Source organism: Drosophila pseudoobscura, chromosome X (genome assembly GCF_009870125.1).
Source record: "Drosophila pseudoobscura strain MV-25-SWS-2005 chromosome X, UCI_Dpse_MV25, whole genome shotgun sequence".
NCBI lineage: Eukaryota > Metazoa > Arthropoda > Insecta > Diptera > Drosophilidae > Drosophila > Drosophila pseudoobscura.
The window spans coordinates 25,666,539-25,738,627 of record NC_046683.1 but is presented as its reverse complement, the minus strand read 5'-3'; the positions used below and the strand labels follow the sequence as shown (position 1 = coordinate 25,738,627).

Below are 72,089 nucleotides of genomic sequence, written 5' to 3'. Positions count from 1 at the left end.
ACAGACGGACAGACAGACATGGCTCAATCGACTCGGCTATTGATGCTGATCAAGAATATATATACTTTATGGGGTCGGAAATGATTCCTTCTGGACGTTACACACATCCATTTTCACCACAAATCTAATATACCCCAATACTCATTTTGAGTATCGGGTATAAAAGCACAAATGACATCGGAAACGCAATGCGCGCGAAGCGGTCGATTAGCGAAACGCTGTTTACATAGCTTACGTTGTGACTTTGTTCAGTATTTTTTGCAGCCGCGTCACGCTCACGCTGTTTTCGGAACTTGTCTTCACTCTTGAAGCAGGGGGGTTCCGTTTGCGTGGTTCGTTCCATGGTGGCTCCACGCGAATAGGCCTTGGGAAAGATGTATGTTGGATCCTATTCATTAAAAGAATGCAGCAGCAGAACGGTATTAAATAATTAAGAGAATTTGTTCACATATTTATATATGTATGTATATATGAACTTACGTTAAAGATGGGACAATTGAGGGCATTCCGTTTACGAAAAGCAGTGTCATCTAGTCATCTAGTGCTGTTGGTAATGATTCTGCAGATTCGAATTCAAGAGTGGCATTTTTCGAAAAAACGCAAAGATCATTCTGTGAGTTCATTTGCTCATCGCTACTATTATTTTCTATATCCTCGTCGCTAACTTTTTTGTTGGCTTCAATGCCATGTGCTATGTTAGTTTTCCTGATATTTTCCAAGTGCTCTTCCAGTCATGGTATTTCGCCAATGCCAAGCTTAGTAAAATAAGGTTAGGTAGAGGCGGTTGCCAGGCTCGCTCGTAGCCCGTCACACTTAGGCCGGATTGGGCCCATTGCAATACCGCATGGGATCATTCCCTTCCTGCAAAGTCAGACTTCATGTCAGGAGTTGTTCCAGCCAGATGCTCTCATAAAGTTTGCGATCTTTCCGGGACATAGTGTAGACATCTCCGAGATGTCGGTTAGAAAGGCAGAGCCTAAGTGTTGTAGCCTTCTTCTGCTGAGAGCTGGACAGGAGCAGAACAGGTGTTCCACTGTCTCCCCTGTCTATTATGTGGGGCACCCAGCCTGTTAGCGTGGTTGCCTATTAGCCAGTACCCTGTAAGGGAACGTATGACTGCGCTGCACCTTTTCCTGCCTAGTTTGCAGAGATTTGCGGCAGTTTGCCATGGTGGTCGCGTAAGACGGAATCGCATTAAGTGATTTGATTGAAGTTTGGCTGCCACTATAGATGTTTAGCTGGGCTGGAAGCCTGAAGGAATAAGGAAGCCATAAGGCACTCTATGATTAGCTGTTCAGAGTAGATTTCTTCTCCGACCCTACCGTCCAGCTTCGAGCCATCCGTGAAGATGCTTATGGCACCATCTGGGCCTGGGAGTCTCTCGAGCCATTCGTCTCTGTGGGCGATGATAGTGTTGACGGGAGTCTCTGTGTACTCCCCTGGAACTCGATTGTCCGTTCTTACTGGGACAATGTTGTTGTTATTTAGAATGGATGAGTGACCCATTTGCTGAGGTACCACTTGATCAGAGTCTCTAAGACGTATTGCCGCCATTTCTGCTCGCTCTTTTCCTGCAAGGTCAAGGCTCTGGAGGCATAACATGGCGTTCAGCGGATCATTTGGAGTGGTTCGAAGAGCTCCACTGATGTAAAGGGCGGCAGTTCGCTGAACTTTGCTCAGCTGATTGTTGATTGTCCTTTTTGATAGGGCAGGCCAGGCCATTTGGAGTGGTTCGAAGAGCTCCACTGATGTAAAGGGCGGCAGTTCGCTGAACTTTGCTCAGCTGATTGTTGATTGTCCTTTTTGATAGGGCAGGCCAGGCCGTGCTACAGGGGGATAAACGGATGTCGGGTCGGCTCGTCACAACTGTAGACTCGGAACGGGGCACAGGCGCCTCGGATTCATGGCTTGCCCTGGATCCAAGGCGACTGTGCTTCGCGTCATAGGATACAGTTGGGCACGAGCGAACCGGCACCCGCCGTAACTGTACACACCGTCGGAAGTGCGACTATACTCTCCCCGTGAGGGCGGCTGGAAACAGGTCCTGGTACGGTCATGTCTCTGCCAGGATGCTAGCTAATTGTAGTCGGGCGGAGAGAAGAAAACTCTCAGTGAAATAACCCCAATCCAAGGTGACACTGTCATATGCCGAGGGATGCATGGCCGAGGGGATGCTCGGTAGCTTATATACGGACTCTGGGTACCTGCCGACCTCCAATTTTAATAAGGCTTCCCGGGCACGTGGGCTATGCCCCGGGCGACTAACCCCTTCCCGCCTACTCGTGGGACCAAATATGCCAAATCTAAATATACAAACAAAAAACAACGTAAAAGAGCTCGGCACTCCTCCTAAAGTGCCGGAGGGAAAAGCCCATCCCTCTACAAACGCATCTGGGAAACCTGTGCCCAAAAAGACGGCGAAGGAGACTAAGTCAGTCCACCGTCTCGAGGCAGCAGGTGTTGCGAGGAGTGGACCGAAAACCCAATCGGGCCGCCAACCGCTCGATTGCCGAGGTGACGAGAGGAAAACCCCTGATTGGAGTCCTAGATAGGGGCTCTAAAGACGGGCAGATTCCTCGGGACAAATGGCACCTCGTGGAAAACGAGCTCCAAGACCGCTTCCTCCAGGAGTTGGCGAAAATTGAGGACCACCGCCCAAGTGTGAGGACGCCGGGTGGCACCAACGCAGGGTGAAAGCCATTGCCTGCCAAGATGCTCGCTCGGCGCCACTCTACGCGAAGGCGGTAGCATCGCTCAAGGAGGTCTACCCAGGAGCCCAGCTGGAGGCCGTGAAGTGGGAGGACATCCCCAGCAAGACGAGGGCCAGAGGGGGAAGCCTGCAGAGCCGGATAAGATTCTCCGGATTCTGCAGTTCTGCAACCCTCACCTTCCCACAGCCGATTGGAAGGTGGCCAAGGTAGAGGAGACCAACGGGCAGAGGCGCCAAATTATCCTCGTCCCGACCGAGGAGTCGGTTAGACTTCTCCACGACACGGAGGGAGCTGTGGACTACGGCTATAAGAAGGTAGTCGTAGTACCGTACAGACCTGGAGCCCCCGGAGATCCCTAGCATGGAGAACAAGCCTGTGTCGGTATCGGACGTGACATCAGTGGTGTCGGATGACATCCTAGATGGTTACGTGTCAGACGTGAGTGATCTTACTAGGGATCTTAAGCACATCGGAGTCGGGGAGGAGCTGGACTCTTCGGAGACCGACCACGACAAGACAATGGTGGAGGTGAACCTCAGGAATGTCACTGATACTCCTGCAGATAAACCTCCACCATTGTAAGGCAGCATGCGCTGCTCTCTTGCTCCACCTAGCCAAGGGTGGAGCCGACATAGTCCTCATTCAGGAGCCCTGGTTCCTCGGAAACAGGGTCTCTGGTCTGAGGTCTCCTGACTATAAGCTATACGTAGCTGACACCGCAAGTAAAACTCGCACCTGCATCCTTGCAAAAAGAGATTTGCGCTTATTTTTGCTCCCAAATTTCAGCAATGAAGACCAAACAGCAGTGAGCCTCGAAGGCCAGGGGTGCTCACTGAGAATCTGCTCCACGTACATGGGTGTGGACCTCCCTCCACAGGCGCTCAGGGCCGCTAATCACAGCCTGCGAGGCCAAGGAAACCGGCCTAATCGTAGGGTGCGACGCCAGTGCACACCACTGCCATTGGGGAAGCACCAAAACCAACGAAAGGGGTACTCTTCTCATCTCTTATCTCTTCTCATCTATTTACTGACCACTCAGATGGTCCTATTAAATAGGGGAAGTGATCCCACCTTCATGAGGAGGAGATTTCCAGGGAAGCCACGACTCATCTTGTTAAACTATTTACCGACGCCTGCAATGAGGCGCTCGATAAATCCTGCCGCTCTGGCAAGAGCAGAGGCCGGAAGAAACCTGAATGGTGGAATCCGAAACTGAGGGAACTCCGGAAAGTCTCCCGGAGACTCTTCAATAAAGCTAAGGCTGAAAACGTGGAGCAGAACTGGGCCGATTACAAGGCCAGTATGTCAATTTACAATAAAGAACTGAGGAAAGCCAAACGCGCCTCATGGCGTAAGTTCTGTAGCGACATTGGGAATAACTCAGAAGCCTCGCGCTTCCGCAAAGTTCTCTCGAAGACTACACCCACTCTGGGCTACCTGAAGAATGCCGACCAATCATGGACAACGTCCAGCAATGAGTCGCTAAATCTTCTTCTTAACACCCACTTTCCCGGCTGCGTTGAAAACAGACCACACTGCATCGCGGCTCCTTCCGTTGCCTCAAGTCATATCATGAACCTGCTTAGCCAGGAGAACATTTCCTGGGCAATCAAAAGCTTCAAACCATACAAGTCTGCGGGACCAGATGGCATCATCCCTGCCCAACTGATTCACGCTGGACTTAAAGCCACTAATTGGCTCAAAAGGATATACGAGGAAATCTTCTCCCATGGATATATCCCGGAATCCTGGCTTAATACCAAAGCCGTCTTCATCCCCAAGGCAGGCAAGCCCTCGCACACTGCCTCCAAAGATTTCAGACCCATTAGTCTATCGTCCTTCCTTGTGAAGACGATGGAACGGCTATTGGGGATGCATCTCACGGTAAATATTCCGCCTAGTCTAATCTCTGACTCCCAGCATGACTATCGGAAAGGAAGATCCACCGAAACGGCCCTACACACAATCACATCGATCATAGAATCTTCCCTCAACTGTAAGGAGTGCACCCTCGTAGCCTTCCTCGACATAGAAGGCGCCTTTAATAACACCCTCCCGACCGCCATTACGGGTGCACGGACGGACCTGGGGGTTGACTCCCGGACGGTGAGCCTGATCAATCAGATGCTACAATGCAGGACGGTTGAGGCATCACTGGGGACGTCAACGTTCACCAGATTTGTTAGTAGAGGCACCCCGCAGGGCGGAGTCCTCTCGCCCCTCCTATGGAACGTGGCAGTGAACGAACTGCTGCGCGAGATAGAGGGGGGTGGCTGCCGCGTGGTGGCGTATGCGGAAGATGTTGCTATAGCATGCTATACCATGGCGGGCTACGCACTACTCCAGGGGAAGCCCTGGATACTGTGCTGGACCTCCTCCCCATAGATCTCATGAGAAAGATGGTGGCAACACTTTCCGCACTCAGAATGAGAGAAGCCAGACTGTGGAAAGCGTCCGCAGTTGGGTACTCGGGAATCCTGACGAGACTCCCGCAATTACCAGAGAGGACAGATTATTGTATCCCTAGTGATCACCTCTCGACGCCTTTTCAGGTATCAATCCAACCTAGGGAGGACTGGAAGATGGGCGAACCAGGACCCGTAAATGCAGTTCACTTCTACACTGATGGCTCAAAGCTAGACGGGCGCGTGGGAGGCGGAGTCTACTGCAGCGAGCTGAACATCAGTCATTGCTTCAGGCTCCCAGATCACTGCAGTGTGTTCCAAGCGGAGGTAGTAGCCATCAAGGAGGCCATTTCCATCGTCTCCAAGCTACTTCTAGACACGCACTTAGTGTGCGTTTTCTCGGACAGCCAAGCAGCTATTAAAGCTCTAGGCTCAATATCGTCGAACTCAGCGACTGTAAATGACTGCCGCAGGTCTCTGCACGAGATCGCAGAGCAGTTAGATCTCTTCCTAATATGGGTACCCGGCCACAGGCACATCGAGGGGAACGACGCCGCCGACGAGCTAGCCAGGCAGGGTACTACGATCCCTCTCCTATCGGAGAGGGAGCAGGTAGCGATGCCCTTGGCTACGTGCAGGCTCCTAACGCACGAATTGTTCGACCAAAATGCCAATAGGAGATGGCAGCAAACCGTTTCCTGTAAAATCTCAAGATTGATATGGCCATATCGATCGAAGAAGCGCTCAGCCGAGCTGTATAGACTCAGCAGAGCACAGTGCTCTGCAGTTACTTGAGCCATTACGGGACAATGGCAGATCGGCACTCATGCATCATCCCTCATAATGACTCCTGCAGGAGTTGTCGCGACGAGGAAGAGGAGGAATCGGTCCCCCACTTCTTCTGCCAATGCCCGGACCTTGGAAATCGTCGTCCTCGTATTCTCGGGGCCGCTTTCCTCACGGAGGGCCTGTTTCCATTTAGTATTGGGGGTTGAGGGTCGGGACCTTGTATTTATTTGTGGATAACACAAGTTCCGTTTTCGAGGAATTTAATCCCAGTCCGCGATTCTCTCCATCCGGACTGAAAATTCGGAAAACTTTTCCAAATTAAATTATACGTTTACTCCTGTCCAGCGGGCTCTAGCTGCGATTTTTTTGGCTTCAAATTTTCAGGAAATAGCAGAACAATAAAACAAGTGGTCGACTTCAAAGTATTTATTCGACTGGTCGCAGCCAGAGATAGCAATAGTAACTTGCTATCCTTGACTCCCCGACTCCAACACAGAGCCGATCTTGCATGCTCAGAGAGCAGTACAACAAAAGCTTTGCTCACATCCTCGCACACGCCAAGCTAAGTAGTAGTGTAATTAAGTTCTGCTGCTACATTATTCCGGCCCCGTTGAAGACCTCTGGTGCTTCAACCGTCTATTGGCAGTTTTTCCAGTTTGTTTATGGGGCGTTTAATTATGCCTGTGGGTGTTCGCACATCGGCCACGCGTACTCTGTCATCTTCTCCCACGATTGCGGCCACCACTCATGTGGTCCACTTCTGTGGCGGTGTGTTGTCTTAGTGGACGAACACCAGACAGCCAATGTCCAAGTCTGGCACTTTGGAGGCCCACTGCTGACGCTCCTGCAGGCTAATCAGACTACCTTGGATCCGCCCTGCCAAAACTGATGCTTCCCCTGCTGCATCTGTCGTCTTGATCTGATTCGGGCGGCAGCGAAAGAAGCGGCTGCTCGATCAGCAGGTGCCCTGGCGTTAGTGCTTCTCCCGATGAACCTTTCGAAAAAACAGATACAAAACTATCTGAGGACAAATCTGCAACAAGCTCCAGGTGAACAGCTTTTGATAAAAAAAAGACGAAGACGGCTACATATGTCTTAATAGGGGGCCTGTCTCTTGAGTGACACCTAGAATGGGCCGCAGAAATCTACCCCACAAATCAAAAAGGGGCGAGCTCTTCGCACTCTATGAGCTGGCAAGTTTCCCATGATCTGTCCCTGTAGGACTGGCTTGTATCGGACACAGTTCACACAATTTCTTAGGATCCTTGTGCATGATTCTCGAGCATTAATTAGCCAGACCTGGTGCCTTAGTAACGAAACCATGACTTTGGTGCCTGCATGATAGTGAGTCCGATGCAAATTGCGAAAATAGAGCGTCACGAACTGCGACTTCTGCGACAGCAGCAGAGGAAATTTGGCGTCGTATGGAATTTCTGCGTTGAGCAACCTGCCTCACACACGAATCAGTCGAAGCGTTTCTCCGTCGAGCACGCTCGAATGTATGAAAGAGTTGAGTCGCTGGAGATGCGGTGACAGGTGATGAGACCTTAAGTTCTTTAGCTGACAGAACGACCTCTCGACTACGCTTGCTTCCTTGAAGGAACCCATTTACAAATTCCATATTCCAAGGCAATTTCTCAAAAGAAGAGCAACTTTCAATCAACTCGATGAACTCATTGGCCTGACACTTTGCCACTGAATGTGTCGCCAAACACCTCTTGTTTTCCGACCGTTCCATTTCTGGGGACAACTCAACCTGATGTAGACATGGCCACTCCTTAGAATTCCTGAGCAGGAATTGGTGACCATCAGTCCACAATGAGCACTTTACACCGTCTACGTCTGATCCACGTGACACTAAATAGGCTGGGTTTTGCTCAGTAGGAACGTGCCGCCAAATCACACCACTTGAAGATTTCTGCATTTCAGCAACCCTATTTGCCACAAACGTTGCTGCCGTGGCTGGATCCCTTTCCAGCCAGTACAAGGTGACTTGGGAGTCCGACCAAAAGTTTACACTTTCGATCATGAATTTGTTCAGAAGCGGTTTTACTTGAGCCCGTAAAGGTGATAACTGGAGTGCTGCGCACTCACTTTTTATGACTTGTGATGCAACAGGATGCGACTCAGCATAAACGTCTGCCAATTCGACGAGACAGCGGATGGCCAGAAATGGAGCTGAGGCTGTCCCATAAGTAACCGTGTTCAGGCGATACGTTTGAACAACAAGATTAGCCTTCTTCCTCCACAGAATCAATTGGAAATTTCGGTCTTCTTCGGCGACCTGATCTTGCCTATACATTTTGGAGATGTCAGCTGTGACTGCAAAACGATTTAATCGAAATCGGGCAAGAGTTGCGTAAAGCTCCCTCTGTATAGTTGCACGCATCATCAAAGTCTCATTTAATGAAATTGAAGTCGACGTTTTGCTCGATGCATCGAAAACGACGAGTAGCTTGGTGGTTTTACTATCAGGTCTCAGGATATATTGATGTGGACTAAAGTAATGGTGTTCTGGAAGAGTGACTGGAATTAATGACATAAGGCCAAGGATGAGATACTCCATTATAAAAATCATATACATGTATGCAAACACTGATCCCTTGCAAGTTTGCCAATTGTTCAGCTGTATGTACAGCCTTCGACTTCTCTGGGACATGTTCCAATTCCCAAAAGCGCTCCACTAGAGAGTCGAGATAACAATGATCGCTACCAACAGCGATATTGCATACAATATGCTGCGTTGACGCTTTATATTTTCCTGATACAATCCATCCCAACAATGTTTTCTGGATTGATGGATGTTCGGAACTTGCCTTTAATTGGCCTCCACACATTAACTCAAAAAAGGTTTCTGCCCCTATCAATAAGTGACTAAGTTTGCTAGCTGAAGGTTTGCTGGTATCTTCCATTGGGCGAAATTGACGACCTTGTAACCCAAAATTCGAAATCAAAGTTGAAAGCGTTGATACGAGATTGGACACAAGTATGAATCTTGTGCTTTATGACGGAAGAATTTTTTCCAACAGTTGTCATATTAGGACAGGAATCATCACAGCGTAGTCTTAGGCGCTGTGCTGGATCCTCGGACATAAAATTAATTTGGGAGCCGGAATCTAGAAGTGCCCGTGCATAATGAAATTGTCCGGACCGATCTCGCACCTTTATAGCAGCGGTAGCAAGAATAACCTGGCCAGCACTAGCAACGTGACTAGAATTAGCTATCTGAGGCTCAGACGATGACGAATGTTCTACAGGCGCAGAGCTAGGCCCATTTGGCTGTGGCTCTACTCCGTATCGATGAAGCAAAGTGTTTTGGGGCTTAGAGCACTCTCGACATATTGCTGTCTTGCACCTCGTCACTGTATGACCTGGCTTCAAACAATTTATGCACAGTCGGAGTTGCTTGGTGATATCGAACCGTTGAAGAACAGAAAGAGCACTAAACGATTGACAATTGCTTATGGTATGATTCCCCGCTTGACAATAGCTACATTTCGAATCAGCTGGCCTATCCGTCTTTGCACATGAAACTAAACATTAAGTGGGTCCTTCACTTGACTCTTCGGCAGCTATATGCTGATAGCCCCGATTCAACTGGGCTGTGCACTCGGACCAAGATGGTAGATTATCTTAATCCAGTTGCTCTTCGAACCGATACTTCGTTGTGGGATCTATTTTAGACATGCTATGTGAATTAGCATCGCGCTATTTATGTCTCTTTCACTTCCTAACGACTGCAGAGAGGAATAGATAGCTGACACCGTGTTAATGAGAGACCTTAGGAATGAAGCAGAAGCTTTTGTTGTGCTGGGAATGTCAAACAACTATGAAAAAGTATCAGAAAAGATCAAATATTTTTTATCGTAAACCTCCTTCAAACTATCAAGAGCTTTCTAAAAATTTTCTGCACGCCTTAACTGTTACCAATGCATCGTCAATGACATTTGTTACTATTGGGTCACTATGCACCAAACTCTCGAAAAGGCTTATAAAGTTTTTACACTCAGCTCATATCCTCGACCGATGCTCGTAGATTGTTATTGGGATTTAAAAAATCCACGTCTGCCTGTATATCCATCAACATTTTACAATAATTTTCGGTCTGTTCGAGTCTGCATTTAATTTTAAGAGAGTTGAGCGAAATAGTTTGTTCTTCAAATGCCGTTCTCACACGCCTTAGATCGCCCATAACCGTATCGTGTCTTTGCATTGCTGTCACTAACTTTTGCAGGACTTTTGAACCCCCTCCTTCTTTCGGCACTCATTCTGGCACTTTCTTTTAATTCAAGAGTGTCGAAAAGTAATGCACTGGGATTGGACAATGGTTAACTCAAATACTGCAAGGTATGCAAAAACTATGCCGTCACAAAGTTCAACGTAATTGATTTACAACAGAACGAAAAAACAAGAAATTTCCACAAAAAATTGTATCGGCTTCAATAGATAAATTTTCAACAACAGCAACGGAAAAGTTGACAATTATCATGCCAATGTACACATTAAAATGTTTTCCAAAAACTATGTATGGGCGAGGGTTTAACTCAGCGAAACAAACACAAATTATGCTGCCAATGCACACAACCAAACGCCGCCAAATTATGCACAATTTGGCGCAACGATAGCGTTATCGAAGTAAAGGCAGCACCAATAAGCGGTACTTCGCAAAGTGATTAGCGAGTACAGTAAACCCTCATCAATTTGCACTTTTCTTCATTTGAAAAATATTCCACTTATAACTATTTTATGTTTCTGGCTGTTCACTTTGGTTCATTTTATTGCTTTATGTTTTATTTAATTGGTATTCCAATTCAAAAAGGTACCAAAAATTGAGACCAGTGACCAAATAGAGGCGCAACCAGCCAGCTAGAGCTCTATTCGCAACAGAACAGAAAGCAATGACTTGTGCCGAGCCAACGAAGATGCACTGTAGGTCACTGCGAATTTCCACGAAAATGCTGAATGCCGATGTTCCTGCTCGGGCGCCAATGAAAATTCGGAAGACTTTTTCCAAATTAAATTATACGTTGACTCCGGTCCAGCGGCTTTCGAGGTTGAGTGTGAGGCTTTACCTGTTTTAGGGATGAAAACTATTGTTCGGTCAAACTCCTTTAAGGAACAAGTATTCAAATGACCCTCGTAAAATAGAGAGCCTACGCTCACTTTTTGTATTTACTCTCACCATAATTGTACTAAATTCACCACTGTATTCTCTCTCTTATGCCCAGTACTCAAGCACTAAGATTTGTAATAAATAGTTATTCCCTAATTCTCAACTGGATCGATCGACTTTTCTCTTTCTTGTATAGACTTTGATTCGTTTGCAGAAAAAACTAACACACCCCCATCCGTGAATTAACATTAATGCGGAAAACGCTCCGTGTACAAACAACTATCCTAGCCTTAAGCCAAGCTTGTGGTAATGTACATACCGCCAGTATCTTCCTGAAGATACTTTTTAGCCAGTTGATGGCGTGTCCCCGGCCTTCTGAATTTAGGACTGGATTACCTGGTCCGGGCCTGGTGATTTCAACGGGTTGAAGCTGTTTACTGACCAGTTTATGTTCCGTTTTGTTAGGATCTGGTCCATTGATGTTACCGGTCCCTCTCCTGGGAGGTGTGCCGGCTCGATGGTTGTGCACCCTGGGAAATGCGTGTCTAGTAGAATGTGTAGGGACTACTCACTGGAGTTGGTCCACGTACCATCATTCTTTTTAAGGTAACCTACCGAAGGGGCAGTTTTTGAGAGAACCTGCCGGAGTCATGCGGCCTGCGACGTTTCCTCGATCTCGGAGCAACATTTTTGCCAGGAGGCTCTTTTTGCCATTCTTTTTTTCTTTTTTATATAGTGCTAGACTGGTTTTATAGTCTGCCCAGTGAGTATCCTCGTTAGATTTTGTGGCTCCATTGAAGAGAGTCCTGCAGCTTCTGCGGAGGATGTCTAACTGTTTTCACAACCAAGGGGGCTTCTTCTTCCCCCTTGGTCTGTTAGGAGGGCATGCTGCCTTGAAGACCTTATTGCATGCTTCCGTGAACCTGTTCACAAGACGGCTTCGGTCGTCTTTCGTGTTCGGGCATATAGAGCCATTAGGAGGGTGTAGTTTCTCCAGGGTTGTGCTATATATTTCCCAGTTGGTTTTCCTGGGATTGATATAGTCGGTGTATTCGGTCTCGGTCTCGATGTACCAATGGTCCGAGAAGGAATGGTCCTATAGGACTTTCTAACTCTTGATTCTGTTTTATACTTTGTTTGGCACTATCGTGAGGTCGATAACGTCCTGCCAATTTTTAATTATAAAAGTGGGGTCGTTGCCCCGATTACAAATAAATAAGTTTGAGTCCAGGATGAAGCTGAAAAGTTACATCCTTACATTTGTGTCCGTGCTCCCCCATTGGGTGTGATGAGCATTGGCATCACAACCTATTGGCAGGTCTCTGAACGACTCTTCGCTATTATTGGCTAGTTTGCGAACAAGGTCGTTGGGAGGGTCATTTTCCTATAATAATTATAATTATGGAGCAGAAAGATATTTAGGTGCTTTCTCGCAAGTTAATTGTCTTGCTGTTGCTCTGGAACCACCCCATATCCTTGTAGACTGGTGGTGGTCCTGGGTCTACGTCGAGGAGATCGAAGCAGCGGTCGGCTAGTGCCGCTTCCACCCACTTCCACTGACTCCTTGGTATTCCCTCCTCTGCGATGACTTTGTCGAGGACTACGATTAGCATCCTCTCCTTGCCGATCTGCGCAAAGGAGACGTTGGGCAGCACTCTGGAGCGCTTTTCCACCGGTCCGGTGTCTCCTGCAAGCGCTGCCTTTTAGTTTGGAGACCCACCTTTTTCTGCTCTAAGGTGAACTCCGGGAGCACAGCCGAGGCCAATTCCACTTTCTTTAGCCAGTCGGCTGATGGGCTGGCTTTGCCGATGAACTATGTGCCCAGGACTCCTCTTTTCGGCGTAGGTGTAGCGTTTGGCTTTTGGCGCTTATTGACGGCAAGTCATCCCATTCCGCTGTACCAGAAGGTCGGACAGCCACAATATTGCTTAGCTGCCTATCCAAGGTGTCAGCTTTGGGAGTTGCATTACCACCCACTCCGGATTCGGGATGGGACCCCCTCGGGTTCGCACAGGGACCTTCCATCTTGCAGGTATTACCTGCTGTAGAGCCGGTAGGGTCAGTCCTTTGGGCCGCTGCCTTTCCGTGATTGGGATTACTTCCAGTAGGCATTTGGGGATAAGGAATGCCCGCTTATTCGCAGCTCACCTACCGAGGTAGGCCTTCCGCTATCCGCAAACCGCGACCCGTCCGGTGGCCTCAGCTAAGCCCCCTTTGAGCCACCTCACGAGCTAGGTTATCAGACCTAGTAAAATAATGAACACCTGCAAATTCTAGCAAAGTGGCTATGAAATAGAGAAAACTCATCAGAAGGAAGCAGTCCAGGGCAGTTGCATATTTGACTTTTGGAAAGTCAGTCCGTGAGTCCAAACTAATGGTTGATAGTATTTGAACTGCTGTTACACAGAGACCGACACGGTGGCTAGTGGCCTCAAGATGTATCAAAAAATTATACCCAATACAATACCACGATCAAAATGCAGGGCACATAAACCCTTAAAGTATTTATTGTATTGTATTGGGCGGATTTGCAAACAGCGAAAGGGTTCATGTATTTGAACCGGTGACATCGGATCGGAATACACAAACTGAGATTTACATATGTCTTCCAATTGAGACAGTGTATTTTTTAACATATTGCATTCTGTTACCAAATGCAACAGAATCGACTCATCGCAATCTAGTTTTTTAAGCCAAAGTTCCTGCAATAGGATCTTGCCTATTATGACGATAGGACTTAGCAAACCAAGACGGTCAAACAACTTAGATGTCACCGATAATATGTTCCGTTTTGTCGCTCGGAGACTCACAAATGAATTGCATGTTTTAAACTTAAGGCATCGTCAGTAGGTAATCAAGAGATTCCTAATGCCATTGTCGACTCTAAATCCGAGATTGTTATGGGTTTATCTGTGCTCTCATATGCAGTGATCTCGGGTGAGTTTAAAAACCACTTAGTTAACTTAAACCCGGCGGTCTGAAGAACGTGAGACACTTCGGACTTATTATTATTATTATTGCCCTTAGCTACTTTACGCATGCAGCACCAGTCAATAAGTCATCGATGTAAAAGTCGGACACAATAACGTAAGCGATACATGTGTTTAACATCGGCAGTCAAGGCAAGCCTGTGCAGGTGTGTCATTCAAGGCCACCTGTTGCGTGACCTTCCATCTATTATTAGTTATTGATCTTAATTATGAAGTCTAGTGCAATTTAGGCTAGGGCAAAGCGGGAGCGAAATAAAAGCTCGCTCTCTCGCTCTTGGCGAATTCGCCCCGCTTTGCCACCGTAGGTTAGCTAGAGTAAGAGATTTGAATTGTGAAGAAAATATAGTTGTTCGCCAACCTTGAACTAGATCGAGCGTATCAAATTTTCGCCCCGCCTAATAAATAATTTAAATTACAGCCACCCAAAGTTTTCGGTAATTCATTAGAAAAACTCTTCTAATTTTTCATGGCGGCCCCGGGTGGACTGTAAAGTGAATTATAGGCAACAACAATAAGTGACAGTGACACAAGAAATTGCAGTATACATATGCAAACATATTCGTTGCCCGCGTCGTGTGTGTGTGCAATCGGCAATCACTTTGTAAAATATATCATCGCGTCGGTCGCGCCAACAATAATTTTTGTGCAAATTTCTGCTACCGCCGAGGGATGCCCTGCGATAAAGACAGGAAAGTAGCAGTTGGATTCAAAGATCCAAAAGAGGAATCAGAGGTATTTGTGCAGAAAATTGAAGGCTGAGCAAAAGACATTCAGATCTCTCTTTGAGGTGTCTTGTGCTGAAAACATTGCACATCGCCTTCAATTCTAGGCACAGACGTATGATATACATATAGTAGAGCTTGATTGCATGAATTTTATTAGTAATTGCATACATATTTGAACCGCTATTTGGACGCAACAGTTATATGTACATACATCTTTCGTTTACTGCAACCACTGTCGCCCTCCCCCCCCCCTTTTATTCTACCTTTCTCGTCGTTAGAACCTCACAAAGTTTGTTCGTTCGTTCACCCAAGCCACGGCGTATAGAAAATATCCACAAATACATACAAGCAGCAGCACCGGTGCATTATTTCGTTTTCGCTTCTCCACTGCTGCTTGCGTTGTATTTGTTGTATTTGTATTTAACGGTGCGCCAAGTGACGCGCTACCCTGTATCTAACGGGTATATTGTTTTCGGCTGTTACTTGCCAAGTGACGCGCTACCCTGTATCTAAGGGGTATATTGTTTTCGGCCGTCACTTGCAACTACTCTTTCCCTCGTGCCTCGACATTCAATTAAAATTCGTTATCGATTATCGTTCTCGTTCAAACGTTAAAAAAAAAAAATAATAATAATAATAATAAATAAATAAATAGAAATAATAGTGGTTTGTTGCGTAAAATCTTCATACACAAATAAGACTTAAAGATTAAGCTCAAAAGTCGAGTAAAAAGCATTCGCCGCTTAGAGGATCGATTAGATCAAGGGTCGATTTCTTTGCAATTACCGGAATTACAATGTAGATTAGATTGTTTGAATGCTTCAATTAAAAAGGCTAACCATTTGCAGGAGCAAATCGAGGACATAGCAGGTGATGATGCATATGCAGCCGAGTTGGAAAAGCTGACAATTGTCACCAAAGGAAAGATAATGTCGCTTATCTCCGCCTTTGATGCAGCAAGCGAGACGAAGCCAGTGTCTTCTTCAGCCCCAACTCATGCTAGACTTCCGAAATTGGCATTACCCAAATTTAGTGGTAAACACTCGGAATTCAAAAATTTCATTAGCCTTTTTGAGAGACTAGTCCATAGCGACAACAGCATACCGGTGATCGAAAAATTTAATCATTTAATTTCGTGCCTCTCTGATGAAGCATTAGGAACAATAAAGGCGTTCCAAGTCACCGAGGCAAATTATGAAAAGGCCTTGGCTGGCCTAACACGAGTATATGACAACGATTATTTGATTTTCACGAATAATATTTCAATCTGCATCATCTCTAAGAACTCTAATCGATACTGTTTCGTCGATTTACGGATCGTTACTGTCGATCGGAGATGATACAAAAATTTCGATTGCAATGCTCATTCATCTCGTTTTAAACAGAGTCGACCCAGAGACGACAAAAAAGTGGGATGAACAGCTTACTTATGAGAAGCTGTCGCTTTGGTCCGACTTTGAGAAAGTCTTGAATCGTCGATACCAGCATCTGTCTGCTGAAGAATCGACCAAGGCAAGGCAAGACAAAGTCATGCCAAGCAAGCAACATAATCGCAGTTCATTTGCTTGTTCTTCCACTTCCACCAACAGTAGAGCTCAGCAAACTTGTAGCTACTGCAATTCAGGAGACCATGTTGTGTCAAATTGCCCTTCATTTTCGCGTCTCTCGGTAATGCAAAGGTTTGAGTTTGCTAAGTCGGCATCCCTATGCATTAATTGTCTGCGAAAAGGCCACGCTGTTGTAAAATGCAAAGCCAATAAATGTCGAGTGCGCAGCCGCTCACATCATACATTATTGCATCGATACACAGTGTCGGCTAATAGTCTCACGTTGCCACCACCCCAAGAGAGTCCTTCTCCTCCATCAAATCAGAATCAACCTTCCACGTCACATGTTTTGCATGCGACAGCGTTGGACAGGGTAATTCTGGTTACGTCGATCGTAAGCGTCCGAACTAACAGCGGTGAACACATTCTGGCCAGAGCTCTGCTCGACTCTGAATCACAAACAAATTTCATTACCGAGGACCTCGCTAATCGCTTACAGATCCGTAGAGAGGAGTCCTGTATTAACTTGCTTGGAATTGGTGAATCTAATTCTCAAGTAAAGGATAAAATACACACAGTGGTGAAGTCGCGAATAAATGGTAGTGGGTTCTCCTTTGATTTTTGGATCCTGAAATCAATTTCAGGTTATCACACTGACCAGTCAGTGAATGTGACTGACTGGCGAATCCCAGAGAACCTACCCCTGGCAGACCCTTATTTCTACAAGCCACAAAGAATAGATATGTTAATTGGAGCAGAATCGTTCTTTGAATTATTAGCTGTTTGTCAAATTAAACAAGGTCCTGACTTTCCAACTCTTCAGAAAACCCTTCTTGGTTGGGTTGTGTCGGGAAAATATGTTTCCAGGAGTTCTGCTCCTCAAATTACAAACAGTTTGAGTTGCAGTGAAGAGTTGCTAGTATCCATCGATAGGACCTTGAAAAAGTTTTGGTCACTGGAAGAAATGCCATCTACCAAGAAAATTGCCACACCTGAGCACAAGCTATGTGAAGAACACTATCGTAAGACGACTCAGGTACTATCATCAGGTCGGTTCGAAGTAAGGCTCCCGTTTAAATCAGATCCAAATTGTTTAGGCAACTCCTTTGAGGTTGCGAAACGGCGGTTTTTGTCGCTTGAAAGAGATTGCATCGTAACCCTGAGTTGAAGAAAATGTACTTGGAATTCATGGAAGAGTACCTCTCCTTAGGTCATATGTCTCCTACTGACAATACGATTCTACTACTCCACACTACGTAATCCCTCATCAGTGTGTTCTGAGGCCCCAAAGTACGTCTACCAAGCTCCGAGTCGTGTTCGATGCTTCGTCCAAGACGTCCTCACAGGTGGCCTTAAGTGACATTCTGATGGTGGGACCTACCATTCAAGAGGAATTATACTCGACACTGCTCCGTTTCCGTCTGCACAGGTTTGCCCTGACTGCTGATGTTAAAAAGATGTATCGCCAAGTGATGGTGAACGAAGCGGATCGGCAGTTTCAGCTCATAGTGTGGAGAAGACCCTTCTGAATCCTTGAGATTATACAAGCTCAACACTGTAACCTATGGGACTGGACCAGCCCCATTCTTAGCTATCCGGTGTTTGAAAAGGTTGAGTGAGTCTGCGAAGCTCTCATTCCCTAGAGCTGCTAACGTTATTGGGTCCGACTTTTACGTCGATGACTTGTTGACTGGTGCTGCATGCGTAGAGGAGCTAAGGGCAATTAAGTCCGAAGTGTCTCAGGTTCTGCAGACCACAGGGTTTGAGTTGACTAAGTGGTTTTCAAACTCACCCGAGATCACCGCATCTGAGAGCACAGCCAAACCAATAACAATCTCGGATTCAGAGTCGACAAAGGTTAGTTAGGAGTTAGGAATCTCATGGTTACCTACTGACGATGCCTTTAAGTTCAAAATTGACAATTCAGTTATGGGTCTCCGAGCGACAAAACGGAACATACTATCGGTGACATCAAAGTTGTTTGACCCCCTTGGTTTTTTAAGTCCTATCGTTATAAAAGGCAAGATCCTATTGCAGGAGCTTTGGCTTAACAAACTAGATTGGGATGAGTCGATCCCGCTGCATTTGGAAACAGCGTGGAATAAGTTGAAAAATACACTATCTCAATTTGAAGACATATCCATATCTCGGTTTGTGTATTCCGATCCCATGTCACCGGTTCAAATACATGCCTTTGCTGACGCCTCCATGAGAGCGTATGGAGCGTGCGTCTATATACGTAGCAGAACTGCAGAAGGTTTAAAAATATCATTGTTGACTTCGAAATCCAAAGTAGCGCCGCTCAAGACCAAAACGCTCCCAAGGCATGAGTTATGTGCCGCTCACCTTCTCGCAGATCTCATAGTATCAAGCCCCTATTAAACGTGCCCATTGAACGAGTCGCTTATTGGTCGGATTCAGAGGTAACTCTCCATTGGATCCGGTCTCATCCATCGTCGTTGTCGACTTTCGTTTCAAATAGAGTGGCTGAGATTCAAGAGTGGTCAGATGATGCTACGTGGCGGCATGTACCCACGAAACAGAACCCAGCAGATATTGTCTCAAGAGGTTGTGACGTCGACGAAATCGTTGGTCGTCAATTTGGTTCGAAGGACCATCATTTCTGAAAGAGGAAGAAGAAAACTGGCCCAAGAACGCTCTTTTCGAACACGCCGATGATCTTCAGCTGGAAAAGAGGAAGACTGCGGTCGGGCTGACCGCGGCTGTGCGAAGTTCGGGGCTGTTAGATGTCATCGAGGGATTCTCGTCACACCTCAAACTGCTTAGAGTGTTCGTGTATGTGTTCCGCTTTATAAGAAAATGTAAAGACCCAAGCCTAAATTTCGAAAAAACTATCTCACCGACCAAATACAATGAAGCCTTTTATAAAATTGTCGTCCAGCATCACGAGTATCAAGGAGAAATCGAAAAAGTTAGGAAAGGATCTACAATTGGTCCTAGTCTTCAGCGGTTGAACCCATTCATTCATGAAGACACAGGGACTTGGTGCAACTTTTCGTTGTTGCGAGTGGGGGGGCGACTAGCCAAAGCTCCTATATCATACGATGCCAAGTTTCCTCTGCTTTTGACTAAGCGCTCGCAATTCGTGCGAAGCTATATTCGTCATCTGCACCATTCGAATTTTCATGTCGGCCCACGAGCACTTGTGAGCATCCTTCGACAGAGCATTTGGATAGTGAACGCTCAGGAGGTCTGCCGTCAGACAGTTCGATCGTGTATGCGCTGTTTTAAATGCAAGCCTCGATTGCTGAGGCAACTCATGGGGAATTTACCCGCAGATCGACTCCTTGCTCTCCGCCCATTTTCAATTTGCGGCGTTGAGTTTTGTGGACCAGTGCACACGACATTGAAAATTCGCGGAAGGCCCCTATACAAGTCATACATTGCGCTTTTTGTTTGTTTTGCGTCCAAGGCGGTTCACCTAGAAATAGTTTCCGATCTAACCACTGACTGTTTTTTGTTGGCTTTCCAAGATCCAAGCGACAGCGAGGCCCTAACACCCGGGCGCCTGCTGACAGGCGGTTCGCTCATCGCCCCCCCAGCACTGCGGACTCCGGACCAAGAGAGTCTCAGTTGCTTGCGGCGATGCCGACTTGTCTCGTCAGTCAGGCAAGCGTTTTGGTAGCGATGGTCCCGCGAATATGTCCTGGGGCTGCAAATTCGGGGCAAATGGCACCAGCAGCAACCGAACCTCGAGGAAGACCTCGTCATCGTGGCCGAGGAAAATCTGCCGCCTCAGGAGTGGCTCGTGGGAAGGGTCATCGCCACGCACGCAGGAGAAGACGGCATGGTCAGGGTCGTCGAAATAAGGACTAGCACTGCAGCGGTTTTTCGGCGGGCCATTCACAAATTGGCGTCGCTCCCAATGTGTTGAAGCCGATGCAGGCGTTCAACGGGGCCGGTGTTGCGTGACCTTCCATCCATTTTTAGTTATTGATCTTAATTATGAAGTCTAGTGTAAGTTAGGCTAGGGCAAAGCGGGAGCGCAATAAAAGCTCGCTCTCTCGCTCTTGGCGAATTCGCCCCGCTTTGCCACCGTAGGTTAGCTAGAGTAAGAGATTTGAATTGTGAAGAAAATATAGTTGTTCGCCAACCTTGAACTAGATCGAGCGTATCAAATTTTCGCCCCGCCTAATAAATAATTTAAATTACAGCCACCCAAAGTTTTCGGTAATTCATTAGAAAAACTCTTCTTATTTTTCATGGCGCCCCCGGGTGGACTGTAAAGTGAATTATAGGCAAGAACAATAAGTGACAGTGACACAAGAAATTGCAGTATACATATGCAAACATATTCGTTGCCCGCGTCGTGTGTGTGTGCAATCGGCAATCAATTTGTAAAATATATTATCGCGTCGGTCGCGCCAACAATAATTTTTGTGCAAATTTCTGCTACCGCCGAGGGATGCCCTGCGATAAAGACAGGAAAGTAGCAGTTGGATTCAAAGATCCAAAAGAGGAATCAGAGGTATTTGTGCAGAAAATTGAAGGCTGAGCAAAAGACATTCAGATCTATCTTTGAGGTGTCTTGTGCTGAAAACATTGCACATCGCCTTCAATTCTAGGCACAGACGTATGATATACATATAGTAGAGCTTGATTGCATGAATTTTATTAGTAATTGCATAAATATAACTAAACACACATAAATACATACATATCGACACATACAGACATATGTGAACCGCTATTTGGACGCAACAGTTATATGTACATACATCTTTCGTTTACTGCAACCACTGTCGCCCTCCCCCCCCCCCCTTTTTATTTTGTTCTACCTTTCTCGTCGTTAGAACCTCACAAAGTTTGTTCGTTCGTTCATCCAAGCCACGGCGTATAGAAAATATCCACAAATACATACAAGCAGCAGCACCGGTGCATTATTTCGTTTTCGCTTCTCCACTGCTGCTTGCGTTGTATTTGTTGGGAGAATTTTCGTTGCCGCTCTTGAGCTTAACGGTGCGCCAAGTGACGCGCTACCCTGTATCTAACGGGTATATTGTTTTCGGCTGTTACTTGCCAAGTGACGCGCTACCCTGTATCTAACGGGTATATTGTTTTCGGCTGTTACTTGCCAAGTAACGCGCTACCCTGTATCTAAGGGGTATATTGTTTTCGGCCGTCACTTGCAACTACTCTTTCCCTCGTGCCTCGACATTCAATTAAAATTCGTTTTCGATTATCGTTCTCGTTCAAATGTTTAAAAAAAAAATAATAATAATAATAATAATAAATAAATAAATAGAAATAATAGTGGTTTGTTGCGTAAAATCTTCATACACAAATATTATGGCAGAAAAAAGTAAATCCACTCTTGAAGACTTAAAGATTAAGCTCAAAAGTCGAGTAAAAAGCATTCGCCGCTTAGAGGATCGATTAGATCAAGGGTCGATTTCTTTGCAATTACCGGAATTACAATGTAGATTAGATTGTTTGAATGCTTCAATTGAAAAGGCTAACCATTTGCAGGAGCAAATCGAGGACATAACAGGTGATGATGCATATGCAGCCGAGTTGGAAGAGCTGACAATTGTCACCGATGCAGCAAGCGAGACGAAGCCAGTGTCTTCTTCAGCCCCAACTCATGCTAGACTTCCGAAATTGGCATTACCCAAATTTAGTGGTAAACACTCGGAATTCAAAAATTTCATTAGCCTTTTTGAGAGACTAGTCCATAGCGACAACAGCATACCGGTGATCGAAAAATTTAATCATTTAATTTCGTGCCTCTCTGATGAAGCATTAGGAACAATAAAGGCGTTCCAAGTCACCGAGGCAAATTATGAAAAGGCCTTGGCTGGCCTAACACGAGTATATGACAACGATTATTTGATTTTCACGAATAATATTTCAATCTGCATCATCTCTAAGAACTCAAATCGATACTGTTTCGTCGATTTACGGATCGTTACTGTCGATCGGAGATGATACAAAAATTTCGATTGCAATGCTCATTCATCTCGTTTTAAACAGAGTCGACCCAGAGACGACAAAAAAGTGGGATGAACAGCTTACTTATGAGAAGCTGTCGCTTTGGTCCGACTTTGAGAAAGTCTTGAATCGTCGATACCAGCATCTGTCTGCTGAAGAATCGACCAAGGCAAGGCAAGACAAAGTCATGCCAAGCAAGCAACATAATCGCAGTTCATTTGCTTGTTCTTCCACTTCCACCAACAGTAGAGCTCAGCAAACTTGTAGCTACTGCAATTCAGGAGACCATGTTGTGTCAAATTGCCCTTCATTTTCGCGTCTCTCGGTAATGCAAAAGTTTGAGTTTGCTAAGTCGGCATCCCTATGCATTAATTGTCTGCGAAAAGGCCACGCTGTTGTAAAGTGCAAAGCCAATAAATGTCGAGTGCGCAGCCGCTCACATCATACATTATTGCATCGATACACAGTGTCGGCTAATAGTCTCACGTTGCCACCACCCCAAGAGAGTCCTTCTCCTCCATCAAATCAGAATCAACCTTCCACGTCACATGTTTTGCATGCGACAGCGTTGGACAGGGTGATTCTGGTTACGTCGATCGTAAGCGTCCGAACTAACAGCGGTGAACACATTCTGGCCAGAGCTCTGCTCGACTCTGAATCACAAACAAATTTCATTACCGAGGACCTCGCTAATCGCTTACAGATCCGTAGAGAGGAGTCCTGTATTAACTTGCTTGGAATTGGTGAATCTAATTCTCAAGTAAAGGATAAAATACACACAGTGGTGAAGTCGCGAATAAATGGTAGTGGGTTCTCCTTTGATTTTTGGATCCTGAAATCAATTTCAGGTTATCACCCTGACCAGTCAGTGAATGTGACTGACTGGCGAATCCCAGAGAACCTACACCTGGCAGACCCTTATTTCTACAAGCCACAAAGAATAGATATGTTAATTGGAGCAGAATCGTTCTTTGAATTATTAGCTGTTTGTCAAATTAAACAAGGTCCTGACTTTCCAACTCTTCAGAAAACCCTTCTTGGTTGGGTTGTGTCGGGAAAATATGTTTCCAGGAGTTCTGCTCCTCAAATTACAAACAGTTTGAGTTGCAGTGAAGAGTTGCTAGTATCCATCGATAGGACCTTGAAAAAGTTTTGGTCACTGGAAGAAATGCCATCTACCAAGAAAATTGCCACACCTGAGCACAAGCTATGTGAAGAACACTATCGTAAGACGACTCAGGTACTATCATCAGGTCGGTTCGAAGTAAGGCTCCCGTTTAAATCAGATCCAAATTGTTTAGGCAACTCCTTTGAGGTTGCGAAACGGCGGTTTTTGTCGCTTGAAAGAGATTGCATCGTAACCCTGAGTTGAAGAAAATGTACTTGGAATTCATGGAAGAGTACCTCTCCTTAGGTCATATGTCTCCTACTGACAATACGATTCCTTCTACTCCACACTACGTAATCCCTCATCAGTGTGTTCTGAGGCCCCAAAGTACGTCTACCAAGCTCCGAGTCGTGTTCGATGCTTCGTCCAAGACGTCCTCACAGGTGGCCTTAAGTGACATTCTGATGGTGGGACCTACCATTCAAGAGGAATTATACTCGACACTGCTCCGTTTCCGTCTGCACAGGTTTGCCCTGACTGCTGATGTTAAAAAGATGTATCGCCAAGTGATGGTGAACGAAGCGGATCGGCAGTTTCAGCTCATAGTGTGGAGAAGACCCTTCTGAATCCTTGAGATTATACAAGCTCAACACTGTAACCTATGGGACTGGACCAGCCCCATTCTTAGCTATCCGGTGTTTGAAAAGGTTGAGTGAGTCTGCGAAGCTCTCATTCCCTAGAGCTGCTAACGTTATTGGGTCCGACTTTTACGTCGATGACTTGTTGACTGGTGCTGCATGCGTAGAGGAGCTAAGGGCAATTAAGTCCGAAGTGTCTCAGGTTCTGCAGACCACAGGGTTTGAGTTGACTAAGTGGTTTTCAAACTCACCCGAGATCACCGCATCTGAGAGCACAGCCAAACCAATAACAATCTCGGATTCAGAGTCGACAAAGGTTAGTTAGGAGTTAGGAATCTCATGGTTACCTACTGACGATGCCTTTAAGTTCAAAATTGACAATTCAGTTATGGGTCTCCGAGCGACAAAACGGAACATACTATCGGTGACATCAAAGTTGTTTGACCCCCTTGGTTTTTTAAGTCCTATCGTTATAAAAGGCAAGATCCTATTGCAGGAGCTTTGGCTTAACAAACTAGATTGGGATGAGTCGATCCCGCTGCATTTGGAAACAGCGTGGAATAAGTTGAAAAATACACTATCTCAATTTGAAGACATATCCATATCTCGGTTTGTGTATTCCGATCCCATGTCACCGGTTCAAATACATGCCTTTGCTGACGCCTCCATGAGAGCGTATGGAGCGTGCGTCTATATACGTAGCAGAACTGCAGAAGGTTTAAAAATATCATTGTTGACTTCGAAATCCAAAGTAGCGCCGCTCAAGACCAAAACGCTCCCAAGGCATGAGTTATGTGCCGCTCACCTTCTCGCAGATCTCATAGTATCAAGCCCCTATTAAACGTGCCCATTGAACGAGTCGCTTATTGGTCGGATTCAGAGGTAACTCTCCATTGGATCCGGTCTCATCCATCGTCGTTGTCGACTTTCGTTTCAAATAGAGTGGCTGAGATTCAAGAGTGGTCAGATGATGCTACGTGGCGGCATGTACCCACGAAACAGAACCCAGCAGATATTGTCTCAAGAGGTTGTGACGTCGACGAAATCGTTGGTCGTCAATTTGGTTCGAAGGACCATCATTTCTGAAAGAGGAAGAAGAAAACTGGCCCAAGAACGCTCTTTTCGAACACGCCGATGATCTTCAGCTGGAAAAGAGGAAGACTGCGGTCGGGCTGACCGCGGCTGTGCGAAGTTCGGGGCTGTTAGATGTCATCGAGGGATTCTCGTCACACCTCAAACTGCTTAGAGTGTTCGTGTATGTGTTCCGCTTTATAAGAAAATGTAAAGACCCAAGCCTAAATTTCGAAAAAACTATCTCACCGACCGAATACAATGAAGCCTTTTATAAAATTGTCGAAATCGTCCAGCATCACGAGTATCAAGGAGAAATCGAAAAAGTTAGGAAAGGATCTACAATTGGTCCTAGTCTTCAGCGGTTGAACCCATTCATTCATGAAGACACAGGGACTTGGTGCAACTTTTCGTTGTTGCGAGTGGGGGGGCGACTAGCCAAAGCTCCTATATCATACGATGCCAAGTTTCCTCTGCTTTTGACTAAGCGCTCGCAATTCGTGCGAAGATATATTCGTCATCTGCACCATTCGAATTTTCATGTCGGCCCACGAGCACTTGTGAGCATTCTTCGACAGAGCATTTGGATAGTGAACGCTCAGGAGGTCTGCCGTCAGACAGTTCGATCGTGTATGCGCTGTTTTAAATGCAAGCCTCGATTGCTGAGGCAACTCATGGGGAATTTACCCGCAGATCGACTCCGTGCTCTCCGCCCATTTTCAATTTGCGGCGTTGAGTTTTGTGGACCAGTGCACACGACATTGAAAATTCGCGGAAGGCCCCTATACAAGTCATACATTGCGCTTTTTGTTTGTTTTGCGTCCAAGGCGGTTCACCTAGAAATAGTTTCCGATCTAACCACTGACTGTTTTTTGTTGGCTTTCCAAGATCCAAGCGACAGCGAGGCCCTAACACCCGGGCGCCTGCTGACAGGCGGTTCGCTCATCGCCCCCCCAGCACTGCGGACTCCGGACCAAGAGAGTCTCAGTTGCTTGCGGCGATGCCGACTTGTCTCGTCAGTCAGGCAAGCGTTTTGGTAGCGATGGTCCCGCGAATATGTCCTGGGGCTGCAAATTCGGGGCAAATGGCACCAGCAGCAACCGAACCTCGAGGAAGACCTCGTCATCGTGGCCGAGGAAAATCTGCCGCCTCAGGAGTGGCTCGTGGGAAGGGTCATCGCCACGCACGCAGGAGAAGACGGCATGGTCAGGGTCGTCGAAATAAGGACTAGCACTGCAGCGGTTTTTCGGCGGGCCATTCACAAATTGGCGTCGCTCTCAATGTGTTGAAGCCGATGCAGGCGTTCAACGGGGCCGGTGTTGCGTGACCTTCCATCCATTATTAGTTATTGATCTTAATTATGAAGTCTAGTGTAAGTTAGGCTAGGGCAAAGCGGGAGCGAAATAAAAGCTCGCTCTCTCGCTCTTGGCGAATTCGCCCCGCTTTGCCACCGTAGGTTAGCTAGAGTAAGAGATTTGAATTGTGAAGAAAATATAGTTGTTCGCCAACCTTGAACTAGATCGAGCGTATCAAATTTTCGCCCCGCCTAATAAATAATTTAAATTACAGCCACCCAAAGTTTTCGGTAATTCATTAGAAAAACTCTTCTAATTTTTCATGGCGCCCCCGGGTGGACTGTAAAGTGAATTATAGGCAAGAACAATAAGTGACAGTGACACAAAAAATTGCAGTATACATATGCAAACATATTCGTTGCCCGCGTCGTGTGTGTGTGCAATCGGCAATCAATTTGTAAAATATATCATCGCGTCGGTCGCGCCAACAATAATTTTTGTGCAAATTTCTGCTACCGCCGAGGGATGCCCTGCGATAAAGACAGGAAAGTAGCAGTTGGATTCAAAGATCCAAAAGAGGAATCAGAGGTATTTGTGCAGAAAATTGAAGGCTGAGCAAAAGACATTCAGATCTCTCTTTGAGGTGTCTTGTGCTGAAAACATTGCACATTGCCTTCAATTCTAGGCACAGACGTATGATATACATATAGTAGAGCTTGATTGCATGAATTTTATTAGTAATTGCATAAATATAACTAAACTCACATAAATACATACATATCGACACATACAGACATATGTGAACCGCTATTTGGACGCAACAGTTATATGTACATACATCTTTCGTTTACTGCAACCACTGTCGCCCTCCCCCCCCCTTTTTATTTTGTTCTACCTTTCTCGTCGTTAGAACCTCACAAAGTTTGTTCGTTCGTTCACCCAAGCCACGGCGTATAGAAAATATCCACAAATACATACAAGCAGCAGCACCGGTGCATTATTTCGTTTTCGCTTCTCCACTGCTGCTTGCGTTGTATTTGTTAGGAGAATTTTCGTTGCCGCTCTTGAGCTTAACGGTGCGCCAAGTGACGCGCTACCCTGTATCTAACGGGTATATTGTTTTCGGCTGTTACTTGCCAAGTGACGCGCTACCCTGTATCTAAGGGGTATATTGTTTTCGGCCGTCACTTGCAACTACTCTTTCCCTCGTGCCTCGACATTCAATTAAAATTCGTTTTCGATTATCGTTCTCGTTCAAATGTTTAAAAAAAAAATACTAATAATAATAATAATAATAAATAAATAAATAGAAATAATAGTGGTTTGTTGCGTAAAATCTTCATACACAAATATTATGGCAGAAAAAAGTAAATCCACTCTTGAAGACTTAAAGATTGAGCTCAAAAGTCGAGTAAAAAGCATTCGCCGCTTAGAGGATCGATTAGATCAAGGGTCGATTTCTTTGCAATTACCGGAATTACAATGTAGATTAGATTGTTTGAATGCTTCAATTGAAAAGGCTAACCATTTGCAGGAGCAAATCGAGGACATAACAGGTGATGATGCATATGCAGCCGAGTTGGAAGAGCTGACAATTGTCACCGATGCAGCAAGCGAGACGAAGCCAGTGTCTTCTTCAGCCCCAACTCATGCTAGACTTCCGAAATTGGCATTACCCAAATTTAGTGGTAAACACTCGGAATTCAAAAATTTCATTAGCCTTTTTGAGAGACTAGTCCATAGCGACAACAGCATACCGGTGATCGAAAAATTTAATCATTTAATTTCGTGCCTCTCTGATGAAGCATTAGGAACAATAAAGGCGTTCCAAGTCACCGAGGCAAATTATGAAAAGGCCTTGGCTGGCCTAACACGAGTATATGACAACGATTATTTGATTTTCACGAATAATATTTCAATCTGCATCATCTCTAAGAACTCTAATCGATACTGTTTCGTCGATTTACGGATCGTTACTGTCGATCGGAGATGATACAAAAATTTCGATTGCAATGCTCATTCATCTCGTTTTAAACAGAGTCGACCCAGTGACGACAAAAAAGTGGGATGAACAGCTTACTTATGAGAAGTTGTCGCTTTGGTCCGACTTTGAGAAAGTCTTGAATCGTCGATACCAGCATCTGTCTGCTGAAGAATCGACCAAGGCAAGGCAAGACAAAGTCATGCCAAGCAAGCAACATAATCCCAGTTCATTTGCTTGTTCTTCCACTTCCACCAACAGTAGAGCTCAGCAAACTTGTAGCTACTGCAATTCAGGAGACCATGTTGTGTCAAATTGCCCTTCATTTTCGCGTCTCTCGGTAATGCAAAGGTTTGAGTTTGCTAAGTCGGCATCCCTATGCATTAATTGTCTGCGAAAAGGCCACGCTGTTGTAAAGTGCAAAGCCAATAAATGTCGAGTGCGCAGCCGCTCACATCATACATTATTGCATCGATACACAGTGTCGGCTAATAGTCTCACGTTGCCACCACCCCAAGAGAGTCCTTCTCCTCCATCAAATCAGAATCAACCTTCCACGTCACATGTTTTGCATGCGACAGCGTTGGACAGGGTGATTCTGGTTACGTCGATCGTAAGCGTCCGAACTAACAGCGGTGAACACATTCTGGCCAGAGCTCTGCTCGACTCTGAATCACAAACAAATTTCATTACCGAGGACCTCGCTAATCGCTTACAGATCCGTAGAGAGGAGTCCTGTATTAACTTGCTTGGAATTGGTGAATCTAATTCACAAGTAAAGGATAAAATACACACAGTGGTGAAGTCGCGAATAAATGGTAGTGGGTTCTCCTTTGATTTTTGGATCCTGAAATCAATTTCAGGTTATCACCCTGACCAGTCAGTGAATGTGACTGACTGGCGAATCCCAGAGAACCTACACCTGGCAGACCCTTATTTCTACAAGCCACAAAGAATAGATATGTTAATTGGAGCAGAATCGTTCTTTGAATTATTAGCTGTTTGTCAAATTAAACAAGGTCCTGACTTTCCAACTCTTCAGAAAACCCTTCTTGGTTGGGTTGTGTCGGGAAAATATGTTTCCAGGAGTTCTGCTCCTCAAATTACAAACAGTTTGAGTTGCAGTGAAGAGTTGCTAGTATCCATCGATAGGACCTTGAAAAAGTTTTGGTCACTGGAAGAAATGCCATCTACCAAGAAAATTGCCACACCTGAGCACAAGCTATGTGAAGAACACTATCGTAAGACGACTCAGGTACTATCATCAGGTCGGTTCGAAGTAAGGCTCCCGTTTAAATTAGACCCAAATTGTTTAGGCAACTCCTTTGAGGTTGCGAAACGGCGGTTTTTGTCGCTTGAAAGAGATTGCATCGTAACCCTGAGTTGAAGAAAATGTACTTGGAATTCATGGAAGAGTACCTCTCCTTAGGTCATATGTCTCCTACTGACAATACGATTCCTTCTACTCCACACTACGTAATCCCTCATCAGTGTGTTCTGAGGCCCCAAAGTACGTCTACCAAGCTCCGAGTCGTGTTCGATGCTTCGTCCAAGACGTCCTCACAGGTGGCCTTAAGTGACATTCTGATGGTGGGACCTACCATTCAAGAGGAATTATACTCGACACTGCTCCGTTTCCGTCTGCACAGGTTTGCCCTGACTGCTGATGTTAAAAAGATGTATCGCCAAGTGATGGTGAACGAAGCGGATCGGCAGTTTCAGCTCATAGTGTGGAGAAGAGACCCTTCTGAATCCTTGAGATTATACAAGCTCAACACTGTATCCTATGGGACTGGACCAGCCCCATTCTTAGCTATCCGGTGTTTGAAAAGGTTGAGTGAGTCTGCGAAGCTCTCATTCCCTAGAGCTGCTAACGTTATTGGGTCCGACTTTTACGTCGATGACTTGTTGACTGGTGCTGCATGCGTAGAGGAGCTAAGGGCAATTAAGTCCGAAGTGTCTCAGGTTCTGCAGACCGCAGGGTTTGAGTTGACTAAGTGGTTTTCAAACTCACCCGAGATCACCGCATCTGAGAGCCCAGCCAAACCAATAACAATCTCGGATTCAGAGTCGACAAAGGCGTTAGGAATCTCATGGTTACCTACTGACGATGCCTTTAAGTTCAAAATTGACAATTCAGTTATGGGTCTCCGAGCGACAAAACGGAACATACTATCGGTGACATCAAAGTTGTTTGACCCCCTTGGTTTTTTAAGTCCTATCGTTATAAAAGGCAAGATCCTATTGCAGGAGCTTTGGCTTAACAAACTAGATTGGGATGAGTCGATCCCGCTGCATTTGGAAACAGCGTGGAATAAGTTGAAAAATACACTATCTCAATTTGAAGACATATCCATATCTCGGTTTGTGTATTCCGATCCCATGTCACCGGTTCAAATACATGCCTTTGCTGACGCCTCCATGAGAGCGTATGGAGCGTGCGTCTATATACGTAGCAGAACTGCAGAAGGTTTAAAAATATCATTGTTGACTTCGAAATCCAAAGTAGCGCCGCTCAAGACCAAAACGCTCCCAAGGCTTGAGTTATGTGCCGCTCACCTTCTCGCAGATCTCTGTCATAGTATCAAGCCCCTATTAAACGTGCCCATTGAACGAGTCGTTTATTGGTCGGATTCAGAGGTAACTCTCCATTGGATCCGGTCTCATCCATCGTCGTTGTCGACTTTCGTTTCAAATAGAGTGGCTGAGATTCAAGAGTGGTCAGATGATGCTACGTGGCGGCATGTACCCACGAAACAGAACCCAGCAGATATTGTCTCAAGAGGTTGTGACGTCGACGAAATCGTTGGTCGTCAATTTGGTTCGAAGGACCATCATTTCTGAAAGAGGAAGAAGAAAACTGGCCCAAGAACGCTCTTTTCGAACACGCCGATGATCTTCAGCTGGAAAAGAGGAAGACTGCGGTCGGGCTGACCGCGGCTGTGCGAAGTTCGGGGCTGTTAGATGTCATCGAGGGATTCTCGTCACACCTCAAACTGCTTAGAGTGTTCGTGTATGTGTTCCGCTTTATAAGAAAATGTAAAGACCCAAGCCTAAATTTCGAAAAAACTATCTCACCGACCAAATACAATGAAGCCTTTTATAAAATTGTCGTCCAGCATCACGAGTATCAAGGAGAAATCGAAAAAGTTAGGAAAGGATCTACAATTGGTCCTAGTCTTCAGCGGTTGAACCCATTCATTCATGAAGACACAGGGACTTGGTGCAACTTTTCGTTGTTGCGAGTGGGGGGGCGACTAGCCAAAGCTCCTATATCATACGATGCCAAGTTTCCTCTGCTTTTGACTAAGCGCTCGCAATTCGTGCGAAGATATATTCGTCATCCATTCGAATTTTCATGTCGGCCCACGAGCACTTGTGAGCATCCTTCGACAGAGCATTTGGATAGTGAACGCTCAGGAGGTCTGCCGTCAGACAGTTCGATCGTGTATGCGCTGTTTTAAATGCAAGCCTCGATTGCTGAGGCAACTCATGGGGAATTTACCCGCAGATCGACTCCGTGCTCTCCGCCCATTTTCAATTTGCGGCGTTGAGTTTTGTGGACCAGTGCACACGACATTGAAAATTCGCGGAAGGCCCCTATACAAGTCATACATTGCGCTTTTTGTTTGTTTTGCGTCCAAGGCGGTTCACCTAGAAATAGTTTCCGATCTAACCACTGACTGTTTTTTGTTGGCTTTCCAAGATCCAAGCGACAGCGAGGCCCTAACACCCGGGCGCCTGCTGACAGGCGGTTCGCTCATCGCCCCCCCAGCACTGCGGACTCCGGACCAAGAGAGTCTCAGTTGCTTGCGGCGATGCCGACTTGTCTCGTCAGTCAGGCAAGCGTTTTGGTAGCGATGGTCCCGCGAATATGTCCTGGGGCTGCAAATTCGGGGCAAATGGCACCAGCAGCAACCGAACCTCGAGGAAGACCTCGTCATCGTGGCCGAGGAAAATCTGCCGCCTCAGGAGTGGCTCGTGGGAAGGGTCATCGCCACGCACGCAGGAGAAGACGGCATGGTCAGGGTCGTCGAAATAAGGACTAGCACTGCAGCGGTTTTTCGGCGGGCCATTCACAAATTGGCGTCGCTCTCAATGTGTTGAAGCCGATGCAGGCGTTCAACGGGGCCGGTGTTGCGTGACCTTCCATCCATTATTAGTTATTGATCTTAATTATGAAGTCTAGTGTAAGTTAGGCTAGGGCAAAGCGGGAGCGAAATAAAAGCTCGCTCTCTCGCTCTTGGCGAATTCGCCCCGCTTTGCCACCGTAGGTTAGCTAGAGTAAGAGATTTGAATTGTGAAGAAAATATAGTTGTTCGCCAACCTTGAACTAGATCGATCATATCAAATTTTCGACCCGCCTAATAAATAATTTAAATTACAGCCACCCAAAGTTTTCGGTAATTCATTAGAAAAACTCTTCTAATTTTTCACCACCTGTGAGGACGTCTTGAACGAAGCTTCGAACACGACACGGAGCTTGAGGGCTCACGAAACACTGATGTGGAATAACGTAGGGTGGAGTAGACGGAATAGTATTGTCAGTAGGAGACATATGACCTATGGAGAGGTACACGCCATGAATTCCAAGTACATTTTCTTCAACCCAGGGTAACGATACAATATTCTTTCAAGCGGCAAAAACCGCTGTTTAGCATCCTCAAAAGAGTTACATGACGTGTGGCAATTTTCTTGGTAGAAGGAATTTCTTCCAGTGAACAAAACTTTTGCAAGGTCCTATCGATAGACAATAGCAGCTCTTCACTGCAAACTCAAACTATTTTTAATTTGGGGAGCAGAAACACATCTTTCCGAAACAACTCAGCCAAGAAGGCTTTTTTAAAGAGTTGGAAAGGTTTGTGGCTTGTAGAAATAGGGATCTGCCAGTGGTAGGTTGTCTGGGATTCGCCAGTCAGTCACATTCACTGACTAGTCAGGGTGAAAACCTGAATATGATTTCAGGATTCAAAAATCAAAGGAGAACTCACTACTATTTATTCGCGACTTCTCCACTGTGTGTCTTTTATCTTTTACTTGAGAATTAGATTCATTAATTCAAAGCAAGTTAATACAAGACTCCTTTCTACGGATCTGTAAGCGCTGAGCGGTCCTGAGCGGTAATAATATTATTTCGACATCCGGAGTCGAGCAGAGCTCTAGCCAAAATGTGTTCAAAGCTCTTAGTTCGGAAACTTACGATCGACGTAGAAAAAATTACCCTGTCCAACGATGTTGCATGCAGAACATTTGACGTGGACGGTTGATCCTGATTTGACGGAGGAAAAGTACTCTCTTGGATTGTTGGCATCGCGAGACTATTAGCCGACACTGTGTATCGATGAAATAATGTATGATGTGAGCGGTTGCACACTCGACATTTATTGGCTTTGCGTTTTACAACAGCGTGGCCTTTTCGCAGACAATTAAGGATGCCGATTTGGCAAACTCAAACCTTTGCATAACCGAGAGACGAGAAAATGGAGGGCAATTTGACACTACATGGTCTCCTGAATTGCAATAGCTACAAGTTTGCTGAGTTCTACTGTTGGTGAAAGAGGGAGAAAAAGCAAACAAACTGCGATTATTTTGCATGACTTTTTCCTGCCTTGGCTTCGCCGGTTCTTCAGCAGACAGATGCTGGTATCGACGATTCAAGACGTTCTCAAAGTCGGACCACAGCGGCAACTTCTCACAACTAAGCTGTTCAATCCACTGTTGTTTGGTCACTGGGTCGACTCTGTTCAAAACAAGATGAATGAGCATTGCATTCGAAAGTTTTGTATTGTCTCCGATCGATAGTAACGATCCGTAAATCGACGAATCAATATCGATTAGATTTCTTAGAGACGGCAGATTGAACAATGTGGAAATATTATTCGTGAAATATTACTCGTTGTCATATACCCATTTTAGGCCAGACTTGGAACGCCCTTATTGTTTCTAATGCTTCATCAGAGAGGCACGAAATCAAATGATTACATTTTTCGATCACCGGTATGCTATTGTCGATATGGACTAGTCTCTCAAAAGGGCTAATGAAATTTATTAGCTCCGAATGTTTACCGCTAAATTTTGGTAATGCCAGTTTCGGGATTCCAGCAGGAGTTGGGGCTGAAGAAGACACTGGCCTCGTCACGCTTGTTGCATCATAGGCGGCGATAAGCGACATTACCTTTCCCTTCGTTAAAATCGTTAGCTTCTCCAATTCGGCTGCCTATGCATCATCACCTGTTATCTCCTCGATTTGCTCTTGCAAATGGTTTGACTTTTCAATTGAAGCATTCAAACAAAATAATCTACAATGTAATTCCGGTAATTGCAAAGGAATCGACCCTTGATCTAATCGATCCTCTAAGCGGCGAATGCTTTTTACTCGACTTTTGAGCTTAATCTTTAAGTCTTCAAGAGTGGATTTACTTTTTTCTGCCATAATACTTGTGTACAACTTACGAAACAAACCACTATATTTATATTTATTTATTTTTTTAAAGTAAAATGTTTGAACAAAATGTATGTTCAAAAAATTCAAAAATAATATAACCTACATATACAGGGTAGCGCGTCACTTGGCGCACCGTTAAGCTCAAGAGCGGCAACGAAAATTCTCCCAACAAATACAACGCAAGCAGCGGTGAAAAAGCGAAAACGCGACAGTGATTGCAGTAAATGATAGATGTATGTACCTAGAATTGAAAGCGATGTGCAATGTTTTCAGCACAAGACAATTTACAGAAAGATCGAGACGTCTTTTGCACTGCTTTCAATTTTGTGCACAAATACCTCTGATTCCTCTTTTGGATCTTTGAGTCCAACTGTTACTTTCCTTGTAGTATTGCAGAGCATCCCTCGGCGGTAGCACAAATTATGCACAAAAACTAGGGTTTGGCGCGACCGACGCGATGATATTATGAAAACTGATTGGTGGTTGACACACACAGAAATTTCTTTGTGTCACTGTAACTTTGTTGTTGCCTATAATAAATTTACAGTCCACAGTACAGAAGACATTTTCTAATTTAAAAAAACCGAAAACTTTGGGTGGCTGTAATTTGTATTTATTTGGCGGAGCGAAAATAATCAGCAGTGAAGTTTTTATACCGATACTCAAAATGAGTATTGGGTTATATTAGATTTGTAGTGAAAGTTTCCGATTCCATAAAGTATATATATTCTTGATCAGCATCAATAGCCGAGTTGATTGAGCCATGTCTGTCTGTCCGTCTGTCCGTCCCTATCGGCGCCAAGTGCTCAAAGGCTATAAGAGCTAGAGCAGCGATGTTTTGGATCCAGATTTCTGTAATATGTCACTGCTACAAGAATATTTCACAACTTCGCCCCGCCAACTTCCGCCCCCACAAAGGGCGAAAATCTGTGGCATCCACAATTTCGACGATACGAGAAAACTAAAAACGCAGAATCGCAGAGAATGACTATATCTTCTAAAGTGCAAAATCTGAACCAGATCGTATAATTATTATAGGCAGAATCAAGAAAACAATTTCATTCTTTCTCGCTCTATCTCTCTCTAACACACAGGTTTCTTGGTCGGGTTTGCCAATTGAAAAATATAAGTTCAAGGATCTCAGAACCTATAAGAGCCAGAGCAACCAAAATTTGGTATCCGCACTCCTGTGATATCGGACCGTTTTGTGTCACAATTTCGCCACACCCCCTTCCGCCCCCGCAAAGGACGAAAATCTGAGGCAACCACAAATCTCAGAGACTATTAAGGCTAGAGTAACCAAATTTGGTACACACACTCCTTTAAGATGTCACTATAAAACGTATATCTCAGAATTTCACCCCACCCCCTTCCGCCCCCACAAAGGACGAAAATCTGTTGCATCCACAATATTGCAGATTTGAGAAAACTAAAAACGCAGAATCATAGATAATGATCATATCTATTAGGTTGCGGAATCTGGATCAGATCAGATAGTTTTTATAGCCAAAGGAAACAAAGCAATTTGCACTGGCTACGCAATTAAATTAAGCCCGACGTCACGCTCAGACTGATTTTCTGTCTCTCTCGCACGCACTCTTTGTCGTGTCGTGTGATATTAGCGGCGTCTGCCGGATGAGAGCCATACTGACGAAGTATCGGTTATAAATGTAGAGTTGCGGTGTCCACAGCAACTCACAACGTTCCCCCTCGTTTTTATTAAAACCGTTTGTATCCTTGCTTCCAGTAGAAAACATAAAGAATGTTAGAAACGTTTCGGAGAAAAAACGAAGGCTCGGAAAGAGTTCGGGATTAATTTTATATCTTTTCATATCACATACATATATAGAAACCTTTTTTTTTGTTGGCGATTCAAAAGCCTGGTTGTTAGAACTCATTAAAATATAATTTAAATAAATAAAATAGTTTTTGTGCCCCTTCGTCAGTTTTTCAATCATAATAAAAAAGGTATACAAATTTATTTAAATTTATTTCATGTTACAACTTTCATAAGGCACCCACCATCTATTTGCAGTAAGATACATTATTTAACCTGACGCCAAATAAATTATAGAAAACAACTACAGTCGAAGAAAGCTATGTCTTTATAGTGGACCATGAAAACTCTTTTTTATACATTCCGTAGGCCAACCAGTATAAAAGATTAAAAATGACATCGGAAACGCAATGCGCGCGAAGCGATCGATTAGCGAAACGCTGTTTACATAGCTTACGTTGTGACCTTGTTCAGTCTTTTCTGCAGCTGCGTCACACTCACGCTGTTTTCGGAACTGGTCGTCACTCTTGAGGCAGAGTCATATCTGTCGCATACGCGAAATGACGGGGGGTTCCGTTTGCGTGGTTCGTTCCATGGTGGCTCCACGCGAAGAGAGGGAAAGATGTATTCATTAACAGAATGCAGCAGCAGAACGGTATTAAATAATTAAGAGAATATATTCATATATAAATATGTATGTATTTATGAACTTACGGTAAAGATAGGACATGTGAGGGCATTCCGTTTACGAAAAGCAGTGTCATCTAGTGCTGTTGGTAATGATTCTGCAGATTCGAATTCAAGAGTGTCATTTTCCGAACAAACGCAAATATCATTCTGTGAGTTCATTTGCTCACTGGCCTCATCGCTACCATTATCTTCTATATCCTCGTCACTAACTTTTTTGTTGGCTTCAATGCCATGCGCTATGTTAGTTTACCTGATATTTTCCAAGTGCTCTTCCAGTCGTGGTATTTCGCCAATGCCAAGCTTACTAAAATAAGGTTAGGTAGAGGCGGTTGCCAGGCTCGCTCGTAGCCCGTCACACTTAGGCCGGTTTGGGCCCATTGCAATACCGCATGGGATCATTCCCTTCCTGCAAAGTCAGACTTCATGTCAGGAGTTGTTCCAGCCAGATGCTCTCATAAAGTTTGCGATCTTTCCGGGACATAGTGTAGACATCTCCGAGATGTCGGTTAGAAAGGCAGAGCCTAAGTGTTGTAGCCTTCTTCTGCTGAGAGCTGGACAGGAGCAGAACAGGTGTTCCACTGCCTCCCCTGTCTATTATGTGGGGCATCCAGCCTGTTGGCGTGGTTGCCTATTAGCCAGTACCCTGTAAGGGAACTTATGACTGCGCTGCACCTTTTCCTGCCTAGTTTGCAGAGATTTGCGGCAGTTTGCCATGGTGGTCGCGTAAGACGGAATCGCATTAAGTGATTTGATTGAAGTTTGGCTGTCACTATAGATGTTTAGCTGGGCTGGAAGCCTGAAGGAATAAGGAAGCCATAAGGCACTCTATGATTAGCTGTTCAGAGTAGATTTCTTCTCCGACCCTACCGTCCAGCTTCGAGCCATCCGTGAAGATGCTTATCGCACCATCTGGGCCTGGGAGTCTCTCGAGCCATTCCTCTCTGTGGGCGATGATAGTGTTGACGGGAGTCTCTGTGTACTCCCCTGGAACTCGATTGTCCGTTCTTACTGGGACAATGTTGTTGTTATTTAGAATGGATGAGTGACCCATTTGCTAAGGTACCACTTGATCAGAGTCTCTAAGACGTATTGCCGCCATTTCTGCTCGCTCTTTTCCTGCAAGGTCAAGGCTCTGGAGGCATAACATGGCGTTCAGCGGATCATTTGGAGTGGTTCGAAGAGCTCCACTGATGTAAAGGGCGGCAGTTCGCTGAACTTTGCTCAGCTGATTGTTGATTGTCCTTTTTGATAGGGCAGGCCAGGCCGTGCTACAGGGGGATAAACGGATGTCGGGTCGGCTCGTCACAACTGTAGACTCGGAACGGGGCATGGCTTGCCCTGGATCCAAGGCGACTGTGCTTCGCGTCATAGGATACAGTTGGGCACGAGCGAACCGGCACCCGCCGTAACTGTACACACCGTCGGAAGTGCGACTATACTCTCCCCGTGAGGGCGGCTGGAAACAGGTCCTGGTACGGTCATGTCTCTGCCAGGATGCTAGCTAATTGTAGTCGGGCGGAGAGAAGAAAACTCTCAGTGAAATAACCCCAATCCAAGGTGACACTGTCATATGCCGAGGGATGCATGGCCGAGGGGATGCTCGGTAGCTTATATACGGACTCTGGGTACCTGCCGACCTCCAATTTTAATAAGGCTTCCCGGGGCACGTGGGCTATGCCCCGGGCGACTAACCCCTTCCCGCCTACTCGTGGGACCAAATATGCCAAATCTAAATATACAAACAAAAAACAACGTAAAAGAGCTCGGCACTCCTCCTAAAGTGCCGGAGGGAAAAGCCCATCCCTCTACAAACGCATCTGGGAAACCTGTGCCCAAAAAGACGGCGAAGGAGACTAAGTCAGTCCACCGTCTCGAGGCAGCGGGTGTTGCGAGGAGTGGACCGAAAACCCAATCGGGCCGCCAACCGCTCGATTGCCGAGGTGACGAGAGGAAAACCCCTGATTGGAGTCCTAGATAGGGGCTCTAAAGACGGGCAGATTCCTCGGGACAAATGGCACCTCGTGGAAAACGAGCTCCAAGACCGCTTCCTCCAGGAGTTGGCGAAAATTGAGGACCACCGCCCAAGTGTGAGGACGCCGGGTGGCACCAACGCAGGGTGAAAGCCATTGCCTGCCAAGATGCTCGCTCGGCGCCACTCTACGCGAAGGCGGTAGCATCGCTCAAGGAGGTCTACCCAGGAGCCCAGCTGGAGGCCGTGAAGTGGGAGGACATCCCCAGCAAGACGAGGGCCAGAGGGGGAAGCCTGCAGAGCCGGATAAGATTCTCCGGATTCTGCAGGTCTGCAACCCTCACCTTCCCACAGCCGATTGGAAGGTGGCCAAGGTAGAGGAGACCAACGGGCAGAGGCGCCAAATTATCCTCGTCCTGACCGAGGAGTCGGTTAGACTTCTCCACGACACGGAGGGAGCTGTGGACTACGGCTATAAGAAGGTAGTCGTAGTACCGTACAGACCTGGAGCCCCCGGAGATCCCTAGCATGGAGAACAAGCCTGTGTCGGTATCGGACGTGACATCAGTGGTGTCGGATGACATCCTAGATGGTTACGTGTCAGACGTGAGTGATCTTACTAGGGATCTTAAGCACATCGGAGTCGGGGAGGAGCTGGACTCTTCGGAGACCGACCACGACAAGACAATGGTGGAGGTGAACCTCAGGAATGTCACTGATACTCCTGCAGATAAACCTCCACCATTGTAAGGCAGCATGCGCTGCTCTCTTGCTCCACCTAGCCAAGGGTGGAGCCGACATAGTCCTCATTCAGGAGCCCTGGTTCCTCGGAAACAGGGTCTCTGGTCTGAGGACTCCTGACTATAAGCTATACGTAGCTGACACCGCAAGTAAAACTCGCACCTGCATCCCTGCAAAAAGAGATTTGCGCTTATTTTTGCTCCCAAATTTCAGCAATGAAGACCAAACAGCAGTGAGCCTCGAAGGCCAGGGGTGCTCACTGAGAATCTGCTCCACGTACATGGGTCACAACCAACCAGACCTCCCTCCACAGGCGCTCAGGGCGCTAATCACAGCCTGCGAGGCCAAGGAAACCGGCCTAATCGTAGGGTGCGACGCCAGTGCACACCACTGCCATTGGGGAAGCACCAAAACCAACGAAAGGGGTGAGTACCTTCTCATCTATTTACTGACCACTCAGATGGTCCTATTAAATAGGGGGAGTGATCCCACCTTCATTATTAAAAACCTCAAGGAGGTCCTGGACTTCACACTTGCCTCTCATGAGTTACAGGGAACATCGTATCGTGGACGGTCCTGGGAACATCAGGGAACATCGTATCGTGGACGGTCCTGGAAGAGCACTCCTTCGCGGACCACAGGTACCTGGAAACCGTATTCTCTTCTTCACTACCGAGACCAGCTCAATTCCGGAACCTTAGGGGGAAAACTGGACTCGGTACTCAGACCACCTCTGTCGTGTTCTCCCTGAGACTCCACCTGAGGAGGAGATTTCCAGGGAAGCCACGACTCCTCTTGTTAAACTATTTACCGACGCCTGCAATGAGGCGCTCGATAAATCCTGCCGCTCTGGCAAGAGCAGAGGCCGGAAGAAACCTGAATGGTGGAATCCGAAACTGAGGGAACTCCGGAAAGTCTCCCGGAGACTCTTCAATAAAGCTAAGGCTGAAAACGTGGAGCAGAACTGGGCCGATTACAAGGCCAGTCTGTCAATTTACAATAAAGAACTGAGGAAAGCCAAACGCGCCTCATGGCGTAAGTTCTGTAGCGACATTGGGAATAACTCAGAAGCCTCGCGCTTCCGCAAAGTTCTCTCGAAGACTACACCCACTCTGGGCTACCTGAAGAATGCCGACCAATCATGGACAACGTCCAGCAATGAGTCGCTAAATCTTCTTCTTAACACCCACTTTCCCGGCTGCGTTGAAAACAGACCACACTGCATCGCGGCTCCTTCCGTTGCCTCAAGTCATATCATGAACCTGCTTAGCCAGGAGAACATTTCCTGGGCAATCAAAAGCTTCAAACCATACAAGTCTGCGGGACCAGATGGCATCATCCCTGCCCAACTGATTCACGCTGGACTTAAAGCCACTAATTGGCTCAAAAGGATATACGAGGAAATCTTCTCCCATCCCGGAATCCAGGCTTAATACCAAAGCCGTGTTCATCCCCAAGGCAGGCAAGCCCTCGCACACTGCCTCCAAAGATTTCAGACCCATTAGTCTATCGTCCTTCCTTTTAAAGACGATGGAACGGCTATTGGGGATGCATCTCACGGTAAATATTCCGCCTAGTCTAATCTCAGACTCCCAGCATGCCTATCGGAAAGGAAGATCCACCGAAACGGCCCTACACACAATCACATCGATAATAGAAGCTTCCCTCAACTGTAAGGAGTGCACCCTCGTAGCCTTCTTCGACATAGAAGGCGCCTTTAATAACACCCTCCCGACCGCCATTACGGGTGCACGGACGGACCTGGGGGTTGACTCCCGGACGGTGAGCCTGATCAATCAGATGCTACAATGCAGGACGGTTGAGGCATCACTGGGGACGTCAACGTTCACCAGATTTGTTAGTAGAGGCACCCCGCAGGGCGGAGTCCTCTCGCCCCTCCTATGGAACGTGGCAGTGAACGAACTGCTGCGGGAGATAGAGGGGGGTGGCTGCCGCGTGGTGGCGTATGCCGAAGATGTTGCTATAGCATGCTATACCATGGCGGGCTACGCACTACTCCAGGGGAAGCCCTGGATACTGTGCTGGACCTCCTCCCCATAGATCTCATGAGAAAGAAGGTGGCAACACTTTCCGCACTCAGAATGAGAGAAGCCGGACTGTTGAAAGCGTCCGCAGTTGGGCACTCGGGAATCCTGACGAGACTCCCGCAATTACCAGAGAGGACAGATTATTGTATCCCTAGTGATCACCTCTCGACGCCTTTTCAGGTATCAATCCAACCTAGGGAGGACTGGGAGATGGGCGAACCAGGACCCGTAAATGCAGTTCACTTCTACACTGATGGCTCAAAGCTAGACGGGCGCGTGGGAGGCGGAGTCTACTGCAGCGAGCTAAACATCAGTCATTGCTTCAGGCTCCCGGATCACTGCAGTGTGTTCCAAGCGGAGGTAGTAGCCATCAAGGAGGCCATTTCCAATGTCTCCAAACTACTTCTAGACACCCACTTAGTGTGCGTTTTCTCGGACAGCCAAGCAGCTATTAAAGCTCTAGGCTCAATATCGTCGAACTCAGCGACTGTAAATGACTGCCGCAGGTCTCTGCACGAGATCGCAGAGCAGTTAGATCTCTTCCTAATATGGGTACCCGGCCACAGGCACATCGAGGGGAACGACGCCGCCGACGAGCTAGCCAGGCATGGTACTACGATCCCTCTCCTATCGGAGAGGGAGCAGGTAGCGATGCCCTTGGCTACGTGCAGGCTCCTCACGCACGAATTGTTCGACCAAAATGCCAATAGGAGATGGCAGCAAACCGTGTCCTGTAAAATCTCAAGATTGATATGGCCATATCGATCGAAGAAGCGCTCAGCCGAGCTGTATAGACTCAGCAGAGCACAGTGCTCTGCAGTTACTCGAGCCATTACGGGACACTGGCAGATCGGCACTCATGCCTCATCCCTCATAACGACTCCTGCAGGAGTTGTCTCGACGAGGAAGAGGAGGAATCGGTCCCCCACTTCTTCTTCCAATGCCCGGCCCTTGGAAATCGTCGTCTTCGTATTTTTGGGGCCGCTTTCCTCACGGACATTTCGAACCTGTCCGAAATCAAACCGGGGACCCTGTCGAGATTCATCCAAGCTTCAGGATGGGACTGCCCTTAATTTGCAACAGCCTGTTCTCCACGGCTTTTAGGCATTCGGAAGGGTCACACTCCCATGCGGCATCACAACGGACCTTCTACAGGTCCAAGTGAGCTTGGGAGGGTTTCATCACTCCCCAGGCTACCGCCTGAACCTAACCTAACCTAGGGCAGGCCACGGTAGCTCCGTAGGTCTGACTATTGCTAGATATATCCATTGGACTATGCTTGGGTTCATGCCCCAGTTTAGGGGCCCCAATTGTAGAGTGCTGTCGTTGCCTTCACTCTATCCTTGAAATTCAGGTTCCAATTAAGCTTTTTTTCAATTACCAACCTTAAGTATCTGGCACTATCGCTGAAGGAGAGCCTGTTTCCATTTAGTATTGGGGGTTGAGGGGCGGGACCTTGTATTTATTTGTGGATAACACAAGTTCCGTTTTCGAGGAATTTAATCCCAGTCCGCGATTCTGTCCATCCGGACTGAAAATTCGGAAAACTTTTCCAAATTAAATTATACGTTTACTCCGGTCCAGCGGGCTCTAGCTGCGATTTTTTTGACTTCAAATTTTCAGGAAATAGCAGAACAATAAAACAAGTGGTCGACTTCAAAGTATTTATTCGACTGGTCGCAGCCAGAGATAGCAATGGTTAGGTTAGGTTCAGGCGGTAGCCTGGGAGAGTGATGAAACCCTCCCAAGCTCACTTGGACCTATAGAAGGTCCGTTGTGGTGCCGCATGGGCGTGTGCCCCTTCCCAGTGCCTAGAAACCGTGGAGAAACAGGCTGTTGCAAATTAAGGGCAGTCCCATCCGGAGGCTTGGATGAATCTGGACAAGGTCCCCGGTTTGATTTCGGACAGGTCCGAAATGTCTGTTAGGAAAGCAGCCCCGAGAAAACGAAGACGACGATTTCCAAGGGCTGGGCAGTGGCAGAAGAAGTGGGCGACCGATTCCTCTTCTTCCTCGTCGCGACAACTCCTGCAGAAGTCGTTATGAGGGATTGACAGTCTAGAGGCATGAGTGCCAATCTGCCAGTGTCCCGTAATGGCTCGAGTAACTGCAGAGCACTGTGCTCTGCTGAGACTATACAGCTCGGCTGAGCGCTTCTTCGATCGATATGGCCATATCAATCTTGAGATTTTGCAGGAAGCTGTTTGCTGCCATCTCCTATTGGCATTTTGCTCAAACAATTCGTGCGTGAGGAGCCTACACGTAGCCAGAGGCATCGCTACCTGCTCCCTCTCCATAAGGAGAGGAATTGTAGTACCCTGCCTTGCTAGCTCGTCGGCGGCGTCGTTCCCCTCGATGTCCCTATGGCCTGGGACCCATATAAGGAAGAGGTCTAACTGCTCTGCGATCTCGTGCAGAGACCTGCGGCAGTCATTTACAGTCGCTGAGTTCGACGATATTGAGCCTAGAGCTTTAATAGCTGCTTGGCTGTCCGAGAAAACGCACACTAAGTGCGTGTCTTGAAATAGTTTGGAGACGATGGAAATGGCCTCCTTGATGGCTACAACCTCCGCTTGGAACACACTGCAGTGGTCCGGGAGCCTGAAGCAATGACTGATGTTCAGCTCGCTGCAGTAGACTCCGCCTCCCACGCGGCCGTCTAACTTTGAGCCATCAGTGTAGAGGTGAACCGCATTTGCGGGGCCTGGTTCGCCCATCTCCCAGTCCTCCCTAAGTGGTATTGATACCTGGAAAGGCGTCGAGAGGTGATCAGTAGGGACACAATAATCTGTCCTCTCTGGTAATTGCGGGTGTCTCGTCAGGATTCCCGAGTGCCCGACCGCGGACGCTTTCCACAGTCCGGCTTCTCTCATTCTGAGTGCGGAAAGTGTTGCCATTTTCTTTCCCATGAGATCTATGGGGAGGAGGTCCAGCACAGTATCCAGGGCTTCCCCTGGAGTAGTGCGTAGCCCGCCAGTTATGCATAGCTCTGCCATGCGTTGAACTCTGCCGAGTTTGTTGAGGCATGTCTTTTTGTCTAAGGCTGGCCACCATACTACCGCTCCATAGAGCATGATCGGTCGTATGATGGTGGTGTAAAGCCACCGAACTATATAGGGGGTCATTCCCCATCTTAGTCCGATGGCTTTCTTGCAAGTATAGAGGGCTACTGTAATATGTCAATATTACAATTATAACACTGGCACGTCTGTGCCGTTTGACTTCGGTTTTAAGAATGTCTTTATTGAATTTATTCTTATAACTCAGACCGCATAGCTGCGCTGCCGGTTACGCCAACAGCGGAGCGGCTTCATACATATTTGTCTTATCAGCATAATCGAGAGGGCAAGAGCCGTATGTACATATGTGTATATATATATATGCTTCAAGTGGTCAGCGTGGGAATGCTGACTTAGCTTAGCGCATAAGCGGCGATCATATTGCACGCTCACTTGAAGTGGTTTTGTTTGTGTACTGCAACAATGTGTTGCTGATACATTTATTGTTAACCATTGGGTACAGTGTACACTCAATATATGCACATACTACATCTCCCTCCTTTTGAAAAATAACGTAATTAAATGTAGTTATTTTACTTAAATTTATTTTATATATATAAAAAAAAATTTTGATTTGAAAATTTTTTGTATTTGTAATGTATTTAATGTTTTTTTTTTTTTTTTTTTGTGTATACATATCTTTTTGCACATCTTGTATAATTAAATTTTTTTTTCTTTTTTTTTTTGTATTTTATTTGTTTTATTTTGTGTCTGTTAAGAATTAAAAGATTTTAACCTATCTTTATGAACTGTTTGTTTTTTATTCTTATTTCCGGAAATAACTATATTATCATTATCTTCGATTTTTTCAACTATATAGGGCCCTGTGTATTTAAGATCTAGCTTATGGCCTACTTCGTTTTTTAGTAGAACTTTATCTCCTATTGATAGCGTTATGTTCCTAGTTTTTAAATCATAAATTTCCTTATTTTTCTGTTTATTTAACTCGAGCATATTTCTTGCTCTTTTGTATGCTACTTCTAATCTATATCTACTTTCTTTAGCATAGTCTTCTATGTTATATATAGGTTCTATATTACTTATGCTATCAAAATATTTTGGTAGATTATTAGTCTTACCAAATACTAACTCATATGGACAATAATTATGTGCCATAGAGGGGGTTGTATTGAAACAATAAACAAAATATGGAAGCCATACGTCCCAATCAGTTTTATTTACTGATATATAGGATCGTATGTATTCGTTAAATGTTCTGTGGCTTCTTTCTATTGTTCCAACAGTTTGATGATGGTGTGCAGTTGATGTTATATTTTTTATTTTTAAATATTTGCACAAATCGTTTATAATTGAATTTTTATATTCCGTTCCCATGTCCGAAATGAACGTCTTCATTGGACCGTACTTGAGAATAAATGATTCAAATATTGCCGTTGCAACGGTTGCTGCGCTTTTATTTGCGACAGGTATAGCAACTAGATATTTAGTCAAGTCACATATGAGCGTGACTGCATATTCATTGCCTTTTTCTGACTTGGGTAGTGGACCAATTGTATCCACTATCACTCTGTCAAAAGCCTTCATCGGGGTTTCTGTAATTGTTAAAGGGGTCTTTATATTTGTTGTTGTTTTTGCTTTTTGACATTTCTGACATTTCCGGATGTGCTCTGTTATATCGCGAGTCATACCTTTCCAGTAATAATGTCTTTTGACCTTGGCCAAGGTTTTTGCAATGCCTGTGTGACCTCCTTGTACTGGATCATCATGTAGTGTAGACAATATAGCTTCTTTCTCTTTAACATTTGTTAATGTGGTCACCGGGTTGAGTAGCGCTACTCTCAATGTCTTCAATATTTTATTGCCCATAATTTTGAAATTATCTATTGAAACCTTTTCAAAGATATTTTCCCACGGTGCCATTTTCAATTGGCTGATTTTTAATATACCGGCTTCTTTTTCTAGCCTTGGAAATAGTTGTCCTAAGTCAATATTTCCATTATTAGTATATAAATCTCCAATATCAATTCTTGCTATAATTTTCTTACCATGTTTAAAGAAACATAGCATATCTTTTATATGCAAGGTAACTACTTTACGTACTTCGTCATTATTAATGACTTCGTATACGTTGGGCTGAGAAGCTGTTTCGGTAGATTGCTTTGGCATCTCTACTTTGTTGTTTTCTGCGCAGAATTTTTGTCTACTTTGATACCTGGTAGTGACTTTCAGGACTTTATTTTGTATGTCTTTTAGTTCAGATATTGTTATCCGTGACAATGCATCGGCTACAAAATTATCTTTGCCTCTTAGGTACTCTACAGTAAAATTATACTCCTCTAATTCAAGTCTCATACGCGTTAATTTAGAACTGGGGTTTGTCATTGAAAACAAAAATGTTAGTGGTCTATGGTCTGTTTTTACTATGAAATGAGTTCCGTAGACATAGGGTCTAAATTTGGTGATTGCCCAATAAATAGCTGTTAACTCTTGTTCCGTCGTACTTTTGTTACTTTCTCCTTTGGTAAATGCTCTCGATGCGTAAGCTATTGGGAGTTGAGTCCCGTTGTGGGCTTGTGTTAGCACTGCACCACAGGCTTGCTTACTAGCATCGGTGATTATACAAAATTCTTTCGTAAAATCTGGATATTGTAACAGAGTAGGCTTTATTAATTGAGCTTTAAGATATTCAAATGCATTTTGACAGTCATTAGTCCATTCAAATGGAACATTCTTTTTATTTAATCTTGTTATATGCCTAGAATAATCGGCGAAATTTTTGATGAATCGTCTGTAGTAATTACAAAATGCTATAAAACGTCTAGCGCTATCAGAGTCATGTGGGACTGGATAATTTAATATGACGTCAAACTTTTTGTCATCTGGTAAGATTCCCTTATCTGTGCATTTGTGACCCAAAAATGTGACTTCATGCATGAAAAATGAACATTTTTCAGGATGTAGTTTCAAGTTGTGTTTCCTACACATGTCAAAAACACTAATTAAATTGTTAAGCATGTGTTTTTCGGAACAACCGATTACTATTAAGTCATCCATATAGAGGAATGCTTGTGATGGTTCAAGTCCAGAGAATGCGATAGTCATCATTCTTTGGAATGAATTGGGAGCTATTTTCAAACCAAATGGTAATCGCGTGAAGCGATAAGAGCCGTTGCTCGTTGAAAAGGATGTTATATCTCTAGAGTTTTCGTCTAGCTCAATCTGATGGAATCCTGACATTAAGTCAAGGCAAGAGAAATATTTTGCTCTTCCTAGTTGATCCAAGATATCATCGATTCTAGGAAGTGGAAATTTATCGGATAGTAATTTTTTATTAATTTGGCGATAGTCAACTACTAATCGCCATTTTTTCTTTTTGTTGTCTATGGATTTCTTTGGTACTAGTAAAAGTGGACTGTTGTATTCTGAGGCTGACGGTTCAACTATTCTATCTTTGATTAGTTTATCGACTTGAGCTTGGATTTCGTCTTTTTGACTATGAGGATTTCTATAATTTTTTATATATACAGGTTCATTATCTTTTAATCTTAGTTTCTGCTTGTAAAAATTGTTGGTTGTTATTGATTCGGTATCAAGTCCGAATATGTCTGCGTAGTTACAACAAAGTTCTTTTAATTGTTTATTAAATAGTTTTGGAAAATTTTTAGATAACTTTGATATAACATCGTTCGTTCTAGTTTCATTATTTATTTCGGATATATCATAATTTGCTAATGGTTCATAATTCAACTTATTTATATTGATCATTTGGTCGGTACTAGTTGTATTAAGTAAACGGACGAATGCATTTGCAGTTGTTACGACTGTGTTTGCTGCATATATACCAGGTTGAATTTCCTGGTTCGGAATAAAAATGCTATCTTCATTTGAAGTTAACTCAATTTTACGGACAACTTCGGATCGTGCTGGTAACACTATTGTATTGTTACCAGAGCTGTAATTTATGGGAACATAAATAGGGTAGTTTAGATTGTCAGGTCTTATTATGAGCAGATCTTTTGAAGGTGTGAAATCTAGTTGACAATTAAATTTTTTAATAAAATCTATTCCTAAAATTCCATCACACGGTATAGAAAAAGTTGATTCGACAATATGGAAGTTGTGTGGAATTATATATTTAGTTGTTTGTATTTCTAAGGATGTCATTCCTTTAGATTGAATTAATCCTTGATTAATTCCCTGAATATTTATTTTGTTGTTTTTGTTTATGTCATTAAAAGTGTCTGAACTGTCTTTTAACAGGGATATGTCTGCACCAGTATCTATTAAAAATATTAATTTCTTGCCTGTAGCTACGTTTGTGAATGTTACGAATATATTTATACTAAGATTAATCGAATGAACCTTTTTACTGTCTATTGCTGTGTACCTAAGGGCTGTTGTGAGTTTCCCGATTCATTCTGGGCAATTATCACATTGTTGTTATTGCCATTATTATTGTTATGGCCTCTGTATGAGTTACCGCGGCCTCTATAGTTTCCTCTATATTGGCCTCTACCTCTGTTGTTGCCATAATTATTATTTTGGTAGTTTCCACGGTAGTTTCCGCGGTTATACGCTCGGTTAGTGTTATATCTCTGTTGTGCAGCATATAGGACTGTATTTGGGTGTCCTACTGCGTCTGTGCAACTATCGACGAACACAGTTGTAATCTCACTCATTGTATTGAAATTTCGTGATTTCATTACAGACCTAACTTCGTCAATTGTGCTGTTTCCTATGATTGATTTTACAGCAACTTGTAGGCTCAATTCTTCGGCATATTCTTGCGATACACCGTTAATCATATGTGCCGATTGCAAAGCCCTTGTCAACTGTTCAACTTCTTGAATATATTGACTTGCCGTCTTTTGCTTTTGCTGCAGATTGAACAATTTAGCTGATATTGCTTTGGCTGATTCGCCTTTTATACCGCTTTTTAGTTTGTCTATTATGGACACTATTGTTTGTTCAGTGGTGATTAAGTTTCGAATATGGCCTTTGAGTTTAGTTTTTATTAGGTTGACTGCTGTAGTTTCATGTGTTCCCTTAAGTGAATCCACTAAGCTAAGAGCATCAATGAAACTTTGTAGATTCTCAGGCTTTCCACTAAACTCAGGTATGAGTGAAGCGGCTAGCTTAAGAAATTCTAGTTGTGACATGGCCATTTTTAGAGTTTTCACTTCAGTAATAGACTCTGATTCAGAATCAACTAGATTGGTTAGTGTGATTACCGCTGGTATCGTAAGGTCGCCTAGGTCTTCTTCTTTTATATGTGTATCTGAACCGCTTGCGATTTCAGATTCGCCCTCTAAATCTGTGTTTGTGTCTTCCTCGACTAATACTGGAGTATTCAAAATCGAAGGTATAGTTATGTCTAGTGAATATTTTGATTTGATGCTATTTAAATTTGTTTTTAATCTATTCAAAAATCTTGATACATACGACCAATGCTGAGTATTTAACTTTTCTTTATTGTCGTGTATCAGGGAACGAGCTTGGTTAAAACATGCAACTAATAGTGTCGCGTGTCTACTTATAGTTTCATTTGAAATATTCCTATTTTGTGCTAGGCACTTGTATGATTTATCAAAATTTTCTTTTATTTTAACTAATGCGGCATTAATATTTTGCCATTCCATTTCATTTTAAAATAATTATTAAAATGTGCAAAAACATTTATAGGTTTTCAATCAAATAATGACATATTTTTATTCATGATTCGTTTTGGACTTTTTCTTTTATTTTTGGCCAATTTTCGTTACCATTATAAATTTGTTTTAAATTTTGTCCAGGTCATCTGCCCGGCTTTGATAGCGTTTCTTTATGCATCTATTATGTAGCTTATACAATTTATATAATAGATGTCCTATGATTATAATGAAAATAATAGCAATAAGTATTGTTATTAGCTTTAGGTCGGTGTTATTGACTTCGACTTTGTTTATTACATTCGCTGTCGAATCTACCGATTTTACATCTACTAAACCCATTGTGTAAAAATTTTCTAAATTTTCTTCAAATTTACTTATTTTGTTTGTTCGTGACATATGTATATACAAAAACAAATTTCCTTTTTTTTTCTTTTATACTACTGTATAGATTCTTTGTTAATTGTTGAAATTCATTTATAATTTATATATATTTTTTTCAGTTTTTTTTTTTTTTACATTTCTTCCTGCCTAGTGTTTGTGTGGCTTTACAGGCCTCACTCTAATTGGGCAGATGTTATTCCGCTCAATTTTACAATTTTAGATCTTACAGTTAAGTTGTATGCATCGCAGGCATTTTTTAAAAAAAATTTTGTTTGGCGGTGGGCGCTCTAGGAAGCGCTGTCGGTTCACTGCTCCGGGTCTAGCTTGTTGCGCTAGACGAGGCCGGTGCTGGCTGCACAGGCTGCTACTGCTTCTCTGTTGGGGCACCGGTGCAGGCTGCACAGGTGTACTCGCAATGCGGCGAGTGTAGAGGTCCCTCGCAGTCGTTCGGGCAGGTCTTCCTTGGCTTTGCTATTTCCGTCGTTTGGGGTGGTGGAGTTACGGTTAATATTTTACTGATATTTCGTATTGCAGTGTAGGTGGTTGTGTGCATTGGCTCTTTCATTTTCTTTTCTGCTAGCAACAATTTGATGTGATCGAGCTCTGTGTGTAATTTCACAGATGTGCTCCACGGCAAATTATCGTTGCTATTTAGCAGTTTTAGTAGTGTTGCCCTTCTGGCTCTCAGGCGTTTTACTACGCCGCCTCTTTTGCCACACATACCACTCTACTTACTGCGTTCAGTTCCGCTCCATTTCCTGCTGCTTCCAGTGGTGCCTGCTGTTGTTGTCCGCTCTCGCCGCTCGCTCTCCGCTTTTTTTCTTATGTGATTTATTTTAACATATGTTCTACATGTTCGTGACACTTGTCACGGTCGCCATGTAATATGTCAATATTACAATTATAACACTGGCACGTCTGTGCCGTTTGACTTCGGTTTTAAGAATGTCTTTATTGAATTTATTCTTATAACTCAGACCGCATAGCTGCGCTGCCGGTTACGCCAACAGCGGAGCGGCTTCATACATATTTGTCTTATCAGCATAATCGAGAGGGCAAGAGCCGTATGTACATATGTGTATATATATATATGCTTCAAGTGGTCAGCGTGGGAATGCTGACTTAGCTTAGCGCATAAGCGGCGATCATATTGCACGCTCACTTGAAGTGGTTTTGTTTGTGTACTGCAACAATGTGTTGCTGATACATTTATTGTTAACCATTGGGTACAGTGTACACTCAATATATGCACATACTACACTACTGTGGCCTTCTTTACTCTATCCTCTATGCTCAGTTTCCAATCGAGCTTTCTATCGAGGATTAGACCAAGATACTTGGCGTTGTTGCTGAAGATTAGCGCTTCCCCACATAGTCTTGGGGGAATCAGTGCCGGTACTTTGTACTTCCTAGTGAAGAGCACCAGTTCCGTTTTAGACGGGTTGACGCCTAACCCGCATTTGTCTGCCCATTTTGACATCTTCATGAGAGTGCTTGTCAGGCACTCACATAGCGTCTGCGGGAATTTACCCGAGAATGCTATAGCAACATCGTCCGCATACGCCACCACGCGGCAGCCACCCCCCTCTATCTCCCGCAGCAGTTCGTTCACTGCCACGTTCCATAGGAGGGGCGAGAGGACTCCGCCCTGCGGGGTGCCTCTACTGACAAATCTGGTGGACGTTGACGTCCCCAGTGATGCTTCAACCGTCCTGCATTGTAGCATCTGATCGATCAGGCTCACCGTCCGGGAGTCAACCCCCAGTTCCGTCAGTGCACCCGTGATGGCGGTCGTTAGGATGTTATTAAAGGCGCCTTCTATGTCCAGGAAGGCTACCAGGGTGTATTCCTTACAGTTGATGGACGCTTGTATGATTGATGTGATCGTGTGTAGGGCCGTTTCGGTGGATCTTCCTTTCCGATAGGCATGCTGGGAGTCTGAGAATAGACTAGGCGGAATATTTACCGTGAGATGCATCCCCAAAAGCCGTTCCATCGTCTTCAGAAGGAAGGACGATAGACTTATGGGTCTGAAATCTTTGGGGGCAGTGTGCGAGGGCTTGCCTGCCTTGGGGATGAAGACGACTTTGGTATGAAGCCAGGTTTCCGGGATATATCCATGGGAGAAGATTCCCTCATATATCCTTTTGAGCCAACTAGTGCCTTTTTGTCCAGCGTGAATCAGTTGGGCAGGGATGATGCCATCTGGTCCCACGGATTTGTATGGTTTGAAGCTTTTTATTGCCCACGAAATGTTCTCCTGGCTTAGCAGGTTCATGATACCACTTGAGGCAACGGAGGGAGCCGCGATGTAGTGTGGTCTGTTTTCATCGCAGCCGGGAAAGTGGGTGCTAAGGAGAAGATTTAGCGACTCATTACTGGACGTTGTCCATGATTGGTCGGCGTTCTTCAGGTAGCCCAGAGTGGGTGTAGTCTTCGAGAGAACTTTGCGGAAGCGCGAGGCTTCCGAGTTATTCTCAATGTCGCTACAGAACTTACGCCATGAGGCGCGTTTGGCTTTCCTCAGTTCTTTATTGTAAACTGACAGACTGGCCTTGTAATCGGCCCAGTTCTGCTCAGCGTTTTCGGCCTTAGCTTTATTGAAGAGTCTTCGGGAGGCTTTCCGGAGTTCCCTCAGTTTCGGATTCCACCATTCAGGTTTCTTCCGGCCTCTGCTCTTGCTAGAGGGGCAGGATTTATCGAGCGCCTCATTGCAGGCGTCGGTAAATAGTTTAACAAGATGACTCGTGGCTTCCCTGGAGATCTCTTCCTCAGGTGGAGTCTCAGGGAGAACACGACAGAGATGGTCTGAGTACCGAGCCCAGTTTGTCCGCCTAAGGTTACGAAATTGAGCTGGTCTCGGTAGTGAAAAAGAGAATACGGTTTCCACGTACCTGTGGTCCGAGAAGGAGTGCTCTTCCAGGACCCTCCAGGATACGATGTTCCCGTGTAACTCGTGAGAGGCAAGTGTGAGGTCCAGGACCTCCTTGCGGTTTTTAATAATGAAGGTGGGATCACTCCCCCTATTTAAAAGGACCATCTGAGTGGTCAGTAAATAGTTGAAGAGGTACTCACCCCTTTCGTTGGTGTCAGTGCTTCCCCACTGGCAGTGGTGTGCGTTGGCGTCGCACCCTACGATTAGGCCGATGTCCTTGGCCTCGCAGTCTGTGATTAGCGCCCTGAGCGCCTGTGGAGGGGGGTCTGGTTGGTCGTGACCCATGTACGTGGAGCAGATTCTCAGTGAGCACCCCTGGCCTTCGAGGCTCACTGCTGTTTGGTCTTCATTGCTGAAATTTGGGAGCAAAAATAAGTGCAAATCTCTTTTTGCAAGGATGCAGGTGCGAGTTTTACCTGCGGAGTCAGCTACGTATAGCTTATAGTCAGGAGTCCTCAGACCAGAGACCCTATTTCCGAGGATCCAGGGCTCCTGAATGAGGACTATGTCGGCTCCACCCTTGGCTAGGTGGAGCAGAAGAGCAGCGCATGCTGCCTTACAATGGTGGAGTTTTATCTGCAGGAGTATCAGTGACATTCCTGAGGTCCACCTCCACCATTGTCCTTTCGTGGTCGCTCTCCGAAGAGTCCAACTCCTCCGCGACCCCGATGTGTTTGAGATCCCTAGTGAGATCGCTCACGTCTGAGACGTAACCATCTAAAATGTCATCCGAACCCACTGATGCCACGTCTGACACCGCAGGCTTGATCTCCGTACTAGGGATCTCCGGGGGCTCCAGGTCTGGCTCGACCGTCGGCTGCATGCCTTTGGAGTCGGACTTGTATTGTACTACGACTATTTCTTGTAGCCGTAGTCCACAGCGCCCTCCGTGTCGTGGAGAAGTCTGACCGACTCCTCATTCAGGACGAGGATAATTTGGCGCCTCTGCCCGTTGCTCTCCTCTACTTTGGCCACCTTCCAATCGGCTGTGGGAAGGTGGGGGTTGCAGACCTGCAGAATCCGGAGAATCTTATCCGGCTCTGCAGGCTTCGCCGAGACCCACGCTCTGGCCCTCGGCTTGCTGGGGATGTCCTCCCACTTCACGACCTCCAGCTGGGCTCCTGGGTAGACCTCCTTGAGCGACGCTACCGCCTTCGCGTAGAGGGCCGCCGAGCGAGCATCTTGGCAGGCGATGGCTTTCACCCTGCCTTGGTGCCACCCGGCGTCCTCACACTTGGGCGGTGGTCCTCCATTCTCCTCCAACTCCTGGAGGAAACGGTCTAGGAGCTCGTTTTCCACGAGGTGCCACTTGTCCCTAGGGATCTGCCCGTCTTTAGAGCCCCTGTCTAGGACTCCAATCAGGGTTTTTCCCCTCGCCACCTCGGCAAACGAGCGGTTGCTCAATGTCTTTGTTCTCTTGGCCTGTTGGACTTGTGTGGCGGTGTCCTCCGCCGAGCGTTGCCGCTTGCTTGGGGCCTTGGCTGTGGCCTTGCCAGCTTTGGCTGGCTGGTAGTCGGGCAGGACTGTCTTGGCCCATCGCCGAGATTCGATTCCCTGGGCAGACGCCAGGAACACCGGGTCGTCGTTGCCCAGGATGAAGGCCGCACGTCTTTTGTCCTGAAACTTGGGCCTATCTTTCGAGGCAGAGGCGCCGCCTGCCGGGGTTGTCAAGGGGTTCCCGGTCCCAAGGGGTCCGCCAGCCGCGATATCGCTCTGCATGGTCGCCCCCCCGGTAACCGGGTCGCCCTTGGGGCCCCCCGACGTGGATTGGCCCGATTGGCTTTTCGGTCCTCTCCTCACAGCGCCTGCTGCCTCGAGACGGTGGACCGACTTAGTCTCCTTCCCCGTCTTTTTGGGCACTGGTTTCCCAGATGCGTTTGTAGAGGGATGGTCTTTTCCCTCCGGCACTTTAGGAGGAGTGCCGTGCTCCTTTGCGGTGTTTTTTGTTTGTATATTTAGATTTGGCATATTTGGTCCCACGAGTAGGCGGGAAGGGGTTAGTCGCCCGGGGCATAGCCCACGTGCCCCGGGAAGCCTTATTAAAATTGGAGGTCGGCAGGTACCCAGAGTCCGTATATAAGCTACCGAGCATCCCCTCGGCCATGCATCCCTCGGCATATGACAGTGTCACCTTGGATTGGGGTTATTTCACTGAGAGTTTTCTTCTCTCCGCCCGACTACAATTCGCCAGCATCCTGGCAGAGACATGACCGTACCAGGACCTGTTTCCAGCCGCCCTCACGGGGAGAGTATAGTCGCACTTCCGCCGGTGTGTACAGTTACGGCGGGTGCCGGTTCGCTCGTGCCCACCTGTATCCTATGACACGGAGCACAGTCGCCTTGGATCCAGGGCAAGCCATGAACCCGAGGCACCCGTGCCCCTTTCCAAGTCTACAGTTGTGACGAGCCGACCCGACATCCGTTTATCCCCCTATAGCACCCGACGGCTGACGGCCAGAGATAGCAATAGTAACTTGCTATCCTTGACTCCCCGACTCCAACACAGAGCCGATCTTGCATGCTCAGAGAGCAGTACAACAAAAGCTTTGCTCACATCCTCGCACACGGCAAGCTATGTAGTTAGTTATGTAGTAATGTAATTAAGTTCTGCTGTTACATTATTCCGGCCCCGTTGAAGACCTCTGGTGCTTCAACCGTCTATTGGCAGTTTTTCCAGTTTGTTTATGGGGCGTTTAATTATGCCTGTGGGTGTTCGCACATCGGCCACGCATACTCTGTCATCTTCTCCCACGATTGCGGCCACCACTCATGTGGTCCACTTCTGTGGCGGTGTGTTGTCTTAGTGGACGAACACCAGACAGCCAATGTCCAAGTCTGGCCCTTTGGAGGCCCACTGCTGACGCTCCTGCAGGATAATCAGACTACCTTGGACCAGCCCTGCCAAAACTGATGCTTCCCCTTCTGCATCTGTCGTCTTGATCTGATTCGGGCGGCAGCGAAAGAAGCGGCTGCTCGATCAGCAGGTGCCCTGGCGTTAGTGCTTCTCCCGATGAACCTTTCGAAAAAACAGATACAAAACTATCTGAGGACAAATCTGCAACAAGCTCCAGGTGAACAGCTTTTGATAAAAAAAAGACGAAGACGGCTACATATGTCTTAATAGGGGGCCTGTCTCTTGAGTGACACCTAGAATGGGCCGCAGAAATCTACCCCACAAATCAAAAAGGGGCGAGCTCTTCGCACTCTATGAGCTGGCAAGTTTCCCATGATCTGTCCCTGTAGGACTGGCTTGTATCGGACACAGTTCACACAATTTCTTAGGATCCTTGTGCATGATTCTCGAGCATTAATTAGCCAGACCTGGTGCCTTAGTAACGAAACCATGACTTTGGAGCAGAGGAAATTTGGCGTCGTATGGAATTTCTGCGTTGAGCAACCTGCCTCACACACGAATCAGTCGAAGCGTTTCTCCGTCGAGCACGCTCGAATGTATGAAAGAGTTGAGTCGCTGGAGATGCGGTGACAGGTGATGAGACCTTAAGTTCTTTAGCTGACAGAACGACCTCTCGACTACGCTTGCTTCCTTGAAGGAACCCATTTACAAATTCCATATTCCAAGGCAATTTCTCAAAAGAAGAGCAACTTTCAATCAACTCGATGAACTCATTGGCCTGACACTTTGCCACTGAATGTGTCGCCAAACACCTCTTGTTTTCCGACCGTTCCATTTCTGGGGACAACTCAACCTGATGTAGACATGGCCACTCCTTAGAATTCCTGAGCAGGAATTGGTGACCATCAGTCCACAATGAGCACTTTACACCGTCTACGTCTGATCCACGTGACACTAAATAGGCTGGGTTTTGCTCAGTAGGAACGTGCCGCCAAATCACACCACTTGAAGATTTCTGCATTTCAGCAACCCTATTTGCCACAAACGTTGCTGCCGTGGCTGGATCCCTTTCCAGCCAGTACAAGGTGACTTGGGAGTCCGACCAAAAGTTTACACTTTCGATCATGAATTTGTTCAGAAGCGGTTTTACTTGAGCCCGTAAAGATGATAACTGGAGTGCTGCGCACTCACTTTTTATGACTTGTGATGCAACAGGATGCGACTCAGCATAAACGTCTGCCAATTCGACGAGACAGCGGATGGCCAGAAATGGAGCTGAGGCTGTCCCATAAGTAACCGTGTTCAGGCGATACGTTTGAACAACAAGATTAGCCTTCTTCCTCCACAGAATCAATTGGAAATTTCGGTCTTCTTCGGCGACCTGATCTTGCCTATACATTTTGGAGATGTCAGCTGTGACTGCAAAACGATTTAATCGAAATTGCTGTCTTGCACCTCGTCACTGTATGACCTGGCTTCAAACAATTTATGCACAGTCGGAGTTGCTTGGTGATATCGAACCGTTGAAGAACAGAAAGAGCACTAAACGATTGACAATTGCTTATGGTATGATTCCCCGCTTGACAATAGCTACATTTCGAATCAGCTGGCCTATCCGTCTTTGCACATGAAACTAAACATTAAGTGGGTCCTTCACTTGACTCTTCGGCAGCTATATGCTGATAGCCCCGATTCAACTGGGCTGTGCACTCGGACCAAGATGGTAGATTATCTTAATCCAGTTGCTCTTCGAACCGATACTTCGTTGTGGGATCTATTTTAGACATGCTATGTGAATTAGCATCGCGCTATTTATGTCTCTTTCACTTCCTAACGACTGCAGAGAGGAATAGATAGCTGACACCGTGTTAATGAGAGACCTTAGGAATGAAGCAGAAGCTTTTGTTGTGCTGGGAATGTCAAACAACTATGAAAAAGTATCAGAAAAGATCAAATATTTTTTATCGTAAACCTCCTTCAAACTATCAAGAGCTTTCTAATCATTTTCTTCACGCCTTAACTGTTACCAATGCATCGTCAATGTTCAAGTGTTCAAAGTGTTCAGTGAGTGGTTAAATTTTTCCACATTTGTTAGTATTGGGTCACTATGCACCAAACTCTCGAAAAGGCTTATAAAGTTTTTACACTCAGCTCATATCCTCGACCGATGCTCGTAGATTGTTATTGGGATTTAAACAATCCACGTCTTCCTGTATATCCATCAACATTTTACAATAATTTTCGGTCTGTTCGAGTCTGCATTTAATTTTAAGAGAGTTGAGCGAAATAGTTTGTTCTTCAAATGCCGTTCTCACACGCCTTAGATCGCCCATCACCGTATCGTGTCTTTGCATTGCTGTCACTAACTTTTGCAGGACTTTTGAACCCCCTCCTTCTTCTTTGGTAATTGATTTACAACAGAACGAAAAAACAAGAAATTTCCACAAAAAATTGTATCGGCTTCAATAGATAAATTTTCAACAACAGCAACGGAAAAGTTGACAATTATCATGCCAATGTACACATTAAAATGTTTTCCAAAAACTATGTATGGGCGAGGGTTTAACTCAGCGAAACAAACACAAATTATGCTGCCAATGCACACAACCAAACGCCGCCAAATTATGCACAATTTGGCGCAACGATAGCGTTACCGAAGTAGAGGCAGCACCAATAAGCGGTACTTCGCAAAATGATTAGCGAGTACAGTAAACCCTCATCAATTTGCAGTTTTCTTCATTTGAAAAATATTCCACATATAACTATTTTATGTTTCTGGCTGTTCACTTTGGTTCATTTTATTGCTTTATGTTTTATTTAATTGGTATTCCAATTCAAAAAGGTACCAAAAATTGAGACCAGTGACCAAATAGAGGCGCAACCAGCCAGCTAGAGCTCTATTCGCAACAGAACAGAAAGCAATGACTTGTGCCGAGCCAACGAAGATGCACTGTAGGTCACTGCGAATTTCCACGAAAATGCTGAATGCCGATGTCCCTGCTCGGGCGCCAATGAAAATTCGGAAGACTTTTTCCAAATTAAATTATACGTTGACTCCGGTCCAGCGGCTTTCGAGGTTGAGTGTGAGGCTTTACCTGCTTTAGGGATGAAAACTATCCTTAAGCCAAGCTTGTGGTAATGTACATACCGCCAGTATCTTCCTGAAGATACTTTTTAGCCAGTTGATGGCTTGTCCCCGGCCTTCTGAATTTAGGACTGGATTACCTGGTCCGGGCCTGGTGATTTCAACGGGTTGAAGCTGTTTACTGACAAGTTTATGTTCCGTTTTGTTAGGATCTGGTCCATTGAGGTTACCGGTCCCTCTCCTGGGAGGTGTGCCGGCTCGATGGTTGTGCACCCTGGGAAATGCGTGTCTAGTAGAATGTGTAGGAACTACTCACTGGAGTTGGTCCACGTACCATCATTCTTTTTAAGGTAACCTACCGAAGGGGCAGTTTTTGAGAGAACCTGCCGGAGTCTTGCGGCCTGCGACGTTTCCTCGATCTCGGAGCAACATTTTTGCCAGGAGGCTCTTTTTGCCATTCTTTTTTTCTTTTTTATATAGTGCTAGACTGGTTTTATAGTCTGCCCAGTGAGTATCCTCGTTAGATTTTGTGGCTCTATTGAAGAGAGTCCTGCAGCTTCTGCGGAGGATGTCTAACTGTTTTCACAACCAAGGGGGTTTCTTCTTCCCCCTTGGTCTGTTAGGAGGGCATGCTGCCTTGAAGGCTTTATTGCATGCTTCCGTGAACTTGTTCACAAGACGGCTTAGGTCGTCTTTCTTGTTCGGGCATATAGGGCCATTAGGAGGGTGTAGTTTCTCCAGGGTTGTGCTATATATTTCCCAGTTGGTTTTTCTGGGATTGATATAGTCGGTGTATTCGGTCTCGGTCTCGATGTACCAATGGTCCGAGAAGGAATGGTCCTATAGGACTTTCTAACTCTTGATTCTGTTTTATACTTTGTTTGGCACTATCGTGAGGTCGATAACGTCCTGCCAATTTTTAATTATAAAAGTGGGGTCGTTGCCCCGATTACAAATAAATAAGTTTGAGTCCAGGATGAAGCTGAAAAGTTAGTCACCCCTTACATTTGTGTCCGTGCTCCCCCATTGGGTGTGATGAGCATTGGCATCACAACCTATTGGCAGGTCTCTGAACGACTCTTCGCTATTATTGGCTAGTTTGCGAACAAGGTCGTTGGGAGGGTCATTTTCCTATAATAATTATAATTATGGAGCAGAAAGATATTTAGGTGCTTTCTCGCAAGTTAATTGTCTTGCTGTTGCTCTGGAACCACCCCATATCCTTGTAGACTGGTGGTGGTCCTGGGTCTACGTCGAGGAGATCGAAGCAGCGGTCGGCTAGTGCCGCTTCCACCCACTTCCACTGACTCCTTGGTATTCCCTCCTCTGCGATGACTTTGTCGAGGACTACGATTAGCATCCTCTCCTTGCCGATCTGCGCAAAGGAGACGTTGGGCAGCACTCTGGAGCGCTTTTCCACCGGTCCGGTGTCTCCTGCAAGCGCTGCCTTTTAGTTTGGAGACCCACCTTTTTCTGCTCTAAGGTGAACTCCGGGAGCACAGCCGAGGCCAATTCCACTTTCTTTAGCCAGTCGGCTGATGGGCTGGCTTTGCCGATGAACTATGTGCCCAGGACTCCTCTTTTCGGCGTAGGTGTAGCGTTTGGCTTTTGGCGCTTATTGACGGCAAGTCATCCCATTCCGCTGTACCAGAAGGTCGGACAGCCACAATATTGCTTAGCTGCCTATCCAAGGTGTCAGCTTTGGGAGTTGCATTACCACCCACTCCGGATTCGGGATGGGACCCCCTCGGGTTCGCACAGGGACCTTCCATCTTGCAGGTATTACCTGCTGTAGAGCCGGTAGGGTCAGTCCTTTGGGCCGCTGCCTTTCCGTGATTGGGATTACTTCCAGTAGGCATTTGGGGATAAGGAATGCCCGCTTATTCGCAGCTCACCTACCGAGGTAGGCCTTCCGCTATCCGCAAACCGCGACCCGTCCGGTGGCCTCAGCTAAGCCCCCTTTGAGCCACCTCACGAGCTAGGTTATCAGACCTAGTAAAATAATGAACACCTGCAAATTCTAGCAAAGTGGCTATGAAATAGAGAAAACTCATCAGAAGGAAGCAGTCCAGGGCAGTTGCATATTTGACTTTTGGAAAGTCAGTCCGTGAGTCCAAACTAATGGTTGATAGTATTTGAACTGCTGTTACACAGAGACCGACACGGTCGCTAGTGGCCTCAAGATGTATCCAAAATTATACCCAATACAATACCACGATCAAAATGCAGGGCACATAAACCCTTAAAGTATTTATTGTATTGTATTGGGCGGATTTGCAAACAGCGAAAGGGTTCATGTATTTGAACCGGTGACATCGGATCGGAATACACAAACTGAGATTTACATATGTCTTCCAATTGAGACAGTGTATTTTTTAACATATTGCATTCTGTTACCAAATGCAACGGAATCGACTCATCGCAATCTAGTTTTTTAAGCCAAAGTTCCTGCAATAGGATCTTGCCTATTATGACGATAGGACTTAGCAAACCAAGACGGTCAAACAACTTAGATGTCACCGATAATATGTTCCGTTTTGTCGCTCGGAGACTCACAAATGAATTGCATGTTTTGAACTTAAGGCATCGTCAGTAGGTAATCAAGAGATTCCTAATGCCATTGTCGACTCTAAATCCGAGATTGTAATGGGTTTATCTGTGCTCTCATATGCAGTGATCTCGGGTGAGTTCAAAAACCACTTAGTTAACTTAAACCCGGCGGTCTGAAGAACGTGAGACACTTTGGACTTATTATTATTATTATTGCCCTTAGCTACTTTACGCATGCAGCACCAGTCAATAAGTCATCGATGTAAAAGTCGGACACAATAACGTTAGCGATACATCTGTTTAACATCGGCAGTCAAGGCAAGCCTGTGCAGGTGTGTCATTCAAGGCCACCTGTGAGGACGTCTTGAACGAAGCTTCGAACACGACACGGAGCTTGAGGGCTCACGAAACACTGATGTGGAATAACGTAGGGTGGAGTAGACGGAATAATATTGTCAGTAGGAGACATATGACCTATGGAGAGGTACACGCCATGAATTCCAAGTACATTTTCTTCAACCCAGGGTAACGATACAATATTCTTTCAAGCGGCAAAAACCGCTGTTTAGCATCCTCAAAAGAGTTACATGACGTGTGGCAATTTTCTTGGTAGAAGGAATTTCTTCCAGTGACCAAAACTTTTGCAAGGTCCTATCGATAGACAATAGCAGCTCTTCACTGCAAACTCAAACTATTTTTAATTTGGGGAGCAGAAACATATCTTTCCGAAACAACTTAGCCAAGAAGACTTTTTTAAAGAGTTGGAAAGGTTTGTGGCTTGTAGAAATAGGGATCTGCCAGTGGTAGGTTGTCTGGGATTCGCCAGTCAGTCACATTCACTGACTAGTCAGGGTGAAAACCTGAATATGATTTCAGGATTCAAAAATCAAAGGAGAACTCACTACTATTTATTCGCGACTTCTCCACTGTGTGTCTTTTATCCTTTACTTGAGAATTAGATTCATTAATTCAAAGCAAGTTAATACAAGACTCCTTTCTACGGATCTGTAAGCGCTGAGCGGTCCAGAGCGGTAATAATATTATTTCGACATCCGGAGTCAAGCAGAGCTCTAGCCAAAATGTGTTCAAAGCTCTTAGTTCGGAAACTTACGATCGACGTAGAAAAAATTACCCTGTCCAACGATGTTGCATGCAGAACATTTGACGTGGACGGTTGATCCTGATTTGACGGAGGAAAAGTACTCTCTTGGATTGTTGGCATCGCGAGACTATTAGCCGACACTGTGTATCGATGAAATAATGTATGATGTGAGCGGTTGCACACTCGACATTTATTGGCTTTGCGTTTTACAACAGCGTGGCCTTTTCGCAGATAATTAAGGATGCCGATTTGGCAAACTCAAACCTTTGCATAACCGAGAGACGAGAAAATGGAGGGCAATTTGACACTACATGGTCTCCTGAATTGCAATAGCTACAAGTTTGCTGAGTTCTACTGTTGGTGAAAGAGGGAGAAAAAGCAAACAAACTGATATTATTTTGCTTGCTTGGCATGACTTTTTCCTGCCTTGGCTTCGCCGGTTCTTCAGCAGACAGATGCTGGTATCGACGATTCAAGACGTTCTCAAAGTTGGACCAAAGCGGCAAATTCTCACAAGCTGTTCAATCCACTGTTGTTTCGTCACTGGGTCGACTCTGTTCAAAACAAGATGAATGAGCATTGCATTCGAAAGTTTTGTATTGTCTCCGATCGATAGTAACGATCCGTAAATCGACGAATCAATATCGATTAGATTTCTTAGAGACGGCAGATTGAACAATGTGAAAATATTATTCGTGAAATATTACTCGTTGTCATATACCCATTTTAGGCCAGACTTGGAACGCCCTTATTGTTTCTAATGCTTCATCAGAGAGGCACGAAATCAAATGATTACATTTTCCGATCTCCGGTATGCTATTGTCGCTATGGACTAGTCTCTCAAAAGGGCTAATGAAATTTATTAGCTCCGAATGTTTACCGCTAAATTTTGGTAATGCCAGTTTCGGAATTCCAGCAGGAGTTGGGGCTGAAGAAGACACTGGCCTCGTCACGCTTGTTGCATCATAGGCGGCGATAAGCGACATTACCTTTCCCTTCGTTAAAATCGTTAGCTTCTCCAATTCGGCTGCCTATGCATCATCACCTGTTATCTCCTCGATTTGCTCTTGCAAATGGTTTGACTTTTCAATTGAAGCATTCAAACAAAATAATCTACAATGTAATTCCGGTAATTGCAAAGGAATCGACCCTTGCTCGACTCGACTTTTGAGCTTAATCTTTAAATCTTCAAGAATGGATTTACTGTTTTCAGCCATAATACTTGTGTAGAACTTACGAAACAAACCACTATATTTATATTTATTTATTTTTTTAAAGTAAAATGTTTGAACAAAATATTTGTTCAAAAAATTCAAAAATAATATACCCTACATATACTATAATAATATACCCTATATACGCTCAAGAGCGGCAACGAAAATTCTCCCAACAAATACAACGAAAGCAGCGGTGAAAAAGCGAAAACGCGACAGTGATTGCTGTAAATGATAGATGTATGTACCTAGAATTGAAAGCGATGTGCAATGTTTTCAGCACAAGACAATTTACAGAAAGATCGAGACGTCTTTTGCACTGCTTTCAATTTTGTGCACAAATACCTCTGATTCCTCTTTTGGATCTTTGAGTCCAACTGTTACTTTCCTTGTAGTATTGCAGAGCATCCCTCGGCGGTAGCACAAATTATGCACAAAAACTAGGGTTTGGCGCGACCGACGCTATGATATTATGAAAACTGATTGGTGGTTGACACACACAGACCACGACGCGGGGAACTATTATATTTGCATATACCGAAAATTTTTTGTGTCACTGCAACTTTGTTGTTGCCTATTATAAATTTACAGTCCACTCGGGGGCCATGAAAAATCAGAAGAGTTTTTCTAATTCAAACGATAGGGAACGTTGTGAGTTGCTCCGGACACCGCAACTCTACATTTATACCCGATACTAAGTCAGTATGGCTCTCCTCCGGCAGACGCCGCTAATATTAAACGACACGATAAAGAGTGCGTGCGAGAGAGACAGAAAATCAGTCTGAGCGTGACGTCGGGCGCTGCGTAGCCACTGCAAATTGATTTGTTCCCTTTGGCTATAAAAATGATCTGATCTGATCCAGATTCAGCAACCGGATAGATATGATCATTATCTATGATTCTGCGTTTTTTGTTTTTTCGTATCTGCAATATTGTGGATGCAACAGATTCTCGTCCTTTGTGTGGTCGGAAGCGGGTGGGGCGAAATTCTGAGATATACGTTTTATAGTGAGATCTAACAGAAGTGCGGATACCAAATTTGGTTACTCTAGCCTTAATTGTCTCTGAGATTTGTGGTTGCCCCAGATTTTCGTCCTTTGCGGGGGCGGATGGGGGGTGTGGCGAAATTTTTAAACGAACTCGTCTCGGTCCAAAATATATTAGGAGTGTGGATACCAAATTTGGTTGCTCTAGCTTCTGTAGTCTCTGAGATCTAGGCGCTAATGTTTTACTCTAAGCAAAGCCTTCTATGCTGCGTGTGTGTTAGAGAGAGACAGGGCGAGAAAAAATGAAATTGTTTTCTTGATGCAAGCTTTAATAATAATTCGATCCAATTCAGATTCTGCGGACTAAAAGATATGAAAATTCTCTACGATTCTGCGTTTTTGGTTTTCTCATATCTTTAAAATTGCGGATGCCACAGATTTACATTCTTTGTGGGAGCGGAAGTGGGCGGGGCGAAGTTTTGAAATATTTTTGTAGCAGTGACATATCACAGAAGTCTGGACACAAAACATCGTTGCTCTAGCTCTTATAGTCTTTGAGCACTAGGCGCTAATAGGGACGGACAGACGGACGGACGGACAGACGGACAGACAGACATGGCTCAATCGACTCGGCTATTGATGCTGATCAAGAATATATATACTTTATGGGGTCGGAAATGATTCCTTCTGGACGTTACACACATCCATTTTCACCACAAATCTAATATACCCCAATACTCATTTTGAGTATCGGGTATAAAAGCACAAATGACATCGGAAACGCAATGCGCGCGAAGCGGTCGATTAGCGAAACGCTGTTTACATAGCTTACGTTGTGACTTTGTTCAGTATTTTTTGCAGCCGCGTCACGCTCACGCTGTTTTCGGAACTGGTCGTCACTCTTGAGGCAGAGTCATATCTGTCGCATACGCGAAATGACGGGGGGTTCCGTTTGCGTGGTTCGTTCCATGGTGGCTCCACGCGAAGAGGCCTTGGGAAAGATGTATTCATTAACAGAATGCAGCAGCAGAACGGTATTAAATAATTAAGAGAGTATATTCATATATAAATATGTATGTATATATGAACTTACGGTAAAGATAGGACATGTGAGGGCATTCCGTTTACGAAAAGCAGTGTCATCTAGTGCTGTTGGTAATGATTCTGCAGATTCGAATTCAAGAGTGTCATTTTCCGAACAAACGCAAATATCATTCTGTGAGTTCATTTGCTCACTGGCCTCATCGCTACCATTATCTTCTATATCCTCGTCACTAACTTTTTTGTTGGCTTCAATGCCATGTGCTATGTTAGTTTTCCTGATATTTTCCAAGTGCTCTTCCAGACGTGGTATTTCGCCACTGCCAAGTTTAGTAAAATAATGAACACCCGCGAATTCTAGCAAAGTGGCTATGCAATAGAGAAAACTCATCAGAAGGAACCAGTCCAGGGCAGTTGCATATTTGACTTTTGGCAAGTCAGTCCGTGAGTCCAAACTAATGGTTGATAGTGTTAGAACTGCTGTTACACAGAGACCGACACGGTCGCTAGTGGCCTCACGATGTATCCAAAATGATACCCAAGACAATACCACGATCAAAATGCAGGGCACATAAACCTTTAAAGTATTCATTGTTATATATATAGTATGTATAAACGTTAAAATACTAACTTGGATTAGAAAGTATCCGGTATGACGTTTGAGGTTGAATGCTACTTGTAAAACTGAAAAGTCACCCTCTCGTCGTGTTGACGTGAAATTGCGGTGCATCATGCTAATGAGATCAAATTGGTTAAGAGTCATTCCGGGGACAAATGACACGGCATCATCTTGATCTTTCCATTCGTAAACTAGCTGTTGGTTCGTATAGCCATGTGAAATATTACAATTCTGGATAGGGCATTAAATAATATAAATGGAACTGGAAAAATATTCTAACAGCTACCAAATATAAGGGGACACGACTGTCTATCCATCGGAAAATTTTTCAGCTCCATGGGACATGTGGCTTTAATGGTTAATCTAAAAGAAACAGTGTAGAAACATGGACATAAGCGACTATTATACTCGCTTGAAACGTAACTTACCTCATCGAATAGAGGATTCCGCCGTCTTGACCAAGTCGAAGTAATTTGTTTGGCACAGTAATTGTGTGTATATGAGAATGTTTTCCATTATAAAAGTAAGTGTCTGGTCGCCAGATTTTGTCTAGCATCTTAATGCTCAAGGATAAACTTTTAATTGGCCCCTCAAAACTCAACCGCTTATCTCGCCAATACTGCCTAAAATAGCAATCCATTGAATATTCCATGTCCCGCTCTGACACCGGACCCATACTACGTATAAGTATATTGGTTTGCACCACCGTAGGTATCCCCTTTCCATGTGTAGGAAGTTGTGACTGTTCATAGCGTTTAAGGAAGGTTTTCCAAAATGTTAGAGATATTGCGGCTTAGAATATCAGTAGACACCAAGCACGCCATTCTATTTCGATTTGAAGATTGTGATTGGTTTTTTCCGTTCTCTTGAGGTAGACTTCGATGTTTACTAAATGTTACCGTAGCTGGTGGAGTCTGTTTTACACGAAAAGACTCGTAAATTCTGCTTGCCTTTAACTCGGACGTTATGATTGGCGTGTTTCCTAGTCCCTCAGATTTTATTATTGGAACTATAGAAAGCCCATTCGATTCTTTTAGAATCGGTATACTATGGCTGCAGTGCCATTCAAGTATACTTATGTATATTGAGAAGCTGTGAAAATATTATATTATACCAAAAAACATTTATATGTACTCAGATTCTACAGCTCAAGTTCATTCGCAAAAACCTACAACGTATACATACAAGTTCTTATCGTTTAATCTTCTATGAAAATACCTCAAGAGCTCGTCGGTTCTCTTTTACATGATCTTATTATAAAAAAAAAAACAGAGAACTAAAATAAAATAAAAACATCCTCAAAAATATTTACCTTAAACTGTATAATATATTGATAAACTCCTCCGAAATGGCTCTTCCGATTTTCGTGAAATTTTATGTGCTTATCGGTTAGGTGTGCGCATCGGGCAACATCCAGTTTTTATCCCGTTCAGGCCACTCTTCGGGTACCTATGTATGTTCTTTTTTTTATGTCTTTGTTGCTAAACTCCTCCGAAATGGCTCTACCGTGAATTTCGTGAATTTTTTATTTGCTTATTGCGCCAATCTGAGCCAATAGCAATTAATGTAAATAGCCATCCAGTTTATTTGTGTTGTCTAAAGACGGACTAACCAAGAATATGGTACACTCTATTGCGCTGAGAGATTAATATGTATTGTTAAGTAATCTTATAATTGAATAGTAAATCTCCCATACTTATAGTAGATAATTATTATTACCGAACTAAAAAAATGTTTTCTAGTAGAAAAACAACGTTTGCCGGGTCAGCTAGTGCATGTATAAGATTCAACAAATTTTTGTTAGTAGTGCCTTATATATAAGTAAATCTTGTAGCACTGAGATAGAAGAACAAATATTTCTTGCACAGCCAAGTTGGCTTTTTCTAAGCCAATTCTCAAATAAGAAATCACAATCAGAGAAAGTGCATTGCTGATAAAAAACTCCCTCTTTACGGTAAAGGTAAATCGGCTCGATGGTCGTCACAATCTTATGATACCCGATACTCAAAATGAGTATTGGGGCATATTTGTGGTAAAAATGGATGTGTGTAACGTCCAGAAGGAAGCGTTCCGACCCCATAAAGTACATATATTCTTGATCAGCATCATTAGCCGAGTTGAATGAGCCTTGTATTGGGGCATATTTGTGGTAAAAGTGGATGTGTGTAACGTCCAGAAGGAAGCGTTCCGACCCCATAAAGTACATATATTCTTGATCAGCATCATTAGCCGAGTTGAATAAGCCTTGTCTGTCTGTTCGTCCCTATGAGCGACTAGTGCTCTGAGACTATAAGAGCTAGAGCAACGATATTTTGTATCCAGATTTCTGTGATATGTCATTGTTGCAAGGGTAAAACGCAGAATCGTACTAGATGACTATATCGTCCAGGCGTCATAATCTGAGCCGGAGCGTATTATTATTATAGCCAGAATGAAGAAAACAATTTCATTCTATCTCGCTCTATCTCTCTCTAACACACAGTTTCATGGCCGGCTTTGCCTATTGCTAAAAGTGAGCACCTAGATCTTGTAACATGCAACGATATATAAACTAGGGATGGTCGAAGAACGGCTATGGCGGCAAGCTGTTATTTCAGCTCTAGCTCGTCGGTATTGAGGGGTGGTGGTCTTGCGCGAACCGTTCGATAACCGCTGCTGCAAAGTCAGGTATAAGAAATTAAATACTAAGATTTAAACGTGCGGTCGACAAGAAAACGGTAAAATACTGAATCGGTAGATACAAGAATCCCTAATAGTTGGGATCACAGATGTCCTTGTGTCCCTCTTGAGCCCTCCCTACCAATGACCACTTCCTTGGGATCTTTTCAGGGTCTCCCAGTGGCCACATTTTCATTCGGCTAAGCGGGCACCATCGTGAGTTCAGTTAGAGATATCCTATTAATTTATCAATGACATTCTAATCAAAATAACGGTATAACGGTATAACGGCATGGTGCTCCTTACATCCTATATATTCAAAATCGTTCCTAATTTTTTTTTTCAGGCTTCATGTGTTAAACGTTTTTATATTTGGGGTACATCGAGGCTTACATATACAAACTTAAATCGATGGAATAATATCGTAAATGGTAGAAAAGGCAGCTGTGAACTAGAATTTTTATATAAAAATCGTTTTGTTTCTCTTAGGACTACAGAATTCTTTTTTCCAAAATTCATTCGACTACATTTTACCAACGAGTTAATCTACTGAACTTTCAATTTTCTTAATTCTATTAAATTTACGGCAAATGCATGGCTTTAAGGCCGATAAACATGATCGTGTCACAACAAAATGTGAAACTCGTAAAGGAGAGTGTTCGGGACAGCCGCTGAATAATAACCGTAACTTTAACATTATTATTGTATGAGAGAGCCGCCTATGTTGTAAAGCGTTGACTTTCTGCAGAGCTGCTGCGCTCTCCCGCTAAAGGGGCTCTCTGCCGCCGCCACTTAGGCAATTACTTTGATCTGCTTCCGCTAAGCCACCAAGATTAAATACGAATTATAAAGTTTAACCCAAAATCTCTTTTCATTTTTGAAAAACATAGGTGCCAAAAAAGCTTGGTCACCAATGGGTGACCCCCCGACGTGATATAAAACCATTGCTTAATCGCGTTCCGTTAAAACACTTATTTTTTATGCAATATGTTGTTGTTGGGTAGTTTAACTACCAACAAATACATTTGGGTGCACGTTGAAAAACAGTTTAAAGTGCAAATTCAGTGAGAGTGCGGCTGGAATATTTATAGACAAATTCCGGTACTTTAAGCTTCGAATCTCTCATTCTCTGCGCAGCTGCAGCCGCGGTTCTTGACTTTTCGTGTCTTGCATTCTCGCTCTCGCGTCTATACATCGTCGCTTAAGCGGTATTTCATTTTCCGTTGTTGTGTCGAATTGCACAACGGTTAACATGGACACCGATCCGAATACAGGCGCGGGCGGAAATATTGTGGTGGCTGATTCCAGACTGAGTCTGTATAAGCGTAAAAGTCAGTCATTATATGATCGATTGCACAGGCTTGGCGAATCCTTCGCGGGGAATAAAATCGATAAGCTGACCGCCGCGGAAGTCGATGTGCGCCTTGATATGTTGGCAGAAATTCGAGAGGAATTTAATAAGGCCCATAATGAATTGGAGGCTCTCGATTAAAACGAGATTGGGAGTGAGCTGCGCGAAATCTTCGATACTCTTTTCATATCGTTGAAAGCTGAGTTGCTGGCTGCTGTTGAAGTAAGCCAGTCACACGCCGCTGCCCATTCTACGACTCTGCCAAGCCATTCCGGACATAGTACCATCATCATGGCTCACAAGCAGCGACTTCCAGAGCTGAAGGTGCCTTAGTTTTCTGATCCGAGTTTTCGGATTTTATGGTAATGTTCAAATCGGTGATTGAAGCGGATGCGGATCTCAGTGACATCGAGAAATTCCAGCACCTTTGCTCTTGCCTCGCTGATGCGGCTTTGGATTCGGTTCGATCGTTGGAGCTCTCCAGTGCCAATTATCGTGCGGCTCTGGATATACTCAATAAACACTTTAATAACAAAAGACTTGTTTTCCAGGCACACATCAAGAAGATTCTTGGGCTAAAGAGGGTAGACTCGCCTTCTGCTAAAAGGCTTCAGGAGTTTTCGGATGCAGTCAATTTACACATGCGAG

General features: G+C 45.0%; 1 protein-coding gene, 1 long non-coding RNA gene and 1 pseudogene across 2 annotated transcripts; all 3 read right to left on the bottom strand.

The window, feature by feature from the left end:
• Window positions 1-36,774: 36,774 nt before the first annotated feature.
• On the bottom strand, window positions 36,775-62,217 carry LOC26532857 (gamma-aminobutyric acid receptor subunit alpha-1-like). Its single transcript, XM_033384963.1, is given in 5 exon segments — window positions 36,775-36,938; window positions 36,941-37,147; window positions 37,405-37,442; window positions 37,488-37,541; window positions 61,913-62,217. Coding segments are annotated over 5 exon segments (675 nt in total). The 3' UTR covers window positions 36,775-36,867.
• LOC117184730 (uncharacterized) lies at window positions 50,912-52,018 on the bottom strand. The gene is made up of 2 exons (XR_004470163.1): window positions 51,782-52,018; window positions 50,912-51,517 (listed from the first exon to the last, which is right to left on the bottom strand). It is a non-coding gene; the product is annotated as an uncharacterized lncRNA (long non-coding RNA).
• Window positions 62,218-66,685: 4,468 nt separating the features above from the next.
• Window positions 66,686-68,256, bottom strand: LOC6899604 (gamma-aminobutyric acid receptor alpha-like; annotated as a pseudogene).
• Window positions 68,257-72,089: the final 3,833 nt, after the last annotated feature.